This window comes from Vulpes lagopus, chromosome 7, assembly GCF_018345385.1.
Source record: "Vulpes lagopus strain Blue_001 chromosome 7, ASM1834538v1, whole genome shotgun sequence".
Taxonomy (NCBI): Eukaryota; Metazoa; Chordata; class Mammalia; order Carnivora; family Canidae; genus Vulpes; species Vulpes lagopus.
In genome coordinates this window covers 73,603,336-73,675,424 of record NC_054830.1, presented here as the reverse complement: position 1 = coordinate 73,675,424, position 72,089 = coordinate 73,603,336, and the positions used below count along the sequence as shown (strand labels likewise).

The following is a 72,089-nucleotide window of genomic DNA, read 5'->3' as shown; positions in this document are numbered from 1 at the left end:
ATGCTGAAGTAAGAAAGAAGGGTGGCTAATTTTGTGAAAAGTGACATGGAAAAGATTACTGGAAAAGAACAAAGTATGATGAAATATCACATTATTGTGATTTTAATAATTAATGGAACATAGTAGCATCTCAATAAATGTTTAAATTGATGTTGAATGGCTTTTGACATTTGTATTTTTGACTCTAGTTCTGTGTCTGTTACTATTAGTGAGAAGGCAGCGGTTTACTATTACTTGCAAAGTACTTATAAGTTAGTGCACTGCAGTAGGTAACTTATTAAATATCAGTCTACACACTATTTAAAAAGTCCATAAAATGTGGGATGCCTGGGTGGCTTAGTGGTTGAATATCTGCCTTTGGCTCAGGGTGTGATCCCAGGACCCTGGGATCAAGTCTCACACTGGGCTCCCTGCATGGAGCCTGCTTTTCCCTCTGCCTATATATCTGCCTCTCTCTCTGTGTCTCTCATGAATAAATAAATAAATCTTTTAAAAATATACTTATCATACTGCTACTATTATCTTCTTGTCCTTTTCTGCCACTTTTTAAAATTTAAATCTTAGTTTCCCATATAAGTATATGTCTTCTAGTGGGACAGTCATGCTAGAAGCAAAGGACACCTATTATTTTTTCCCAGAGGAATCCTGGAGTAATGAAGAGGGCTGTGGTTAGAAAGAAGGGGAGCATATGAGAGTCCCAAATTCAGAATAAAAGAGAGTACAAGTTCAATGAAATCTCCAGTTTGAAAATCTCCAGTTACCATCTCAAGAAATGATCACCTCTAAACAAACTGCTCTTTTTCTTGTTTCTTATTTCCTTGTAGTGATGATCTAATGAACTACTAAAAACTAACATACAAAGTGAACAACCTGTGTGCTTGTTTTGATGGAACCAAAGAAGGTTGGAAGTTTGCTACTATGCTATAAGCCAAGCTTAAAAGGAAAAGAACCTGATGGCATGAAGTCTGATGGGAAGCAGCCTAAGCTGGCATTATAAAATAAAGATACACGGAGCAACTTTTGTAAGAAAGTGATGTGAACCTGAACAGTAAGTATATAAACCTATAGAATTCCCAATGCACCTATTTTTAAAAGCTAATTTTCAAATTTACCAGAATGTAGTAAAGATAGGTGGCGACCTCTATGGAAGGAATGGCATGTTAATTTAGAGGAGATCTGCAGTTTGATCCAATTCTTTTCCTTCCTTCCAGCTATGTGATTTGGGACAAATCATTTGACGTTTTCTGGTTACAATGGAGTAAATGATTTTCAAGAGCTGTTCCTGCTCTAAAATACTCTTTGATGCTAGGAAATGGATTACTGTAATCCACAGAGACAAAAACAACCAAAATCTCGATTAAGATGCAAACAAGATACAGCATTTAAAGATGCTGGAGTTTCAAAATAATTTCCATCCCTCTGGTAAGGAGACTAATGAGCAGTGAAATGACCAATTGTGAACAACAGATGGAAAACAGGAAAAAAATTCTGAAAAAGTCTATCACCTAAATAATCAGCCCCTGAATAGTTCAGTGATGACTGAATTTCCTTTTCTCATTGCCTAAACATTTAGCAAAACTCGTTGATGTTACTCCTATGACTCTCCTGAGGTCACTTTTATCAAAACAAATGCTCTTCCATAATGGTCCAATTCTAAGCAAGAAAAGAATAACAAAGGAGGCTTTTCCCATTTATTATCCATTGCTGAATTTGCACCCAGCTAGGTTTTTCCATGCCCCTTTCCTTTTGAAAGGCTTCTATGTGATCCATCCACACTATCATAGTACCTCTCTTCTAGAATCTTGCTGCAATGTCCTAACTGTTCACTCTGAGTCCAATCACCTTTGACACTGAACTTTGTAACTATAAAAAAGACCTTTTAAAATGCAAACTTCTTTCTATAATGTCCAGGATCTCTCTATAGAGAAAGCAATGCATTTCCAAATTTGTATTATTGCTTTAGACCTCCATTTAGCGCTTAAATATATTTATTCTCAATTGCACCTTATTTAAAATTCCAATAATAAGGAACTACTCTAGTCTGCTTACATTCAGTTTATTTAAAAAAAACACACGGTTTATTTTATCTTTTAATAGATAATGGAAAAAAACAAAAATAGGGAGGACACTGTGGGAGATACATTGATTTGTTGATTTCATGCTTCCATGTAGCACAATGAATGAAAACAAATCTAAATTTGAATTCCAAATATAGGAATATCTAAATAGATTGCGTTATATAAATCTGTATTTAAGCCTGAAAATATGAAAGCAAAGAAATTGTACACTTACTCTTCACACAATTTCTTAAATTATTTTTAAAGATTTGTTTATTTATTTTAGAGATGGGGGAGGGGCAGAGGGAGAGGAAGAGAGAAACTCAAGCAGCCTCTGCACTGAATGCAGAGCCCAATACAGGGCTCAATTTCACTGTCCTGAGATCACAGTCTGAGCCAAAACCAAGAGTCAGACACTTAGCCAATTGCACCACTCAGGTAACCCCCCTTTTTCTTAATTCTTGAAAAAGTTGACCCATATATGTAAGTAAGAAGAAAGTGAGATGAGGAATATCAGGTCTGATTCCAGTATCCCCAGAACTTAAAATCACATTTGATTTTTCCTGTTACTTGAGCTGAGCTTACATACAAGGCTAGAAGCACTGTTAAACCTTTGAGTTCCAGCAACTTGTTTGTTTACATATAATTTTTCCTCTACTTGGCTGACACTGAATTAAGGGAAAAAATTATATTTTCCTTTCAACTCAGATTACTTCATTCTATTTATTTTATTTTAGTTATAACTTTGAATATCATTATCTTCTCTGAAGTGAGAATATCAATTTATTTCATTTAAAGCTACAGATCTATACTCACAAGATATTACATTTATTCTTTAGTAGAGAGAGAGAGAGCAGTAGGTGTTAATAATAATTAGAGGAAGCTGACTATATTTTAAAGGTCTGAAGTGTCATCAAAATGCCAATAAATGAAAAAAAAAATGCCAATAAATGAAAAAAAAAATGCCAATAAATGTAAATATAACAAGGCAGTATGTAGCAAAATGCAAAAAGAATTTTTTTTTCAATTTTGGCTACTCCATTGCTTGAACTCAGTTGCTTACTTAGCAAACTGTATATATGTATGTTATTGTAATTCCCCAAGTTTATTGTAATTAGACTTAATTGACGGCTAGGCCCGGGTTTTATTGAGTATCATATACCCATTGTACACATCAGTGCCTGACAGGTAACAATTATTCTGTAAATGTTTATGTAATGAATTGTGTATTTGTTTCTAGTGCTTCTATAACAAATTATCACAAACTTCATGGCTTACAATGACAAAAATATATTCTATCCCAATGCTGGCAGCCAGAAGTCTGAAATCAAGATGTCACAGGGTTGGTTCCTTATGGAGGCTCTGAGTGATAACCAGTTCTATGCCTTACACCTGGCTCTATTGGCTTCCTGGCAATTGTTGCCTTTTATTGTAGAAACATCACTCTGGGGGTAAACACTTCATTCCAGTCTCTGCCCCTATCTTCACATCATATGCTCCCCGAATATCACTCTGTATGTCCTGTTTTATCTCCTATAAGGACACTCTCATTGGATTCAGGACCCATTCTAATCCATTATGATCTCATCTTGAGCTTTACATTAATCACATCTGCAAAGACACTAGTTTCATGTAAGATCATATTCTTAGTTTCCGGGTGGGCATGAGTTTTTAAAGACTACCTACTCTTCCATCTACTACAAATTTCACAACTAGTTATCTTGGCTAAGTCATTTCTAACGCATAGGGATTTTTTTTCATGACACTTTTCTGAGAAAGGAGAGTAATTAAAAGTATCAAGATCTGGAAAACTCAAATATATAAGTACACATTACCCTGAATAATAAGGTAACAAAGAACTTTCTGATGCCTCAAACAAAACAATTGCAGAAAGTGTGAAGCATGTCCACTGACATATATTGAGGATATAAAAGGGAACAAGGAATGAGATCTAGTAGTAAGACAATTCTTTAAAGATGTTTGTCTTTTATCTAAAGGATGAAGATGAGGATGATAGTGTTCTAGTAGAAGACTCCCTGGGAAAAAGGAACCCATACATAGATTTCAATCTATTAAATAATAATGATAATATGTTTCAGAGAATATATAATAGATTTCTTTAGAGATTATATATAATAGAGATATTTAAAATTATATATATATATATATATATATATATATATATATATATCACATGTACACATACACAACCTATGAGTTATGTTCCACTGGAGAATCTTGGCTGATACAAATATTGAATGGGAATTAGAAAGAGGCATATAACGTTTTTAGAATTAAGAGATATTTGATGTAAACTTTAAAATAATTTTTGTAGTGAATACTTGGAGATAAAATGCAAATTTCCATTAATACATCCCTATGAAATCTAATGTGTAATCATAAAATAATAATAGAGGTACCTGGGCTCAGTCAGTTAAGCATTTTACTCTTCATTTCAGCTCAGGTCATGATCTCAGGGTCATGAGATCAGTGGCAAGGGGCTCTGCATTTAGTAGGGAGTCTGCTGGAGAATCTCTCTCTCCTTCTTCCTCTGCTCCTCCCTCTACTCATATGTGCTCTCTGTCTCTCACTCTCTCTCAAACAAATAAATAAATCTTTAAGATAATAATAACAAATAACTACTAGGAGCTTTTAGAACATTCTTCTAAGTGTTCCATATGAGTTAAAACATTTAAATCTCATATCAACCCTAAGATGTAGGTACTATTATCACATATTCCTATTTTACAGATGACGAAACTGGAGCAAAACACTTGCAAAACTTACAAAGCCAAGGTATATAATTAGGAAATAACAGAGCCAGGCTCTGAACCCAGACATTCTGGCACCAAGCCCCACATCCTTAAACAATGCTATAGTGCCTCTCAAAAGAAGGGCTGTGCTCAACTGAGAGGAAGTAGGTGGTTGAGAGTCCTCCCTTCCTGATTTATAAGGTTACCACTTTATTTCATAGGTGATAGGTATGTTAGTTAGGGTTCTCTAGAGATATTCAGAAAGAATTTATTACAAGGAATTGTCTCAGGCAATTACAGAAGCTGAGCAGTCTCATGATCTGCTGTCTTTGAGTTGGAGGCCCAGGAAAACCAGTGGTATAGTTGTAGTCCCAACCTAAAGGCAAGGAAACCAGGGAGCTGATGGTGTATGTCCCAGTCTGAGTCTAGAGCCTTGAGAACCAGAAGTGCTAATGTTTGAAGGCAGGAATAGATAGATGTTCCAGTTCAAACAGAGAGAAAATTTGCCTTTCCATTGTCCTTTTGTGCCATTCAGGGCCTTAATGGACTGGATGATGCCCACCACACTGGTGAGGCAATCTTTATTCAGTCTCCAAATTCAAAATATACTAATTTCTTCCAGGAACACCCTAACAGAAACACCCATAAGTAATGTTGTAGCAGCTATGTGGGCATTCCTTAGCCTAGTCAAGTTGACACATAAAATTAACCAGCATAAAAGGGGTCCCATATAACTAGAAAGAGTGAAGAGGTTTTATAAAAGTACTATAGAAAACAGGACCTTTACACATGGTACTGGTGTTAACTGAAATATTAGGAGGAAGGACTTTGAAGGCAAACACTCACAGGAAAAGAGAATTATAAAAAGAATCTGAAGAGGTTGTCACTAACTTAATCTCCTGGAAGGTTATTTTGCCTATAATGACAATTTTTTACAAAAGATTGAACTCTACCAGTTTCAATGTTTTTCTCACACAAGACAGGGGTTTTGAGTACTAAGAAAGCTTTTCAAGAGAAATATCAGAAATTACATAAATGCAATAGTATGATGCAGTGAAGGTGGCTGAAGCACTTTCAAAATTAGCAAAATTTGGTTCTTACTGCAAAGGACTAGATAACTAAAAGATGGTATTGAACATGTGGAAGCTTGTGGGACAATCATCCATCACAATCTCTCATCTAGATTTGTCTTAAGAGAAAATTTCTGGTAGCCATAAAGAAAACTATGAATAGCAGATGCATCAGTATCATCAGTTACATGGCCAACTTTTAATAATTGCTTTCCTAGCGACTCAGGAGAAAGTAGTTACTTGGCATGAATTTGTTGAACACATAAATAAACTGCAAACTGAAACTGAAATTCCAGTGCCTCATGGTAAAGGAAAAATCATACATGCTGAAATCACAGAAAAGCAGTAAATATGGTTGTTATTCCAAGTGTAGTAAAACACAAGAGCCTTATTAGTACACTGTACCAGGTGACCCTGAGGTGAGACCAGATAGCAGTGACAACACCATGCCTGCCCTGTCCTTCAAACTTTATTACCTTAATTTGGGCTTGATGAGGAGGGAAGGCATCTAGAGGGAGATCTTGTTGACATAGAGTCAAGTGGGAGGCAATATTGCTTAGTATTTAGCAGTTCAGAATTTAAAGTTAAATTTGGTGTGATTCCTAGCTCTAACTCTTACTAGAAGGTGACTTAGACAAGCCTCTTCTGTAATGTATGGATGACAATGCCTCTCTCCAGAGGCATTCTACCTAGATTCTATCTACTGAGGATTCTATGGTAGAATATGCTTTGAAGGTATATGGCTCAAAACCCAAGAGCTGTGCATTCTTCTTTCTGCAAAGCTCATAGTTGAAGCTGGGTTTGAACCATTTAAATATTTCATGTTAAAATAAGTTCCAAAGGGCACTGGTGTGAATTGGACATAGTTCAGTTCCTCATTGCTACTCCCTATAAAAAGATGACATCTGTAATATAAAGTGCATGGACATTTTTACTTATATGATTCTTGAAATTGTAATCATCACTGAAGTAAAAGAACTAGAACAGAGAAAAAAGGCCTACCTTTGATATTGTGCACGATGATTTATTTTACATTTTGCAGCACATACTTTTCCATACTTCAGACGGCATCAACATGGGAAGAACTGAGCTTTTTAAAAGGTTATAGCACATGAAAGACAAAAGGAAAGGCCATTTCATCTTGAACAGGAAAAAAAAAAGAAAGAAAGAAAAGAAAAAAGAAAGTAGGAAATATTTGCTTCGAATTCAACAAAGCCTCATGAGGAGAGACCTACCGGCGGACAGATTAAAAAAAAAAAAAAAAAAAAAAAAAAAAGTAGAGTAAAACCTGGTTTTCTCAGAGTTAAAGTTGCACTGAAAACTAACACAAGATTGCTCAGCTAAGAGAGTAAGTGAAACTGAAACTTTATGAAGGATGCACAGGTAAATGGTAGAGCACTTCCAAGACTGCAACACCAGACAGAGCATTTTTCTAATCCAGAGAATATGCACCATGATGAGAAATTGGAGAAATATGAACCAGTAATAAAAGATACTTAGACGAAGATAATTTTTAGTAGGATGGGCTGACTAAAAGGTCCCTGTGACAATGGAGAAATCGAAGAAAATATCAGTGTTCCATGTGCAAGTTAAAATTGGTTGCTAATTCCAAATAGTGAAGGGTAGATTTCATTCACTAGAATAGTTTCTATGGAATTTTGAAAATAGCAGTTGCCTTTAAAATATACAGCAGCTTTAATACTGAGATACAATGTATTGGAGTCACCATAAGTAAGCAGGAGGGATAAATTAAAGTGCTATTGAGATGTATCAAAGATTAAGTTCTCATACATTAGGTCCTGAAAAAAATTCTGACCCTTATCTTAATAAATTAATAAAATGAGATTAAAATCAGAGGAAGTTAATAAATATTATAAACATTGCTTCTGGTAACTATATGCAATGTTCTAAGATGTAATTTTATCTACTATCCTAAATATGTTCTATATGAACATAAGAGCTGCAACATATAAATTTGTGAAAATACGTATGTATAATTGTATCAGGCATAAGGAAAACATTAAATTTCAATATATTGTTTAATAATAATAATAAACAAAGTTATTCACAAGTGGAGAGAGCATGAATTGAGATAAGCAGATACTGTATCGAATGTGTTAAATATCAAATAAAGTAATATATAAAATAAATACATCAGAATAAATATAGTATTTACTGTAGCATTTTCCACCTTTGTTGTGCAAAATATTTAGGAGGTTTCCTTTTTTTTTTTTAAATGGAGGAATGGGTAGTATAATTCAATTACTAAGAAGTAGAAATAAAGAGATAGAAGCCATAGTCCTATTCCCACTTTCTAAAAGGGAAAATTAAGGTGCACCTGGGTGGCTCAGTCAGTTGGGTGTCCAAGTCTTGGTTTTGGCTCGGGCTATGGTTTCAGGGTAGTGAGGTCACACCCCAGGTCAGTTCCATGCTCAGTGCAGAACAGGCTTGAGATTCCCTCTCTCTTCCTTTCCCTTCTGCCCTTCCCATTACTCGCACTCACATGTGCTTGCTCTCTCTCTTCTCAAATACATGGATAAAATCTTAAAATTAAAGGGAAAATGTAAATAAAAAAACTATAATTTAGCATGCAGAAATATGTAGCTCTAGTTTACCGACTCCTCCTGCCCACCTCTCCCCTATCCAAACTCCAGGAATATAAATGCTGTGGTCCTTAACTCATCTACATATATGAAAATTTTTCAAAAAATGTATGCCTAGATGGACACATGGCTGGCTTAGCGGTTGAGTGTCTGCCTTCAGCTCAGGGTGGGATCCTGGAGTCCTAGGATCGAGTCCCACATCAGGCTACCCACAGGGAGCCTGCTTCTCCCTCGACCTATGTCTCTGCCTCTCTCGTGTCTCTCCTGAATACATAAATAAAAATCTTTTAAAAACATTTAGTCTGGAGGGTAAATTGCTACACCAAAGAATTTATGCATCTTTACTTTTACTGAATGTTGCCAAATTCTCATGAAAATATTTTACCAATTTACCTCATATAACATCTTCCTTAATATATATTGGCAAATTATTAAAAGTATTCTTCTCACAGCCTTTCTCAATTGGGGTTTCTTATCTGAATCACAGAACACAGAAAATGAAATGAGTGACAATATTCTCAATTCTCCCAAGGATGGAATATAACTAGTACCATTCTAAATGAACTGGAGAGAAGTTAATTCATTACAAATGTTCAAGGCCTTAAGGGATTATATCTTAACACTCTTCTGAACTCTGATTGAAAAAGTTGTATCATGAGTGGTAAATGATAATATGATAGCCTACTGAAGAACTAATTTGCATTTTGCTCATTAGAAATGCGTTCCACTCCTTCAGTTCCTATATATGCCAAGTCTTCCATTAGGTCTCAACAATACCTATCGTAAGTACCAAATAATACTCCTTTCACTATCAATCCTACTCTACCTTAACCTGTTCTACTTATTTTTTTCATTATACTCCTTCATATAGATTCCTATATATATGTCTATTTCAGATGTATTTCAAAATGCATTTTCCTTAATTCTACTAAATCATTTTTTTTCACATTTCAGTATACCTGAATTAACTGTGCCTCTTAAAATTAACTCATGATATAGAAATTCTATGCTTTCAAAGGATAGATATAACTAAGTAGAGTTATGTCTCACTAATAAGAAAACTGAAGAAATATGGGATGATAAAACACATGGGTACTTATTTTATGTAAAGCAATCATTTCAGTTAATTTAAACAAGTACACTCAAATGGTTGATAATTAATTTAAATAAGTGTATGATTGTTGGCATATATAGACTTTCAATCATCTATCTATAAAGAGATCTGTAGTTTAAAGCAGAAAAAGAGTAAACAGTTCTTGAATCTTGGAATAAACATATCTTTGTAATTCCACTTGCAGACTTTTATATTTAAAGAAATAGACATGATTTTAAGAATTCCTTTATTCCAAAAAAAAAAACATTTAAAAATTAATAAAAATACAGTTTGAGAAATAGTTTCATACTACAGGATAAATGAAGTGTTAATTCCCTTTATAGTTTTGTATTCTTAAAAAACAAGTAGAAAAAAGTCCATATGAGGATAATGGTATAGGGCAGCCATCTACAAGCTGGGACGATAGCTTCCACCACAATTCAAACTTGCTGGTACCTTCAGTATGAACTTCTAGCCTCCGGAACCATGAAAAAAATCAATGTCTCTTGTTTAAACCCTGCTGTCTATGGAATTTTGTTTTGGTAGCTTAAGCAGACCAACATATTTATAGACACTTCAAGTATCTTGGATTAAATCATCTTCATTCCTATTTCCTTTTTCAATCACTGATTTGAAAATAATGGGATGTATACTAATCCTAATTAATAGTAACCTGTAGCGAAATGATCAACATGAGGGGGCACCTGGGTGGTTCAGTCAGTTAAGTACCTGACTCTTGATTTCAGCTTAGGTTCAATCTCAGGGTACTGGGATTGAGAGCCCCGCATTGGACTCCACACTCAGCTGGGAGTCTGCTTGGGATTCTCTCTCCCTCTCCTTCTCCCCTCTCCCTCCCCCTGCTCTCTCTCAAATAAATAAAGAAACCTTAAAAAAAATAAAGATCAACATGAGGATGGCCACTAATAAAAATCATATTATCATTGTTCTGAAAGTTATGTTAAAAACAGTTTAAAAGTCAAGAAAAAGAAATGAAATGTATTCTACAGATGAAGACCAATAATATTTGACATATGATTTTCACTGAAAAAGGGAATTATCTATATAGTAAAACTAATGAAATTGCTTAGTAATGCAATTAGTTAAAAATATATATTGAGAATATTCTTTTCTAAACAAATAATAGAAATGTAAAGGAAAAAAGTTCAGAGATGAACAAGTATTTGTAAATACTTTTTTAAAAAATTAGGAAACCTACAGGACATTTAGGAGGAAACCTCATATTTTTAACAAAGTACCAAAAAAAAAACTTTGAACAAATGGAGAAAGAACAAAAGTTTCCTCTAGTTTTAGTCTTTTTTCCCTTAATTTCTTTTTTTTTTCCCTTAATTTCTTTTTTTTTTCCCTTAATTTCTTTATTTAAATTGTGTGTATGTGTGTGTGCATGTGTAAATAACTCAACTCAAACCCTCCTTAAACTACTAACAGCGGTTTACACTCACTGAAGATATTTTGGGCAATTTAAAAATTGTGTTTTACATTCTTTTCCAAACTTTTAACATTCCAAATGTAGGAATGCTTAAAAGTACAATGTTGACTTAATTCATCACTAATCTGTAAAAGTGTGTAAAACACACAGCTGCTCTGCAAAGTATCAAGCTTGCATTGCATGTTTTCCAATCATTCTGAACAACTTGCTCAAGAAAACATTGCTTTTTCCTGCCTTAAGTATACACCTTCTCAAGGCAAAGAACATATTTTAAAATGATTATGTGTATGGTATACTATACAATATGAGATATACACACACACACACACACAGCTGGTTATAGATTGGTTTAGGTTAACAACTGTCAATTTAATGGATCAATTTTCAGAGAGCCAGTCAAACACATACTTCATTAATTTAGTAGTATCCAGAGACTGAGAAACCAATGTGTTATGTTATTTCCACTCTTTTTTCTCATGCAACTTCTGCCTCACTTTTTGACTCAGCCCACATATTTTTTGAAGATTTTATTTTTTATTTAAGAGAGAGAGACAGCGTGTGTGTGTGTGTGTGTGTGTGTGTGTGTGTGAGAGAGAGAGAGAGAGAGAGAGAGAGAGAGAGAGAGAGAGAGCATGAGCAGGAGGAGGGGCAGAGGGAGAAGCAGACTCACCTCCGAGCAGGAAGCCCGACACATGACTTGATGCCAGGACCCTAGGATCATGACTGAACCGAAGGCAGATGCTTAACCAACTGAGCCACCCAGGCACCCCTCAGCCCTTATATTTTTATGTCAATTCCTGATATAAGTGACTATTTGGCATCTCATAAATTGAAAACACTTTATGAAGTTATAATACTAATATTTTAAAAGGTCATCTTTTAAAAATGCAACTTCATCATTTTCTACAATTGTTGATATTTTTATTCACAGTATATTGAAAAAGATCCTTTGAGATGTAGCAATTTCAATGCCATGAGGGACATATTTTAATAAAACTGAAATGATATAATTGGACACACATTATTAATAAAATGATTCAGTCAAAAAAGTCTAATAGCAATTTGACTTTATTTTTTTATTATTTATTTTTATTTATTTATGATAGTCACAGAGAGAGAGAGAGAGGCAGACACATAGGCAGAGGGAGAAGCAGGCTCCATGCACCGGGAGCCTGATGTGGGATTCGATCCTGGCTCTCCAGGATCGCGCCCTGGGCCAAAGGCAGGCACCAAACCGCTGCGCCACCCAGGGATCCCAATTTGACTTTATTTTAAATTTATATATAATGAGACACCTGGGTGGCTGAATGGTTGAGCATCTGCCTTAGGCTCAGGGTGTGATCCCCGGGTCTGGGACTGGATGGAGTCCCACATTGTGCTCCTTGAATGGAGCCTACTTCTCCCTCTGCCTAGGTCTCTGCCTCTCTCTCTCTCTCTCTCTCTCTCTCTCTCTCTCTTTCTGTGTCTCATGAATACATAAAGAAAATCTTTAAAATAAATAAATTAATAAATATGTAAATAAATAAATTTATATAAGTGAACACCTTACACTGTGAGTCTGGTATTGTCTTTACACAACATATCTCATAATTCTGATACTAGTATAATATTTATGTACTATTTCATATATCATATTGTTCTGAGTAAGGCAATTCCTTTTTGTTTGAATCCTTCTCAGTGATAATACATTTTCTCTCTCTGTCTCTCTTTCTCTCTCTCTCTTTCAATTCCTATATATGTGTATATAAACTATCTCTCATTTACACAAATTTCCTTGAGGTCAAAGATTACTCCATTTTCTAACCCCAGTTCACAGTACCTTGTGCCAAGTTAATATAATGTCATCAGTAAATATCTGTTGAATTCAGCTCTATTCTATTTATTTAGAATTGATGTTGTGCCAAAGGTATTTGGAACTTGAGACTAAGATTAATTCATCATATCTGAAAGGCTGATAAGAGATAAACAGTATAATTTTCTTCTGGCTCAATTCATGCAACTCATATATGAGCCTTAAAAAAGGGAGAGGTACCATTAATAAAAACCATATGAATGCATGATATGAGTTCTTTTGCCATACTCTCTAAATGCAGTTCAACAAAATTAGAATACAGTGGAATTGCAGTGGAATACAGTAGAAAGTGGAATATTCTATTCCACCCTGCCATGACTTTGATAACTTGATATGTAGCTATTCATTAAATGCTATTGAAGGGATAATAAATTAAAAAAGACTGAGAAAGTAAGTTTGCATTACTGAATAACTGGACTTGTATATGGGGAAAGAGAGATGCCACTGTTACATGAAGCATCCTTGGAGGCAAGGCTTATGAGATTAAAAATACATTAGATTTGAAGTGTAGAAATCAGCAAATGTTTGGTTAGTTATTTATCAAAAGGCCAATCTCCATTTTACAATAGTGTATTTCTTATAGTGTACCAATGTAATTGTTTCTTTTGAATCATCAATATTCATTATGGTATATTTTATAGAGATATGCTATACATCTTTAAATCTCCTCCTTTAAAATTTTCATATTTACAATCTACGATTCTCAATAGATTTTATTTTTTTAAGATTTATTTATTTATTCATGAGAGACCGAAAGAGGCAGAGACATAGGTAGAGGGAAGAGCAGGCTCCTCACAGGGAGCCTGATGCGAAACTCGATCCTGGATCCTGGGATCACACCCTGATCTGAAGGCAGATGCTCAACTGCTGAGCCACCCTGGCGTCCCCTTAATAAATTTTATAATCAAAGGGGAGGGCAATATGTATTCCTTTTATTGTGGAAAAACACACAACAAAATTTACCACTTAAACCATTTTTAAATGCACAATACGGTAGTGCTAACTATACACAGATTGTTGTGCAACAGATCTGTAACATTGGTTTTTTTTAAATTTTTATTTATTTATGATAGTCACACAGAGAGAGAGAGAGAGAGAGGCAGAGACACAGGCAGAGGGAGAAGCAGGCTTCATGCACCGGGAGCCCGACGTGGGATTCGATCCCGGGTCTCCAGGATTGCGCCCTGGGCCAAAGGCAGGCGCTAAACCGCTGCGCCACCCAGGGTTCCCCTGTAACATTGTTTTCCATCTCTTGGATATTGTAAATAATATTGCAATGAATATTAGAGAACATATATCCCTTAGAAATAGTGATTTCATTTCCTTCAGTTGCATACCTAGAAGTGGAGTTGCCAGATTATATAGTAATTGTATTATTAATTTTTTAAGGAATTACAGTTTTTCATAAAGGATGCACCATTTTACATTCTCATCAACAGTGAATAAGGGTTCCAATTTCTCAGCATCCTCCCCAACATTTGTTATTTTCTATTTTTTTTTCCACTTTGTTTTGATAGTGACCATCCTAACAGGTGTGAGGAGATATCTCATTGTGGTTTTGATTTATATTTTCCTGATGATTGGTCAAATGGAACATCTTTTCAGATGTTTTTTGGCTATTTGTGTATCTTCGTAAGAAAAATGTCTAGTCAAATCCTGGGGCCACATTTTTTTTTTTTAAGTTAGTCATCTAGTTTTTTTGGTTGCTGTTTTATTGGGTTGTAGGAATTTTCTATATTTTGGATCTCTATCCATTATGTGTGGTTTTCAAATGTCTTCTCCCCTTCCATGGGTTGTATATGTTTTATATTTACTCTACTGATATTTCTTTCCCATGCAGAAGTATTAGTTTTATATAGTCCCATTATTTTTATTTTTGCTTATTTTATTTTTGCTTTTATTTTGTTGCCTATGATTTTGGTATCATATACTCAAGAAATCATTGCTAAATCCAATGTCACGAAACTTTTCCCCTACATTTTATTTTTTGGAGCTTTATACTTTCAGGTCTTATGATTAGGCCTTTAATCCATTTTGAGCTCACTTTTTGTTTGGTATCATTGGTAGTTTTATATTTCTGGCTCTAAATATCACTCTACCATTATAACATGGGATAAAGATCTTTCTTTCCCATGGTAATTCACTGCAACCAGCTTGTGTAACACCAAATATTATTATTCTTACTATGCTAGTTCTATTTGTTTTCCTTTTGATAGATTTGTATTTTCCTTCTTTTTTAAAAAAAAAATAGATCTGCTTCATTCCAAAGCACTGTTAGATTTATCATTATATTTTATTCTTCATCTTTCTATTTAGGATATTGGTAACCAAGGTTCTCAAGAGACACCATTTCCTTGCACACCTAATATTGACTGTTTCAGCCTTTATGTGAGTTCAAAATTTAGATATTTAAGAGTAAACCATGATCTATTGAAAGAGGTTATTTTAAGTTTTATTTTTTTAATCTAAGTAACAGAAACTCCCATCACTTTTTCTTTTTCTTTTTTTTTTTAAGATTTTATTTATTTATTCATGAGAGACACACACAGAGAGAGAGGCAGAGAGAGACACAGGCAGAGGGAAAAGCAGGCTCCATGCAGGGAGCCCAATGTGGGACTTGATCCAAGGACTCTAGAATCATGTCCTGGGCCGAAGGCAGGCACTCAACATCTGAGCCACCCTGGCATCCCTCCCATCACTTTTTCTTAACCATTAGTCATGAAAGTTTTTTTTTTTTCCTTTTGCTTTACAGTCTCAAGAGTACAGATTTTTGCCCCTGCCTTAGGAATGGCTGATAAAGACAGTCTCATCCATTGTGATGTTCTGAAAACATATCTGTTCTCTTCTAAGGACCAAGGTGATCCAATTATTTGTTTACAGTAAATGACTGACATTGAAAATTATAGCTTTTCTTCTTAGGGTAAGTAAATTTTCGACATCCCTCTCTTCTTTCTCACTCCCTCCTTGATAGATACATAGAAAGATTATAACAATGTATGCAAACAAACTCTAAATACATATATACTTATTAAATCATATAAATGCATACTTTCTCAGGACAAGAATTAAGATATTAAAAGAATACCAGGCAGACACTCATGCTTTCCATCCTTCTTTCTTTTGTAACTTATAAGTGATCTCAAGGAAAACTAAATGGCATAGGACTTGTGTACTGTGACTTTCAAAACCATCTCTTTTTGCAGGTAACTTGAGGATTACAGCAAAGATTGCTTCAGGTTTTCTAGCAATTTCTGTTTCATGTCTATGCAGTAATAGGATCTCATCTGTTTTGATGATACTGATTCCATTTAGGACAAATCTAAACTCAGAAATAAATCATTGTTACACAAAGCTAACTTTGGATATATACAGGCTGAAAGAGATCTAATCAACAAATACACTGAACCATGAGAAATTTAAGTCTGACACAAAGCAAACAGAGACGAACATGTTATTGTAGGGCTGAGTCATTATTGAAGTATTAAAGTCTTTTATGAGTATGGTTACCAAGCCACTGAGAAAACGGTTTTCCTATTTCTCAAAAGATGCACACATCCTCAGCCAACAGTTCATCATTCAACAATCGTCCTGGACCATAGTTCATAAACCTAAAATCAAGTCATCAGTACTTTCCCATAACACACCAATGACATTTTCCCTCTTTAAATTTTAGGGAGAAACAAAATATTTCCTAGTTAACTAAGCCCTTTTTGTTATGACGATGGTTTCCTAGTCTTTTCAGGTAAAAAGTCTATATTCTACACTTTACCTCTCAGCATTCTTCTTAAACTCTTGAGAGCCTCATTTTGGTTAGCCAATGACATCCTGTCCTCTAGTGGAAAACACTTGCCTCTGATGAATTCACTTTGTCTAGCTAAATCCAAAGTAAAAAACATTGTCTCTTTTCACCCGATTGCTGGAGCAACTCAGAGAATGAGGTATGTCATGGTAACCTATCAAGACTCATTCTTTGAAAAGGGCCAAATTGTTCTGGTAATTTTGAGGATGACATGGAAGAACTCTGACAAGACCTTTCATTCATTTTGTCACTTTGGCTAATAATATTTGTTGACTATCGATATCTAAATTGTGCCTATCATTGCTCCATCTTCACAAGAGATAATGTTTCCAAAAAATTGTTCTAGATAACTGGAATGCCTGCAATAAAGGGAGAATGACATCCTCTTCTCCAATTGGAAAATTCTAAATTACTGGATGTACTGGCAATATTCTAAAAACTTGAAGCAAGAGATTGAAATAGTTTGTTTGAAGGCAATGATGCATAAAACAAAGACATTTTATCTATTCATATCATTCAATAGACTTTTTACACTAGTATTACAATATATTTTCATTGTCAATTCTTTTATATAACACCCTCAAGACCACTAGAATGTAAGATATGGAGGACAGAGATAATATTTCATCCTCTCTTGAATTTGTAGACATACATATGACACTAATACCTAAACTGTGGTCATTAGATAATAGTGTAATACATCCATATTGGCGTGATAAATATATTTTCCTTTTTTTCCCTCTTTTCATAGCATACTTACAGTTGTGTCAAGCATTCTTCCAGTCATTCTAGGAATGATTCATTCTCTGTTTAAGCCTAAGAAGTTAAAATATAGGTAAGCATTTAGTTATTTTCTCGGGTGGTCTTCTTCAGACAAGCAGGGAAATGATTTTTTTCCTTGTGTTCTTTTGTATATATGTGTGTGTACATTGTTGTTGTTTGTTTGTTGTAAGAATCCTTAACATTGGACCTATCTTTCTAGCATGTTTTATTTATTTTTTAATATTTTATTTATTTATTCATGAGAGACACATAGAGAAGCAGAGACATAGGCAGAGGGAGAAGCAGTCTGTCTGCTGGGAGCCTGATGCACAACTTGATCCCAGAACCCTGGAATCACGCCCTAAGCCAAAGGTAGGTGCTCAACCACTGAGCTACCCAGGCATCCCTCTTAGCATATTTTAAAGTTCACAATAGGGTGCTGTCAACTACAGGCACTGTGCTATACAGCAGATCTCTAGAACTTACTCATTTTGCATAATAGAACCTTTAAAGCCATTGGAAAAAAACAATTCTTAGGAATCATGTCTATTAAAACATATATTATTTAAAAACAGAAAGAGAGAGAGAGAGTACAAGTAGGGAGGAAGGGTAAAGGAAAAAGCAGACTCTCTGCTAGGCAGAGAGCCCCATGCAGGGCTTGATCCCAGGACCCTGGGATCATGACCTGAGCCAAAGGCAAACAGACACTTAACCAACTGACCCACCCAGGTGCTCCATAAGCCAAGTTTAATATTTTACTTCCAAACTGCCCAACAAAATAGTACTTGAACATTTATTATATATCAAGCACTAGCTGGGGACACTCTTTAGATAAAATTGTATTTCATTCCCATAACAACTTAAGCAGTAGTTTTAATTAACAAATATTTAAATTAGAATCACAGGTGTAATAAAGTTTTAAATTCTAGAGCTGTGCAAAAATAACTTACATAGATAAATTTTCAGATATAAAACCAGTTATAAACAGATTTCTGGCTTCATATACTTTCACACATTTGTAGAAAAAATATAGATCTACTGTAAACATCAGCACTTGGGTACATCATAAGTATGAATCTTATTCCCTCAAGAATTAAGGAACACTCAGAATAGCAGCTGTATAAATCTATATCCATATGTACTCTACAAAATCCTGCATTTAATTTAAAAATTTCTCATTTTGTATTGTTGAAGTGCTACAAAAGCACTTCTTTCCATTTTGTAGGCAATTATGTAACAAATTAATGACAGAGGCTTTATGACCAACCTCTTGGAAGATGTGTACAAATAATGCTCACATGTATTTTTGCAAGTTGATCAGCTTATTTCTATCATTCAAAAATCTTGCAAGAAGGTGTGAATCGTGTTTGACATTGTTATGGAATTATTATGGTATAATAATTTTTCATAAAGTCATTACAGAGTAAATCTATATCCAGTACCTATATTATAATAACCGTTCTGTAAAGCTGAGTATCATTTCCCCTACAAAGAAATTTAAAATCAGTTTTAGCTGACTGTGGAGGGGCCTCGGTGTCCATCGAAAGATGAATGGATAAAGAAGATGTGGTTTATGTATACAATGGGATATTACTCAGCCATTAGAAATGACAAATACCCACCATTTGCTTCAACGTGGATGGAACTGGAGGGTATTATGCTGAGTGAAATAAGTCAATCGGAGAAGGACAAACAGTGTATGTTCTCATTCATTTGGGGAATATAAATAATAGTGAAAGGGAATAGAAGGGAAAGGAGAAGAAATGGGTAGGAAATATCAGAAAGGGAGACAGAACATAAAGACTCCTAACTCTGGGAAACGAACTAGGGGTGGTGGAGGGGGAGGAGGGCGGGGGGTGGGGGTGAATGGGTGACGGGCGCTGAGGGGGCACTTGACAGGATGAGCACTGGGTGTGATTCTGTATGTTGGTAAATTGAACACCAATAAAAAATAAATTTATTAAAAAAAAAGAAAAAGAAAAAAAGAAAATAAAAATAAAAACAAGAGGGAAAAATAAAAAAATTTAAAAAAGAATAAAAATAATATAATTTAAATCTTACTTCCTGTCCTATCTAAAGAGTTAACATTTTAATTGCAAATATGCTCTTTGAATAAAGTTTCAATTTATATATTATTTTATATGGCTTTATATAGCAATTTTTAATAAATTATATTAATTTCCACTGAGATTCCCTAGAAACCTAATTATAATGGCTACATGATATTACATTTTTGCATGTATCTTAACTTACCATATAATTTCTCCTTTGTTGTATATTCATTTAGTTCCAGTTTTCCTTGTCATAAATATTACAATTAAAATTTTGCATTTAAAAAAAAGGAATTCGTGAGTCATCATTATTAATTAATCTAATTCAATTGTCTGTCTCTCCTTATTTTTAAGATGAAGATGTAATAATGGATCCGAGTTTTTAAGACTATAATATATAACTTATCTTGATTGCAGATTTTGTTTAATAATCTCTGACCAGTATTTTAAGTGATAAGGTTGAATGTATTGAAATTAGAGTAGAATAGAATAAAAATGAAACTATGGTTCATACATAATAAGGATAACTTTTTTATAATTAACTTTTTTATATTCCTATATATACTGGTCAAGACAAACAAACATATATTGCTGTAGGTCATTATCAAAATTTTCCAAATCACTGGGTTTTGTGAAGAAAGAGATGATTTTGTGAATCAGATGAAATTTATGCATATACATTTCCATACCAATTAATTATGATTTCCAGAGGCCTTCCATGGATTAATCCCTTGTTGAACTGAGAATTTCAGGTCAAGTCACAATAGAGTATATGTGCCCTAATTGCTTTTCTAGCTTTAAATGTTCTAATAATGGTGCTTTTGAAGTTCTTAAATAGCCTAAGTAGGAGACAGGTGTCAGATAAAAACTATTAATTATAATGAAAATAAAGAAGGGAAAAAACCCTGGAATTTCAGGTGAAAAGGGTTTAGGTTGACTTAAGTTGGGAGCTGATGAAAATATAGCTGTGCTGAAGAAATAATATATCTAGGAGATGCGTACTGAGGAGGATTTGGGGCCAATGTAGATCCGTGAGAGAACAGTGACCTTTATTTATTCAATATCTATCTATCAAGCTGCACTGTACACTGATAACATAAGAGCTAGGAACTAGTGATACATCAGTGAAGAAAAGATGTAAAAATTCCCCTTTGTGAGGGGCACCTGGGTGTCTCAGTTGGTTAAGTTCTGACTTCGGTTCAGGCCCTGATCTCAGGATCCTGGGATTAAGCCCCCATCGGGCTCTGAGCTCAGTGGGAAGTCTGCTTGTCCCTCTGCCCTTCCCCCTGCTTGTGCTCTCTCTCTCTCTCTATCTCTCTTTCTTATTCTCTTTAATGTGAATAAATAAAGTCTTTTTTAAAAAGATTCCCCTTTGTGGAGCTTGTGTTCTAGTGGGACCTGCGGAGAAAAGCTGTGTATAAAAGATGATTTTGCAGTTGAGTGCTGACAAGGCAGGCATACAGAGTGTAGTAGGATGAATTTATGGAAACAGTACTATGAACTAGAGAAGTTTTAATTAATTTGGCAACTTTAACAAGAAATATGGGAAAACACAGAGTTCGCTTGCAAACACCTTACACAAAGGTAAGAAAACAATGAGAAAATTATTTTAAAGATTTATTTATTTATTTTAGAGAGAAAGAGAGACAGAGAGTGCTCACTTATGTGAGAGGGACAGGGAGGGAGGGGGCAGAGTGAGAGGGAGATGAACAATCCTCAAGAAGACCCTGAGATCATGACCTGAACCAAAATCAAGAGTTGGGGTGCTCAACTCACTGAGCCACTCAGGTGCTCTGAAAATTTTTGATATAATCAAACTAACATTTTTGTTTTATATATAACATTAATATCTTCCCTCAGGGTTTAACTGCATTTTTATCCTACAACACTTAAAGTTAGGTGAAAAAAAACAGAGACTCCTAGGATAACCTAAATACTGCTTTGGAGAAAAGACAATATTATTAGATATCCATCTGACAGAAAGAAAGACCCATAGCTATATAAAAATCTACATATAAAAATATCTACAAAGAAAATTGGCTAAAATAACAATGAAAAAAATCTTCAAAGCATATGTCTTCAAGATTGTGATGTAAGTATGTATTTTTCAGATAATAAATGCATTTATCAATTATTTCAACCCTCTATAACACTTCTCAAACATTCTGTTAATATTCATATATGCAGACAAGAATACTTCTTAAATTATGACTGTTTAAATTTTTCAATAATACCATAAAAATAGTCTAGTCAGTAGGAAAAAATTTAAAAATTAGTTTTCAACTCCCAGAAAATATTTTCATGCTACATTAATATGTCATGTATATTCTTTTCACATGTTAATATTTTATGTATAGAATGAAAAATCTAGTATTTTAAGCAAAAATGAAATCATTTTACAAATATTAACTAGAAAAAAACACAGCTTTGGAACAATTAGACATCTGTTGTATTGTTTGTTTTCTCATTATATTCCTGTTTAAAAAGTTAACTGTAAAACTTTACATATTTGATAAAACACAATTCATCAGATCTAATTATTTTAGCATTTACTGAATTCCATTAGCTTTATAGTGAAAGGGATTATAAGGGAAAGGAGGGAAAATGAGTGGGAAAGATTAGAGAGGGAGACAAACCATGAGAGACTCCTAACTCTGGGAAACAAACAAAAGGTTGTGGAAGCGGAGGTGAGCAGGGGTGTGGGGTAACTGGGTGATGGACACTGAGGAGGGCACTTGATGAGATGAGCACTGGGTGTTATATGTTGGCAAACCGAACTTCAATAAAAAAAAATCTATTACAGTTTTAGAATACTGGATGCTAATTTTTGCACTTGAGAACAATATAAGTGAATAATTGATATCTTATAAAAATATACAACTATCATTTACCTACATCCAATCAACCTTTCATATCTGAATAAAGATATGCTATTCATATACCTATACCAAAGCTTATATTCATATCAACCCTTCTCTGCTGTGTAATACTAGTTCATACACTTCAAATTAGAAACATATTTATAGTTTTATTTTCATGTATAGACTATCACCTGCTAGAGGTCAAAATATATCTTTTTTTTTATAATTTTTTATTTATTTATGATAGTCACACACAGAGAGAGAGAGGCAGAGACACAGGCAGAGGGAGAAGCAGGCTCCATGCACCGGGAGATTGGGATTCGATCCCGGGTCTCCAGGATCGCGCCCTGGGCCAAAGGCAGGCGCCAAACCGCTGCGCCACCCAGGGATCCCCTATATCTTTTTTTTTGTCAAAATATACCTTAAAATATTTTATTATTTTAACTCTTATTGTTGTTCTTTTAAAATTGCTGTAAATTTGTTGTGGCATCTTTGAAAAATGAGTAACATGTTCGAGAAACCTTAGCTATCCTCCCTTGAATCCTTGGAAATGACTGTTAAAATTTAACTCCTGAAATATATAGTTTTCTTATTTCTACTATTTCATTTTATAAAATGAGCTTGTTTAACTTTTATAAGAACAATATCATTCATTTTTATTGTTTAAACTTTAATGCATTAATTTTAATGTCATATTTTTATGGATAACTTTTTTGAGTACAGGAAAACTCCTATTTAGCATGAATGTTCATTATTTTTTTGACCAGAATTTTATAGCCAGCTTCTTACTTAAGGTTAATTCCCAAGAAGTAGTTCTCAGTGCTTCTTGGATTGATAAAAAAAAATTTAGGAAAATACTCCCATTGTTTGTAAGGTAATTTTATGCTAAAATTTATGCTCAAACTAATCTGCTTCTCTTCTTTTACTTTTGCTCAACACTTACCCTCATGAAACTATTACCCCCCCCCCATTATTGTGTCTTGAGTATTTTGAAGAACATTAGACAAGATAAGGGAAGGGAAACTATCATCCTTATACACTATAACACTGTCCTTTGTAATTTATGTCTTGTCCTACCTAATCTCAATTTAATCCATACCATAACCTTGTGCATCACGTTTCCAAATTATGAAAATATTAACTTTGCAATGCCCCATATTAACTTAAAGAGATCAAATACTGAGCCTAAATACACTCAGATGGATAGAAAGCTTTTAAATGGTCATTTCCTATGTTCTCCTCACAAAACACCCTCAAGGCAGAGTAGTTTTGAAGGACCTACATTGGACTGTAGCTAGAATGATCTTTTATTAGTCAAATGATCATACCTCTGCTTAAAATCTGCCCATACACATACAAATATCTAAGTAGAAAATCACTTCCATTCATGATTTTTTGCCTCAATAAAAATGTTGATTCAGTAGAAGGGGACCTGAAAAGAATATCAAGCTCATTAGTTTTCTTTTTCTTTTAAATTTAAATTAGCTAGCCAACACATGGTACAAACTTAGTTTCAGATGTAGTGTTCAATAATTTGGTGATGGGCATTAAGGAGGGCACATGATGTGATAAGCACTGGTATTATATGCAACTGATAAATCATCAGTTTTCTTTTACACATGGGAACACTGAAACTGAGATAAGAGCCTTGTCTATATGTCGTGCAGGGTGATAGACACTAACTAGGAAGGAACCTATATATAACTCCTAAATCACATCCCAACACACTATTCACACATGGCACTATTTCACCTTGCTATATTTCTAAATTGTCCACTGGCCTCCTTCTTTACCATCACAGCATCTTACCATGCTAAGATTTTCTTTGCATACAGACATTATCTCAAACTTATTCCTATCTAAATCCCAACCTCATCTTCTGACATCTTTCCCTTTCTTTCAGTTGTTTCACATCAAACTACTTTTTTTACTCCTTGATTTTTTATACTTCTATGGCTTTATAAATGTACATATATTTCTTGTCATTTGACAACTAGATTAAATATTAACTCTTTATAAAACATTTCTTTCTGAAATTTCTGAGCAGGTTGGTTCTCTGTGATCATATAATCTCTCATACTTGCTTCTGCAAATAAAAAATTATGATTTATAGGCACAGTGGTTAAAAGTACTGATTCTGGAGCCAAATTACCTATGTACAATTCCTCAAACCACAATTTAATCAAATGCTGCCCTTGGGATCAGGATAATAATAGGGATAACAATGGAAACTATTTCATTAAATGAATTAATAAAAAAGTAAAATAAATCTCTGATGATTTTTACTTTTATCATATTTCCCTTAAATTTGTATGAAATTATTTGCTTCCATGTTTCTCTATATTATTTAATTCAAGGAAACAATTCTCATGTTTGCAAGTCTTAAATCAATTCCTGATGTGCAATAGAAATTTAATAAATACCTGTTGTATGAGTGAATAACTGAGCATTCTGTAATCCTATAACAACTGATCTAGCCCAAGTGGTTTCTCTAGGATCCCATATTCAGAAATGCTATGTTTTGATATTCATAGTACAAAAGATGCTGGGATTTGACAAGATATTTGCATTTGGAGAATAATCTCTAAACAAATAAAGCAGGTATATTTTAAGATCAGAGTTGAACGGAGTAGTTGAAAAAGAAGATTTCACAATCAATAGCTAAAATCAGTTCTTTTCAAGGCAATGTATTTTGTTCTATCACTGTCATTTATATCAGTTTTTTCTATACTTGGCATAGTAGAAAAAAGAAAATTTGCACATACTATATCTTGCATGTTCTAAACATCCCTTTCACTCAGTTTAATTACTGTCACTTAAGTAAGAAAAAAAAGTAAGGGGAGAAAGATATTGAAGCTAATTAAGTTTTCAGCTAAGCACAAAGGAGGGAAAGTAATCTTCAAACTATGCAGTTTAGATAATTGCCCAAGCCAAAAAATGATTCATGGATAAATGTCATTGATGGCAAACTGTTTATCCAATAGCATTTGCATTCTCTTGGTTGTAACAGAAACATAAAATATAGTATAAAATGTATTAAAGATGAACGAAAAATCCTTATCTATAATTTTTATATTTTATATTCCTAGATTACTTCTTATTCCAAATGTAGTGTTCCAAATGATGAATAAATTTTATATGTAGATTTTCATTTAATACAGGGAGAATAAAGAGATATTTTCATTTTTCTACAAAAAAACTACTTATAGATGTTTCCATATGGCAATGGTGACTCATTGTATGCCAATGATCTCCTATAACAAAATTAAATAGTCATTTACAATTGTAACAAGTCATAGCATAAAGTAAGAGTTATCAGCATGGCTCCTTGGCCAGGAAGAAGCGTTATATCCACTGGGAACTTCTTAGATATTCAATTTCACAAGCCTACTAAGAACCATTAAATCAGAAACTCTGGAGGTCGGGCTTAACAATTAGGATTTAACAAGTCCTCCAGGTGATGTTAAAGGAATATTCCCAAAAGATACATTTTGATATTTGCATTAAATGGAGGAGAGTAGATAGATGTGTGCTAATTCTCAAGTTTAATGGAGCACACTAAATCACTGGTTTAGCCATGTAAGATTCTTAGAGATAGTAGTAAATTTGTTGAATTGCTAGGAGTCATGGTGTGTCAACCATACTTCAATTTAAAAAAAAGTTCTTAGAAAAAAAAAAGTTCTTAGAGATAATCAATAGTTATGTATACATTTACAGATAAAATCTTGAGAACAAGAATGGCTAGATCTTTTATATACTGATACAAGTTAATCAACATTTTGGAACTAGCTTTTGCTATGGCAGTATCTTGATTATGTCAAAATTCACAATACCCGAAAACACTCAACCTAACTTTACTATTAAACATCTGTTTTATGAGACTACTTTGACTCTTAACTTTGCAGACATTTGGACAAGGAGGTGAGAAGCCCAAACTAACAGCCTCTTGCAAATTCTATGTTGCATTTCCGGGAAGGCAATGGTGACATCCTTGGCTTATTTATTTGACCTCTTATTAAACAGTTTGTTTGATTTTAAATTATTAATTTATTCAACAAATGTTTATTGAGCATTTATTTTACTCCAGACAGATCTCTCCTGATGTTTCCTAAACAGGTGACATTAGCTTAAAGAAAGGAAATAATTGAGGGCCACAGAGGAGTCACCTGCTAAAAATCTCCTTATTCCCTGTGGATTATTATCAGATAATTTCTAAATGGATATTAGGTATCTTCAGGTTTTATAGAGAGAGCATCAATATATATATATTGATGATTCACAAATATATAAAAAGCTAAAAAGTTTGCTTTTGGCATCAGTCATTATATGAACCAGAATAATACTTAGGTTGCTTCCCTCTGACAATCCTTCCAGTTTTGCATGTTCATATTTGATGTGGAAATTCAGAGGTTACTTCAATAGTTAAAGTTATACCTTCAATTCCACAGACACCTTCTGAAACCCACAAACTATCTGCCACAGGCAGTGAACTGAGCACATGACAAAAATCTCTAATAACTTCTCAACGCACAAAATATTAGACAAATAAATTTAAATGATACAGTTATGCGTAACACCAAAGAAACTTTCTGTGATCCCGAAATAGAGCTCTTATCAAAAGAAAGCTACAAATAGAAATATATAGATTTCCTATAGAAGCCTGGATAGCTATACAGGAAATGATTGGGAATTATGTCCCTAGACAGATGTGCTTCAAGAGTCTGGTAATTCGGGGAAAAAGAAAAAAACTAAATTCAAGGGAAATAAGGAAATATAACAACAAGCATATAGATATATTGAATAAGATATTTTATTTTGTAAAAAATAATTATGCTCTTAGAAAGATCTAATTTTCTATACTCAAAATTAGTTTATAGGTTTTTATCAAATATTTTATTTATTTATTATTTGTGCATGTGAGAAAGCATGACAGGGGGAGGGCCAGAGGGAGAAGGAGAAGTAGAATTCCCACTGAGTAGGGACCCCAACTTATGGTTCATCCCTGGACTCCTGGGATCATGACCTGAGGCAACGGCAGACACGTAACAGACTGAGCCAAGCCAGGTGCCCCAAAAGTTTGGCTTATGTTAAGAGACATCATTAATCAGTAAATATTTCAATCTTACTTAAATCTGTAATACCTCTTCACTTTGCTTTTCAGGAGAATGACTTTATCCCTAGCTAAGTCATGCATTTCTTTTCAAGTATTCTCATTACGTTTGTCTTTTGCAGTTTTTAAAAAAGTTTTTTTTAAGATTTTATTTATTTATTCATGAGAGACACAGAGACACAGGCAGAGGGAGAAGCAAGCTCCATGCAGGGAGTCCAATGTGGGACTCCATCCCGGGACTCCAGGATCACGCCCTGGGCCAAAGGCAGGCGCTAAACTGCTGAGCCACCTGGGCTGCCCTTTAAAAAAGTTTTTATTCAAACTCTAGTTAGTTTACAAACAGCATTTAGTTTCCGGTGTACACTATAGTGATTCAACACCTCCATACACCACCTGGTGGTATCACAAGGGCACTCCTTAATCCTTATTACTTATTTCACCCATTCTCCCACGCACTTCCCTTCTGGTATCCATCAGTTTGTTCTCTATGGTTAAGAGTCTATTTCTTGGTTTGCCTTCTCTTCTCTCTCTCTTGTCTCTCTCTCTCTCTCTCTCTCTCTCTCTCTTACCTTTTGCTTATTTGTTTTGTTTCTTAATTTCCACATTCAAGTGAAATTATATGGTATCTTTCTCTAACTGGCATATTTTACTTAGCATAATACTGTCTATCTCCATCCATGTTGTTGGAAATGGAAATATTTCATTCTTTTCATGGTTGAGTAATATTACATTGTGTATGTATACCATTTCTTCTTCTTTATTCGTCACTTGATGGACACTTGGGATGTTTCCATAATTGGCTATTGTAAATAATGCTACTATAAACATTAGGGTGCATGTATCCCTTCGAATTAGTATTTCTGCATTCTTTGTATAAATACCTAGTAGTGTAACTGCTGGATCATGGGGTGGTTTTATTTTTAACTTTTTGAGAAACTCTGTACTGTTTTCCAGAGTGGCTGCACTGGTTTGCATTCCCATCAACAGGGCAAGAAGGTTCCCTTTTCTCCACATCCTCTGCAACATCTGTTGTTTCTAGTGTTGATTTTAGCCATTCAGGTAGGTGTGAGATGATGTCTCATTGTAGTTTTGAATTGCTATTTCCCTGATGATGACTGATTCTGAACATCTTTTCATGTGTCTGTAGGCCATCTGTATGTCTTCTTTGGAATAATGTCTAATGTCTTCTTCCCATTTTTAATTGGATTATTCATATTTTGGGTGTTGAGTTTTATAAGCTCTTTATGTATTTTTGATACTAACCCTTTAGCAGATATGTCATTTGCAAATATCTTCTCCTATCCTATAGGTTGCCTTTTATATATTTTGCAGTTTTAAATTCACCTTTATCAGATATATTTATGTATATATTGCTAGAATCTACAATGAATATTTGAGTTTATCTACAGGAATTTGATGTTTAAGAAGAAAATTGGGATCCTAGGCATTATTTCTGGTATCAAGAGCCCATTATATCTTAAGAAGCTTTCTAATGTTGATTGGTTGATATATATTAAAGCACCATGAGATCACAACATATGACACTGGTGAACATACTTCTGAAAAAGTGGGTTTAGACAACATTTGCAAAATCATCTCTTTTACCTTTATTTATAATGCTTTCTCCATAAATTGTAGAATGTGGGTTGTTATAAATTTATAGAGCATCATTAATAAGAGAAATTGTTTACCTTATTTGTCTACATTGGGTAGGAGAAAAGTAATTGCAAATGTCTGATGACTAAAGAGATATGAATAGTTGCTAATGAATTACACATGGGAATACATGATGGATATTTTCTGATAACATCTTTGCACAATCGTATCAATACATAGAGTTGTTTATGCCTAATACTTCCATATTAAATGTTAAAATCCATTACATATCTGTATAATGCAAACATAATTTTCAATGTCTTTCTAGGTGTTCTCTATTTTCTTAGTTCATTAACTTTTTAACTCTCTTCTGTGAACTTTGGTGATTTATGCCAACATGGTACCTTTGTCTATAATGATAAAAACTGTTGGACATTGTTATTCTCTCACTCTGCTACTACACATAGTTTATTAGGTTCATAAATCAAGGCAAGATATAACATGATAGACAGAAAAGAAGACTACATAATAGAATAAATTAGTGTGAAAAAGGATCTGACAAAAATTACAAAAATTGTGATTTAGATTATACTCTAATATCTGCAGGGGTTGGGGCAAGAATAGAGATGTAAGCCCAAATGGTATATGACTAAGTCTATGATTTATAAGTCAAGTTAAGACCATGGCTCACCCAGTATTCCTGCCCAGGGCCAAGTTGCTCTACACTTTTTCTAATCCACGAGCTGACTCTGATTTTTTTCATTCCCACCCTTCTCATCCTATTCATGCAAGCTCTTTGGAGAACTATGTATGCACACACACACACACACACACAGACATACACACACACACACACACACATACATACTAGAGCTCACTCAGCCCTGATCCTCTGATCTGAGGGCAAGGTTGATTTAAGATCTCTTTCCCATGAGTTTTGTTTGATCAAACTGTCACAACACTCTTACAAGATCAAACTGAAAAAATACATACATAAAAGGTTTTGTATTTCTGTTTGTGATCCAGAGAGTCCTCTAAATTCAGTGATTTCTTTTGAAAAGCAAAAACAAACATATGACCAGTTTTGTAACCATAAATATGAAATATACATATACAGTATTTAAAATGTTGCCACAAATATAGATAAGAATATAGAAGTATAAAATATTTTATAAGCAGAGAAATTATTAAAGCATCACACTTGAAGAGTTGTATCAAGTGGTTTAAATATTTGTCATTTTAATTTGCAATGTGATTGAGTTACTTTTTTATGCAATATGGCTACTTTTCCATAGTTGTGATTGATCTATTCAGGGGTTTAAATTACGACTTAATTATTCATGGCATATTCTAATAACATTTTCTAGATCTCTCAATGTTTTTGCATTTATTACTTGGAGATCTTCTCTAAGGAAGAGCTGTCTCTTCTCTCTCCCTTTATTTATCCTACTATTTATGAACTTGAACTCATGGATACTTATATTATTTCATGGATTATAATCCAATGCACATGTTATTTTGTTGTTCAAATTGTTCTAGATTTTGCTGTTGAAAGCTCTTTCAGCTTAGCTCTTATGTGCTTTCAACCTACCCCCATCCTTTTTATTGAACAATTCAGTTCTCATTTTATTTGAAACATGCAGGGGTTTTAAGATGATCAGTCTAGTAAATATCTAAAACTGTATTTATAATATCTCAGTTTAATAAGTATTTGTGTGGAATAAATTATATTCCGTGATTTAAAAATCTATTGATTATAATTTTACATGTATTTTTGTGATTTAAACTATTTATTGTGATCTCAAAACTGTTGTCTCTGTGAAGTGGGAAAAAAGAACACATTCTAATGTATATGTTTGTATTTTTAAGTTGCTTTCTAAGGAGTAAGTTTTAATTTGATACAGAGAAAGAATATTTTAAATTGAAAAGAAGTAATACATTCGGAATAAGGGGCAGATTTTTTCTTCTGTTTAACTTCTTGAATTTGACCTATCTATGGAGTATTTTAAAAAATAAATAAATAGATATGTAAAACCAACAGCTGACCGTGAGTTGTTGTTAATATCTTGGTTTCTAATACAAGGAACCAGGGCTCCTTGGAGAAGTGTTTGATTTCATAGCCATAGAAAGAAAAAATATTGATCCTAGAACAACCTGTGGTAGCAAAAAAATAAGGACATACTTAAGCAAAAGCATGGGGCATATTGAAAGTGCACACTCTGGAGAATTTTACAAAACAATAGAGCAGCATGCTTCAGAAGTGTCAAAGCATGAAAGTCAAGAAATGGTAGAGGAACTCCACAAATTTGGAGAAGGTGCCATGACAACTAAATGCAATGTGAGATCCTGGGCTGTCCTTGAACAGAAAAACATTTGTGAAAAGAGCGGTAAATCTTTAAAAAAAGATATTAATTTAATAGTATTGCACCAATATTAGTTTTAGTTTTTCAGGTTCTGCATGATGTCAACATAAGTTTTGGTCATGATGTATGGTGTTAACATCAGGGGAATTTGGATGAATGTGACAGGAGAACCTGTATCATTTTACAATTTATTGGCAATTCCAATATTAGTTAACATAAGAAGTTACACAAACTATAAATTCACATGTAACTTCCTCTTGATCCCTGCACTATTAGAAGAATTTTATTTAATCTGGTGACTTTCCAGATATCTTATTATTAATTTCTACTTTAATTCCATTATGGTCCATGAACATACTTTGCAAGGTTTCTTTTTATGGTTGATAATATGCTCTATATTGGAGAAAGTCATATATATTTACCTAAAAACTTGAAATGAATAAATACTCTCCTCTTGTTGGACTGTTTTAAATGTAAATGAGAACATGTTGGTTGATAGTTCGTTGGGTCTTTTACATTTCTTGGTGTTTTCTGTCTATTTTTTATATGATTATTAAAAGGAATAAAGTGTGATAGTAGAAGAAGATAGCAGAGTAGGAGGATGTTTGGTTCAACTTATCCCATGGATACACTTAGATAACACCTGCATCAGTCTAAATAACCCAGAAAATGACCTGAAGATTGACAGACTATCCACACCTAAATGTAGAGAAAAGTCCACATCAAAGAGGGTAGAAAGGGCAGAGACCCAGGAAGGAGTGAACTGACTCAGGATTATCTGAAAGAGAGAAAATGATACCAAAGGCCATGATAGGAGGGAGGATCACACCTCAACACAAAGTACACAAAATACAGAGGACTCATACTAGAAAGATAAATTCTCATAATATTTGGCTTTGAAAACCAGAGGGGCTTAACTTCTTGAGTTCTTATAATCACTGGGGCTTACCATGAGGAATTTAAAAAATCAGGGGGCTCAATTTTGGAAGAGTCTAGGGGCAATGGGAAACTGAGACAGCACAATAAATAGCCCTACTGAGATACAGCACAGGAGCAGCAGTTTGAAAAATGCCTGGGGTATACAAGAAGGAGATTTATATACTAATCTTAGAGCATGTGCTGAAGGGATGAGGATCTTTAGGAAGACTTCTTAAAAAAAAAAAAAAAAAAAGGACCTGGCAGGCATCATTTCCTTCCCCTGCCTCTAGCCTAAATACATGGGTACCAACAGGGACCTGAGCACCATGAACACTCTCTGTCTAGCTTGCTAACAGCACACCCTGCCCCACATGCTTCTGTGGATCTGCTCACTCCAACCAGACTTCCTCAATTCAGGAAGGTGAAAACCTTGGTAATACCAAATGTCCCACCCCTGTACTCTTCTGCAGACCAAGTCCCTCAAACACACCTTCAGTAAAAGTTTATCCAAAGTGGCACCACAAGTGTGGCAGTGTTCACGAAGCACAGATTGAGGTCAGCACCACCTCAAATTGACTCTTGTCCCAAGGAGAGCAGAAGATAACCATATATTGCAGCCCAGAAGTGGTCTGGTCTGACTGCAGGATTTCTCCACCAAAGGTTCTCAGGGGATAATACAGGGAGAGTACCCTGAAGTTTAGTGCTACTGCAGCTCTGGCAGTTGCCTGGTCTGATTCAACTGAAGCCCAAGGCATCCCCAGACTCACCTAGTAATAACACAGGGCCTGAACATTGTCCACAACAGGCAAAGAGAGCCATTGCAGACAATTGGTCTGAAGAGAGAGGCAGCTCAACCAAAACAGTAGGGTTCATGCAACACACATAGGGGACACCCCTGAAGCACCAAGTTCTGATAAACAGGGGGCATTTCATTGTAAAGCACTACAGATCTCTTCTTCGTGATGCTACTGCTTTTACCAGCAGGTGATGTGGGTGACATTCCTAACACATAGAAAAAGACAGAAGGTTAGACAACATGAGGAGACAGAGGTATATGTCCCAAGAAAAGACCCATGTCCCATGAAAGACCAGGACAAAATCACAGCAAAAAAAAAAAAAAAAAGTAAAACAAAATAAATATAAGTAACATGTCTGATAAATAATTTAAAATAATGGTCATTGGGATCCCTGGGTGGCGCAGCGGTTTGGCGCCTGCCTTTGGCCCGGGGCGCGATCCTGGAGACCCGGGATCGAATCCCACATCGGGCTCCCGGTGCATGGAGCCTGCTTCTCCCTCCGCCTGTGTCTCTGCCTCTCTCTCTCTCTCTCTGTGACTATCATAAATAAATAAAAAATTAAAAATAAAATAAAATAAAATAAAATAAAATAATGGTCATAAAGATACTCACCGGGCTTGAGAAAAGGACCTCAGTGAGACCCTCAACATAGAGATAGAAAACAAAAAAGAACCAATCAGAGATGAAGAACTCAATAACAAATTAAAAATACACTAGAGGGAATAAATAATAAACTAGAGGAATTAGATGAACAGATCAGAGAATAGAGTGGAAAGCAATCAAGCTGAATAGGAGAGAGGAAAAAAAGAACAACAAAAAAAGAAAATAGATCAAGGAAACTCAGAAACACCATCAAGCACAATAACTTTCACATTATGGGGATCCAAGAAGGAAAAAAGAAAAGAAGGTAGAAAATTTACTTGAAGAAATAATAGCTGAAAACTTCCTGAATCTGAGAAGGAACCAAAAATGCAGGAGGCAGAGAGAGACCTAAAGAAAAATCAACCCAAGGAAATTCTACACCAAAATACCTGCCAATTAAAATGGCAAAAAGTAGTGAGAAAGACAGAATTTTTAAAGCAGCAAGAGAAAAGAAAATTGTTATATATAAGGGAAACCCCATAAGGTTATCAGAGGATTTTTCAGCAGAAATTTTGAGGCCAGAAGAAAGTGGCATGATACATTCAAGTGCTGAAAAAAAAATAGCTACAACTGAGAACAGTCTATCCAGCAAGGCTATGATTGAGAATAGAAGGAGAGATGAAAAGTTTCATGGACAAAAGTGAAAGGAATTTATCACCACTGAACAAGATTTACAATAAATGTCAAAGGGGACTCTTTGAATAAAAAGAAAAATTATAAATAGGAATAAGAAAAGTAGGAAGCATAAAAGCAGTACAATTAAATATATCTATACAAATAAATTAAGGAATTCACAAAATTAAAGGTTATAAAGTATAACATCATATACCTAAAACATGGGAAGGAGAGGAGGAAAAATTTAGTACTTTTAGAACAGGTTCAAAGTTAAGCAGCCATCAACTTAAAATACACTGCTAAATGCAAAAGATATCCATATCCTATATCATCTATATCTATATCTATATCTATATCTATATCTATCTATATATATAACACCACAAATCAAAAACAAGTGAGGCGTATGCAAGCAAAAAAAAAAAAAAAAAAAGAGAGAGAGAGAGAGAAAGAAATCCAAGTAGATCACAAAGGAAGCCAGTAACTGTGAGAGAAAAGAGCCAGAAAAGAAAGGAATACAGAAGAACTACAAAAACGATCATAAAACAAGTAACAAAATAATAATAATGACATACCGAGCAGTACTCACTTTGAATGTAAATGGACTAAACCTTCAATCAAAAGACAAAGGGTAAGAGAATAGATAAACAAAACAAAACCCATCCATACACTGCCTACAAGAGACTCATTTTAGACCTAAAGGTATGTGCAGATTGAAAGTGAAGGGATGAAAGGGCATTTGACATGCAAATACAGGTGAAAAGAAAGCCAGTGTAGTAATATTTATATCAGACCAATAACATTTTAAAACAAAGACTGCAATGAGAGACAAAGAAGAACACTGCATAATCATAATAGGAACAATCCAATGAAACATAACAATTGTAAATATTTATGGACCCAACATGCAGCATCCAAATACATAAAGTAGCTGTTACAAACATAAATGAACTAACTGATAGTAGTACAATAATAGTAGGGGACTTTCACATTCCACTTACATCAATAGATAGATCATCCAAACAGAAAATCAACAAGGAAACAATGGCTTTAAATGACACATTAGACTAGATATATCTAAAAGATATATTCAGAACATTCCACCCTAAAACAGCAGAATACACATTCCTTTCAAGTATGTATAGAACGTTCTCCAGAATAGATCATATATTAGGCCACAAAACAGGTCTCAACAAATTAAAAAAGATTGATGTACCATGTACCTTTCTGACCACAAGACTAAGAAACTAAAAATCAACCACAAGAAACATCTGGAAAGAACACAAATACATTGAGATTAAGTAGCATGCTACTAAACCAAGTAAGGTTCCTTCTCAGGTTCAACCAAGTACTAAACCAAAATAGGCCAACCAAGAAATCAAAGGAGAAATAAAAAATTATATATATATATATATATATGAAGAGAAATGAAAACAAACACACAATGATCCAATATTTTAGGAAGCAGCAAAAGCTGACAAGCCTACCTCAAGAAGCAAGAAAAATCTCAAATAAATAACTGAACCTTACACCTGGAGGAACTTGGGGGCAACAGCAGTAGAAAAAAGGAAATAAGGATTAGAGCAGAGGGATGCCTGTGTGGCTGTGTTTCACGTCTGCCTCTGGCTCAGGTCATGATCCCAGGGTCCTGGGATCAAGTGTAACTTCAGGTTCCCTGGAGGCTCTGAGCCTGCTTCTCCCTCTGTCTATGTCTCTGCCTCTGTCTGTGTGTCTCTTATGAATCAGTAAATAAAATTAAAATAAAAAAGATTAGAGCAGAAATAAATAATAGAAACTTAAAAAAATAGAACAGATCAACAAAACCAGAAGCTATTTCTTTGAAAAGATCAACAAAATTGATAAACTTTTAGCCACTCATCCAAAGAGATGGGGAGGACTCAAGTAAACAAAATAAGAAATAAGAGAAGTAACAACCAACACTACAGTGATACAAAAGATTATAAGAGAATATTGTGGAAGAATTATATGTCGACAAATTGGACAATCTAGAAGAAATGGATAAATTCTTAGAAGCACATAATCTTCCAAAACTGAATCAAGCAGAAATTGAGAATTTGAATAGACTGATTACTAGCAATGAAATTGAATCAGTAACCTAAAAACTCCCAATAAATAAAACTCCAGGATCAGATGGCTTCACAGATAAGTTCTACCAAACATTTAAAGAGTTAATTTTTATTCCCCTTAAACTATTCCAAAAAAAAAAAAAATAGAAGAGGAAGGAAAGCTTCCAGATTCATTTTATGAGGCCAGCATTACTCTAATTTGATTTCAAAACCAGATAAAGACACCATAAAAAAGGAGAACTACAGTCAAATATCTCTGGTGAACATATATGTAAAAATCTTCACCAAAATATTGGCAAACCAAATCCAACAACATATTCATAAAGATCATTCACAATGAAGTGGCATTTATTCCTGGGATACAAAGCTGGTCCCATATTTGCAAATCAATGTGATACCTCACATCAATAAGAGACAAGATAAAAACTATAGAATCATTTTAATAGATGCAGAAAAAATCATTTGACAAAGTATAACATCCATTCATGGTAAGAAGCCTCAGCAAATCAGACTTACTAGGAATGTACATCCACATAGGCCATGTGTAAAAAATTCACAACTAGCATCATACTTATCATACTCAATTTCTTCTTGGGTCAGGAACAAGAAAAGTATGTCCACTCTCACCACGTTTATTCAATATGGTACTGGAAGTCCTAGCCATGGCAATCAGATAACAAAAAGAAATGAATGGCACCCAAATAGGTGAGGAAAAATTAAAATTTTCATTATTTGCAGATGACATAACATTATATATAAAAAACCCTCAAAGACTCCACCAAAAATTATCAGAAATTGTCAATAAGTAATTGGTATTACTGGTATTATTGGTATTCATCAGTATGGTTGTGGAATACAAAATCAATATGCAGAAATCTGTTGCATTTCTGTACACTAATAAGGAAGTAACAGAAACAGAATTTAAGAAAACAATCCCATTTACAAATTCACCAAAGTAATAACATATCTAGGAATAAAATTGATGAGGAGCTGAAAGGAACACTCTCTGAAAACTACAAAACACTGATGAAAGAAACTGAAGGTGATACAGACAAATGGGATGATATTCCTCGCTCATAGATTGGGAGAACAAATATTTTAAATGTCCATACTACCGAAGCAATCTACAGATATAATGCAATCCCTATCAAAATACCAACAGCATTTTTCACATAACTAGAACAAATAATCTTAAAATTTGTATGAAACTACAAAAGACCCCAAATAATCAATCTTGAAAAAGAAGTACAAAGATTGAGGTTTCACAATCCCAGATCTCAAGATAGCCTACAAAGCTGTAGTAATCAAAACAGTAGGATAACTGGCACTCTGAAAGACACATAAATCAATAGAACAGAATAGAGTCCAGAAATATATCCACAATTATATGGTCAATTAATTTCAACAACGCATGGAAGAACATCCAATGGGAAAATGACACTCTTTAATAAATGATGTTGGGATCCCTGGGTGGCGCAGCGGTTTAGCGCCTGCATTTGGCCCAGGGAGCGATCCTGGACACCCGGGATCGAATCCCACGTCGGGCTCCCGGTGCATGGAGCCTGCTTCTCCTTCTGCCTGTGTCTCTGCCCCATTCTCTCTCTCTCTGTGACTATCATTAATAAATAAAAATTAAAAAAAATAAATGATGTTGAGAAAACTGGACAGCTACATTCAAATGAATGAAACTGGACTACTTTCTTACACTATACACAAAAATAAACTCAAAACGGATAATATTTTTTAAAGATTTTATTTATTTATTCATGAGAGACACACACACACAGAGAGAGAGAGAGGCAGAGACACAGGCAGAGGGAGAAGCAGGCTCCATGCAGGGAGTCCGACGTGGGACTCGATCCCAGGACTCCAGGATCACGCCCTGGGCCAAAGGCACGTGCTAAACTGCTGAGCCACCCGGGCTGCCCTCAAAATGGATAAAAGGCCTAAATTTGAGACTTGAAATCATAAAAAATCCTAGAAGAGAGCACAGGCAGTAATTTTTATAACATTGACAACCTTTTTTTTTTTTTTTTTTTTTTTTTTTAGATCATGTCTCCTGAGGCAAGGTATACAAATGCAATTATAAACTAATGGGACTGGGGATCCCTGGGTGGCGCAGCGGTTTGGCGCCTGCCTTTGGCCCAGGGCGCGATCCTGGAGACCCGGGATCGAGTCCCACATCGGGCTCCCGGTGCATGGAGCCTGCTTCTCCTTCTGCCTGTGTCTCTGCCTCTCTATCTCTCTCTGTGTGACTATCATAAATAAATTAAAAAAAAAAATAAACTCTAAACTAATGGGACTACATCAAAAGAAAAAGTTTCTACGTGGCAAAATAAACAATAAAAAAAAAACTATTGAATATTGAGAAAATATTTGTGACATATCTGACAAAGGGTTAGTATACAAAACACATGGAAAACTTTTACAACTCAATACCAAAAACAAATAATCCAATTTAAAAAAACTGGCAGAAGACACGAGCAAACATTTCTCCAGAAAAGACATACAGGTGGCCATCAAACACATGAAAACATGCTCAACATCACTCACCATCAGAGAAATGAAAATCAGAACCTCAGTGAGTGATACATCACTTCACGCTAGTAAGAATGGCTAAAATCAAAAACAGAAGAAATAAGTGTTGACAAGGATGTTGTGAAAAAGGAGCCCTCATGCACTGTTAGTAATAATGCAAATTGGTGTAGCCACTGTGGAAAACAGTATTAAAAATGGAATCACCAACTGTCTGGTAATTCCACTAGACACTTGGTAATTTTAACCATTTTCATTAGAAATTCCAATTGTGGAATTACCCAATGAAAATGAAAAACACTACTTCCAAAAGATATATGCATCCATATGTTTATTACACAATTATTCACAATAGTCAAAGTATGAAAACGACCTAAGTGTTCACTAGTAGATAAATGGATTAATAAGATTTGGTGTTAATATATATATTTGATATACACACACAATGGAATATTAGTCATAAAAAGAATGAAATCTTGCCATTTGCAACAACATGGATGGATCTACAGGGTATAATGCAAGTGACATATGTCAGAGAAAGAGAAATATCATATAATTGCACTCATATATGGAATTTAAGAAACAAAATAAAGAAAAAACAGACAACCCCAGAAAACAGACTCTTAGTGTAGAGAATGCACTGGTGGTTACCTGAGAGGAGTAGTGTAGGGCAATGTGTTAAATAGATGAAGGGGATTAAGAGTATACCTATCAGGGGCACCTGGGGGGGCCCAGTCAGTTACGTGTCTGACTTCAGCTCAGGTCATGATCTCCCTGGGATCAAGTCTCACATTGAGGGTCCTGGGATCAAGTCTCACATTGAGGTCTGTACTCAATGGGGAATCTGCTTGTTCTTCTGCCCCTACCCCACCCCTTCATGCTCTCTCTCTCTGATAAATAAATAAATAAATAAATAAATAAATAAATAAATAAATAAAATATTTAAAAAATGCATACCAAGGATGCCAGTGGTTAAGTGTCTGCCTTTGGCTCAGAGTGTGATCCCGGGGTTCTGGGATCAAGTTCCATATCAGGCTCCCTATTGGAGCCTGCTTCTCCCTCTGCTAATGTCTCTGCTTTCTCTCTGTGCCTTTCATGAATAAATAAATAAATAAAATCTTTAAGAAAAAAACATACCTATTGTGATGAGCACTAGGTACTGTATAGAATTGTTGAATCACCATATTATACACTTGAAACTGTATTACTCTATGTTATTTATACTGGATATTTTTTATTTTATTTTTATTTTTTTTATTTTTTATTTATTTATTTATTTTTTTAATTAATTTTTATTGGTGTTCAATTTACCAACATACAGAAAAACACCCAGTGCTCATCCCGTCAAGTGTCCACCTCAGTGCCCGTCACCCATTCCCCTCCAACACCCGCCCTCCTCCCCTTCCACCACCCCTAGTTCGTTTCCCTGAGTTAGGATATTTTTTAAAAGAAAAATAGTGTCCAACTATAATTCTAGATCTGTTTCTCCTTTCAGTTCCTTTGCTTTGTGTACTGTAAATTCTGGTTTTAGGTTAAAAAAATATTTAAGAATACTATATCTTCTTGATGAATTGAGTCTTTTATCTTTATGTAATGTTCTTCTTAATCCTTGGTTATATTTCTTAGTTTGATGCTTTGTAGAATGTTAATATAGTTATTCCACCTTCTAAGTATTATTATTACCATACGTTATATAAGTTTTCTACTTTTACTTTTAATACATCTATGTCTTATGTAGTTTTTTAGTAAAAATTTTGTTACAATTCTAATTTTTCTTCTTTGGTATGTTATGTGTTTGTTATATGTTGTTCTAGTTGTTTTCCCTAGACCTGCCATTTCACAAGTGTTCCTAATTATTATTAGGAAAATAATATTAATCAGGAAAATGCAATTTAAAGCAGCAGGGATATACCATCACATACCTTCAAACTAACTAAAATTAAAATAAATCATAAAAGCCACTGTTGTGAGGATGTGGATGAAAAGGAGCTCTCCTATACTCCTAGTAATATAGGCACTTTGGAAAATCGTTTGGCATTGTGTAATGTTGACTATCACTATACCCTATCACTAAATACTTTCATAAATGTTATATACAAACATAAATGTATGATCATATCTGCCAAAATACATGTGAAACAATTTTCATGACAAAATAATTAAAAACAGTTTAAAAATTAGAGGTAAAATAAATGTTCATCAATTTTGGTATGTATAACTAATATTACATACATATGTTATAATTATATATACAGAGAAATTATGAACAAATTGCAAATACATGCAGCTATGTAGATCAATATAAAAGTATAAGTTATATTGAAAGAAGCCATATATGAAAATACATATTATATCCTAATATGGGTTTCAAAAATAGACAAAATTAATAGTATAATAGTTCTAACAGCTTTAATAATAGTGATCACCTTTGGGGTGGGTATAAAGGTAAACAAATTGAATAGATCATAGGTCACTAGTTCAAACAGATTGTAACAGATAATTCTTAAAAAGTTTGTTCATTTTATATTTATTATGCTTATCACTTAAGATTTGTTACATTTAAAAGTAATAAAAGCTCAAAACTTTAGATTTTTATACAATTTCATGATTAATTTTTACAATAATGATGCAAACTACTAAAGTATACAAAATTGTTTAGATTATATTTAATACATTTATTTTTATACTTATATATTCTTGTTAGGTGTCAAATATTTTAAACAACAGAAATAAATAATTTGATGATACATGTATAGATACATAAATAGCTTAATATTATACAAATCTTATATTTATATATGCACATAAATATGTGAATCTTTGAAACAATCACATGCTTGAAAATCTATTTTAGTTATATAAATACATTGATTTTATGGGAAAAATTAAATACCATACATTTAAATTGGTAATAGATTATAAAATCTTAGGAAATAACTGAAAATCAAGGACCAACTGTTCCTATTTTGTGCTGTGTTATTTTAAGAAATAAATGAGTTGGGATCCCTGGGTGGCGCAGCGGTTTGGCGCCTGCCTTTGGCCCAGGGCGCGATCTTGGAGACCCGGGATCGAATCCCACGTCAGGCTCCTGGTGCATGGAGCCTGCTTCTCCCTCTGCCTGTATCTCTGCCTCTCTCTCTCTCTCTGTGACTATCATAAATAAATAAAAATTAAAAAAAAAAAAGAAATAAATGAGTTAATATACACAAATTATTTCATGACCTGTGAAATACTTAAAATATATTCTATACATTTTACTTTTATCTTTTCATTTCACAAATATATAGTTCCTAATTATAATATTTGAAGACATGCTTTTTAAAAGGAATGGTCTTTAAAAAACAACAACAACAAAATGCTTGTATGTATTAGTGCTGCTGAATAGACATTGTCACAATCTTAGGACATAAAAAATACATATGAAGTTGATATATTTCTCATAAGCCTCAAAGTAAGGTTTTAGTCTAATTTTGGCTTTATGGTAGGCAAGAACTGAAGAATGACCCCCAACAACCTTCCCTTTTGAGAATAGATGGGTTGTGAATATGAGTATAACCATATTGTATTATGGTTACAATATATCCATAATATATATATATATATATATATATATATATATATATATATATAATCATTCCCATGGTTATGCTATTTTATGAGGTACAGGTGGCCTTAAAATGGAGAATATCTACATGGGCCTAATCTATCCAGCTGAGTTTTTTTGGAAGACAAAATTTTCTGTATCTGGTGACAGGGGAGGAAGGCAGAAAAAGAACACAGATGTGAACTATGAGAAGGACTTGAAACATTCCTGGATTGACGATGGAAGGTGTCATGTAAGAAGGAATGTCAGCAGCTTCTAGGAGCCACAAGGAACTGAGTTCTGCCAACCAGAATGTCGCTTGGAAATAGATTATTTCTCAGGGCCTACAGGTGAGAGAATAGTCAACAAATTGACTTCAGCCTATGAGACACTGAGCAGAGGAATCAATTGAAATTGCCTGGGATTTCTGAACTGCAGAATTATGAGATTATAAATGTGTTTTGTTTTATAACTCCAAGTTTGTGGTAATTTGTTATATAGCAATAGAAAACTAACACAAGCTTATTATAAAAAGATCATTAGCTCTCTGAGATCCTAATAGATCACACACATTTAGTTAAGAATGACAATGAGAGATTAATGCAAGAAATCATGGTGCAGAAGGCAAGCATTGCTGGGTGTCTAGTCATGATTTGGATCTTACTACATACTGATAAAGGAAATGCATTGGGTACATATATTTTTATAAACGAGGTACATATAAAATCTTAAACAAAATATTGTGGATTTAGAAATCATACATTGTTTGCTAAGTCATCACTTGGCAGGAAAACATCAGCATTAATAGTGTTATGTTAGTGGATAATGAAGCAAATCAGAGAAACCCGAATTACTAAATTACCTTAAGGAAACCTCCTACCCAACCACTCTAGAACTTACCATGGTCTGAGACATGAGATAGAAATTTTCACTGTTTAAATGGGAAGGAACAATAAACTTTCACTGAGTTAAAACCACTGAGATTTTAGTAGTTGATCTCCTGCAGTAGCTGAAATTTAATGAAACAATTCCTTAAGAGAAAAAAAATCAGCTGAAATTCCCTAAAAGGAGCTAGATAATGGCAATGTGTTCAAATATTACTCTATATAGTTATTTTCATTCATCCGTTAGTGGTTTGGAGTGCTGGGTGTAGTAAAACTTATCCAACTCCGATCTATCAGTAAGTTGACAATTTTAATAAGCATCTAGCCTTCTGTAAAATTTGGTATCTTATGAGAAACACATGTGCTTAAAATAGGAAAAGGTAAAGGCACAAAATTAAGCAAAGGATTTAACAAAAGACACATGACTATCATAGGTGCTTAGATTTATCCTTGTCTTATATCAGTCAATAAATTATAAGTACATGAAAAACTCAGACAAGATTTTTATTAAGATGAAAAACCAACTGATTATTTTTAAGCCACCTGTTTTATTTTGTCAGGAATAATGAACGAAAGAAAACACAAATCTTAGACTGAATATTAGAGAATGTGACATACAAGTAAAATTGATTCCTCTTGTTTTCCCCTTTAACGGCCAGTGTGCATGACCTCTTTATGATGTCATCTCTCAACATCACTAATTTGAACTTACAGTGCTTGAGTCCTGGCAAATCAGAGGTGGGGGAAATGTCTGTACCACGATTGTAAGTCCTCTGGTCAAATTGTATGTTTTAAAATAGCTGAAATGTTACAGTTAGCTCTCTATTCAACCTCTTTAGTGTAAAGAGATGTTTGTTATATTAGTATTTGTTATAAGCAAGAGAGTGTGTGTTTAGCAGACACATACATTCTCCAACATCATAGATTGTTTTGATCTAAGACTTAACTAGTTCATTCACTTCAGTAAAATAAATACTTAGCTTTGGATACATCTTTATCAATGTGATTCTTACTTCATTTATCTTTATCATACTGTATTTTCTAATACACAGAATAAAATAATTCATGGTTCTCATTCAGAGAAATACCACCTCCTTAGAGGCCATCTGGAAATTGATGGGAATTTTTTTTTTTTTTTTTTTTTGGTAAATGTCACAGTGACTGAGGAGTCTACTGACCTTGAGAGGGTGTGGGTCAAGGGCACTAAACCTCTGGCAATAATTTCCTCTTGAGAAATACTGAGCATGCAAAAGTACTTTGCAATGTAAAGCAGATTATCCAGACAAAGGAAGTTGGATGATAGTGGTTTCCTTATGCTTAATTCATGCCATGTTAAAATGAGGTAGAGAAAGAAGATCTTCAATTACATAAGCCTTTTTACCATGTAGGTTTAGAACGAAGATGAAGGCACAGAACTGTGAAATACAAAGGAAAGTGTAACTGGATTTTCTTGGCAGTACTTTTAAAGGAAAGATAAAACACAAATCTCAAAAATAAACAAAATGGGCTTTAATTGGCACTGGTGCCTACTTCATTAAAATGCAATCAGTACTTTAAGGGACAATCATCAGTAAAAGGATTCAATGTATTTGTAATGATTAAAGGCTGAGAGACTTCCTGATGATTACAAAACAATCTGTACTCTGGCACATAGCAGGACAGAATTACACTATATGCTAATTACTTTAAAATGTTTAAGCACAATAAAATATTGATGGCATTACTATTATCATGAGCATTGCACGGCTTTCAGAGAACTTCACTAAAAACTTATTTTTGGTTTTATGACTATTACTTTACATTGTTTTCTGGTAAAATCCTAAAACTCTCATGTTATCATAGAAAGAAACTGTTTAAATTCATATCAAATGGCCTCAAGGATACACAGAAATTTAATGAATATTCTCATAGTTATTTAGATTCAAGTGGCAACTTCCAGGTCACTTAATAGAGAAGTTGAGATGCAAAAAATAATTTCCAACTTTGTTTTCCCTCTGAATTCTATGACAGGACCTTAATTTTAGACTTAAGTTTCTGTGTCATGGCTATCAACTTCTACTTGATAAATTTTCCTCTTTGAGTTCAGTTTTCCACCTCCCCACTTACTCTTCTTTAAAACCCTTTTCACCTAAATCTCAAAAACTCCATTTAAGTGTTTCACTTTAAGAGGTGAAATACTTCTTGCCTTTTCCTCCAACACAGGTTGTCAATCAACTTAATCCTTCCATTTCTAATAGTGAATGGGTAGATCTAAGGTCTCTAAAGGAAGTGGGAGAGTTATTTACAAACATAGGGCTATCTAAAAATCTGAACTATTGAAACTTCCTGTGTTAGCCTCTGGATCTTATATCCATTGTACATTTTTATTTTGGGGGGCCCCTGAGTAGCATTAACAAGGTCCTCTCTTACTACCTTGCCTAGGAAAACTTGATATAGAATAAAGTTTCTGAACCTTAACACTATTGACCTTTTAAGGAAGAATAACTCCTTACTGGAGTTGAGGACCGGGAGGGGAGGGCCTCTGCTTTGTTAGTTGTCAGCAGAATCTCTGGTCTCTACCCACTAGATGCCACTGTCAGCATGTGCATGTGTGTACACCATCACCACCACCCTCAGACACACACACACAATTGTGATAAAAGTATCTTAGATAATGCAAATGTCTACAGGGGGAAGGAATTCTTAATAAACCCAGGATGAGAAACACTGCTCTAGAATATGTTAGAAAAAGACAGCAAATCTCACCATTCTACACATAGAGCCATCACCAAGACAATGACCATGTGGCAGTTGACCTTTGCCTTAAAAGGAGAGACCTCTATAGCAAGTACAGGAGTGACTCAGGGCCCCATTCAGCCCCTGGAAAATTTTCTGCCACGTGCTTTGTGACCTTATTTGCCATTTATCTGATGCAGAATCCAAAAAGCCAAAACCACCTGACAGGATATCGTGTGGCACTGACATATATGACTGCAGCCATTTTACCATTAAAATCAAACTTCACTGTGGAATGTTGACTATCTTTCCTCTATAAGCCAGAAACAAGGCAAAGATGCTCATTATTTCTATTCAATCTTGTAATCCAGACCCTATTTTGTTCCATAAGGCAATAAAACATTAAGATGGAACAGGAAGAAGTAAAATTATCTTTATCCACAGAGGACATGATTGAGTGGACTGTCCAGTAACACCTACAAAAAGAATTTTTTAGAGCTATTAAAGGAATGTAATAAGAATATATGATACGGGTTCTAATTATATAAATTATATTTCTATAACTGGAAAAATTAGAAAATATAAATTTAAGAAAACAATACAATTTGCAATAACATAAAAAAACTGTTTAAATATAAGTTGATTGAAATATACACAGGACATATATAAGAAAACTAAAAACTTTCCTCAGGGAATTTTTTTTTAATTTTTTTTCCTCAGGGAATTTTTTGAGAAGGTTTTATATATATGTTATATATAAAATATATTATATATAAATATATTATATATTATAAATATATTGTATTATATTATAAATAATATGAATAATATATGAATAATATATAAATATTTATTTATATATAATATATGTTATATAATACATATATAAATATATATAAAAACATACATACACATAAACTGTTATTTTTACTATATATAGTCAATATATATCCTCTGATTCAAAGATATCCTTTATACCCTTTTTACCTACTAGAACAGCTAAAATTAACGATTAATGACACCAACAGTCAGCAACACTGTAGGGCATCTGACATGTTCAGCACCGGTAGTGGGTGTAAAATGGTACAACCACTTTGGAATGCCACTTGATGTTTTAAAAATAAAGTTAAACACACCCATATTATATGTATGATTTAGTTTTTCCACCATAGCTTACCCAAGTTCGCAAAAAGACTTGAACAAAATGTGTATAGCAGCTGTATTCACAATAAGCCAAACTAAAATAACTCAAATGTTCATACACAAGAGGATGGAAAAACTCAGTGTATTGTATTGCTGTAATGGAATACTGCTCTGCAACCTAAAGGAATGGACTATTCATATACTCAACATGGGTGAATTAAAAAATTATACTGAAAAGACCCAGAAACACAAAAGCATTTACTGTATGATGTAATTTCTATGAATTTCAAACATAGGCAAGGCTGTCCATGGTATTTTAACAGGCTTTGTAGGGAAGGGCCAGAGTGGATTGACTGGAAACTGGTACAATGTAACTTAATGGTGTGGTAAAAATTCCTGTGTTTCTCAAGGTTGGTTAGGTCAGGATTAGTGACAAATAAATTTAGTTCTCTTTCATTTTCACTGGGAAAAGTTTATAGGACCCCAAAATAGCCATGATCTGAATACTCTAGTTCTCACTCCCTATGTAAATTTGCATGTCATAAGCAATTCAATACATTTCACTTTTTGGGAATAGATGGCATTTTCCACTCTTTCACCTAAATCTGTTTCTGCTGGTGATAGCACCTCTCCTTTTACCTTTCCCAAACAGTCAAGAAATTTTCTAGACCAGGATACATTTAGACTCAATTTTCGAAGTTTCTTATTAATGACAACAGCAAACATGTCAGCATGTTTTATTATTTTCTATTTTGAAAATATGGTCTAATTTAATTATATAAAAAGAAAAAAACTGCAACAAGTCAAAAAGGTTGTTCATTCTTAATATAACTAGTTTTTTAATTAAGGCCTCTGGATATTGATAGATGCAAATATAGATATAGATATAGATATATAGATATAGATAGATGTAAACATAATAACTAATACTTCATCTCAACCAAGGTGAAATGGAAAACATGCCACAGAATCTGCCTTCACTGCAGGTGCGGTGCCAAATATCCAGTCATTTCAAAATCAATTTTAATATCTCTGAGCATTTTTTTCTTTGATCTCAGGATTCCTTTTTATTCTTTAATTTTTTTTTATTTGAGTATAGTTGGCAACCAATGTTACACTAGTTTCAGGTGTACAACATAATGATTGAACAAGTTTATACATTATGCTTTGCCCCCAATAAGTGTAGCTGCCACCCGCCACAATACAATGGTATAACAGTATCACTGACTATATTTCCTATGCTGTGCCTTTCATTCTGTGATTTATTTATTCCATAACTGGAAATCTGTGTGTCCAATTTCCCTTCTCCCACTTAGTTCGTCCTGGCAATCCTCCTCCCCTCTGACAGCATCAGTTTGTTCTCTGTATTTATAGGTCTGATTCTGCATTTTGTTTTAGATTCCATATTGTGTGAGCTTTAAGAAGGTGCACATTGTTAGCACGTGGAATGTCATGAATTCATGACGAAGAAAGGGAGACAGGTTTATGTTTTCCTAAATAAAAAGTTGAGATCCTAATGTAGGAGGTATGGAGACTTTATTTTTTCGGACAAAAATTTATTTTTATATTACCTCTGGAAAAGGTTTTTTCTTTTAAAGGAGTAAACATTTAACTGCATTTGTGGATTTTTTTTTTCCTTCTTAGTCTGAAAAATTTAAAACTTAGTACAAAATACACCTGCCCTTAACTATAACAGAATACTTAACAGAATACTCTTGCCCTTAACTATATCTCTGGTACATTTTAAAATGTATAATAAATTCAAAGGATAAGGACTCTCAGTAATGTGGGATCTCCTTCAGTTTCATTTGAAATGGAGTAAGTATTGTCTGGAGACATTTTATCCATTTGAGGAAGATGCCTTCTGTTCCTAGTTTTCTGAGAGTTTTGAATTATGAATCAATGTTACTTTTTCAAAAGTTCTTCTGCATATCTTGACATGATTAGATGAATTTTGTTATTTTAAGTGATTACATAGATTGATTGACATATGTTAAACTAATCTTACACTCTAGGAAGTAAATCTCAATGACCATGATGTCTCTGCCATTCTATATATTGTTCAGTAAGATTAGTTAGCAAGTTGTTAAGGAATTTTTGTGTCTGTGTTAATGCAAAGTATTGGTCTATAATACTCATTTCTGGTATTGTCTTTAAGAAGTTTTGGTGTCAGGGTTATTTATATTGGTCTCAAATATGAGTTGAAACATCTTTCCTCTTTCTCTTCTTTCTGAAAAATCTGTGTAGTTAGTATTTTTCCTATTTTTCAGTAAAACACTCCGAGTCTGCACTCTTTTTTATGAGAAGGTTTTTGATAATGGATTCACTTTATTTAATTACTATGAGACTAATCACATATTTATTAATCATGTGTCTGTTTTGCTAAATTAGTTTAACAAGGAGCTCACCTGTTTCACTTAAGTTGCTGAATTTATTGCCATAAAATTCTTATTAATATTCCCCATTATCCTTTAAAATCTATGTAATTGTAACATTTGCATCAACCCTAATATTGGTAATCTGTATTTTCTTTTATCAGTCTTTCTAGGAGTTAATCAATTTTAATAATCTTTTCAAAAAACAAAATTTTGGATCTTTTTGCCCTAATTTTGTTTTTGCTTTGATTCCTTCTTAAAGCTTTATTAATGATTCTAACTTTGAGTTTACTTTGATATTTCCCTAATTTTATAGGAGAGATTTAAAACGCTGTTTTAAACTTTTTTTCTAATATAAAACATTAAAGCTTAAATTCTCCTCTATGACCTCTCCCCAGTATTCTATAATTTGTGATACTTTGTTATTGTTTATTTGCTTATTTTTTATAAGTGTGAATTGTAATTTCTGTTTGACCATTGGTTATTTAGTAAGAACTATTAAAAAATACTTGTGTATTTTCTATATAATTTTGTTTTTGGTTTCTAATTCAGTTGCTTGGTGATTAAATAATATGCCCTAGAGATTATACCAGGAAGTAATGGATCATGTCTATGTGTAATTTTTTTAAATCTCAAATTTAATAATATTGTTTCATGAACCTGAAATAGTTCCTCTTTCAGAATATTTAAAACAGAGATGTTCATAACCAGGGTAGAACATCGAAATTTCTTCAGGGGTGTATAAACGTACATTAGCTAGATGCAAACCTAGAGATTCAGATATGGTGGGGCAGGTAATTTTAATGCAAGTCCTCAGTTAAAAACAGCAACAACAATAACAATAACAACGTTATGTGGATGGAGCTAGAGAGTAATATGTGAAGTGAAATGAGTCAGTCAGGAAAAGACAAATACCTTATGATTTCCCTCATATGTGGAATTTAAGAACCAAAACAAACAATCGAAGGTAAAAGAGAGAGAGCGAGAGAGAAAGAGAGGCAAACCAAGCTACAGATTCTTTTTTTTTTTTTTTTTTTTAAGCTACAGATTCTTAACTACAGAGAACAAACTGATGGTTACCAGAAGAGAGGTGGGTGGAGGGATAGGTTAAACAGGTGATGGGGATTAAGGAGGGCACTTGTGATGATCACCACATAGGGAAGTGTAGAATCACTATATTCTACATATGAAACTAACAATATATTGCATGTTCACTAACTGGCATTTAGATAAAAAAAAAAATAAAAAACCACTACCAGACACCTTTTTGATCAATATATCCTAAATTTTATTCAATTAAAATCATTTAATTTTTAAAAGAGATTTATTTATTTATTTGAGAGAAAGAGCACACCAGCAGGGGAAGGGGCAAAGGGAGAGGGAGACAGACAGACTCCCTGGCTCAATGCCAGGACCCCAACATCATGACCCCAACTGAAATCAAAAGCCAGATGCTCAACCAATTGAGGCACCCAGGCACCCCAATTTAATTTTTTTAAAATTTATTTGAGGGGAGGGCAGGCCAGAGGGAGAAAAAGAGAGTCCTAAGCAGATTCTCCACGAGTGTGGAGCCCAACGTGGAACTTGATCCCATGGTGCTGAGATCATGACTTCAGCTGAAACCAAGAGTAGAGGCCTAACCAACTGTGCCTCCCAGTCCACCAAAATCATTAAAATTTTTATAGTTACAGAAATGTGCTAAGGTTTGTGCTTGGAAATAGAACCTAAATAAAGATATCAAGATTTTTAGTTTAATGTACTTTATTCCTCATTTTTTTTCATTGAGTATAGCTGACATATAATGTTACACTAATTCCAAGTGTACAACATAGGGGTTAGACTTCTCTAAATATTATGCTATGCTGATCAGAAGTGTAGCTACCATTTGTCATCATACAACACTATTACAGTATACAGTATCATTGCCTATATTACCCGTGCTGTGCCTTTTATTCTCATACCTTAGTCATTCTATAAGTGGAAGCCTGTATCTTCCACTTCCTTTCACCCAATTTGCACCTCCTCCCAAGCAATCATCAGTTTTATTTATGGATCTACTTCTGCTTTTTGTTTGTTTATTCACTTGGGGTTTTTTGTTTGTTTTAGATTCTACAATGTAACTTTTTTTCTTAATATTTATGTAATGACAAAATAAGTAAAATACTATATGAGCATGTGTGTGTAAGCCCAAACTCATACGTGACAATGACTTTATTTCTGTAATGTAATAGGATGTTGTAAAATAAGATTTCTCTATAAGACCTTAATATATGCCTCCATTACAAATAAATAAAACGGTATTATAAAATTCCTCGTTGTGGGAATAAACATGTTCACATAGCACTAAAGCAAATGGAAACTTTCAAATGAAAAATATCTGGGGGACCTGGGGAACTCAGTTAGTTAAGCAATTGCCTTTGGCTCAGGTCATGATCCCAGAGTCCTAGGATCCAGCCCCACATCAGGATCTCTGCTCAGCGGGGAGCTTACTTCTCCTTTTCCCTCTGCCTGCCGCTCTGCCTACTTGTGCTCTCTCTCTCTGTCAAATAAATAAAATCTTTTAAAAAAAATGAAAAATGCTTTACAACAACGTAGTTTTATTTCTCAGGTGTTCCTAAAGAACATATATTTTTTAAAAATTAAAATCCATATCAATGCTTATGGTACACACTGACACATTCACAGACATACAAGTATGCCACTAAAAGATTTGGATTTGCTTAAGTTTAAGAATATTTTGTGGCTCTGATTTTGCTTAAGCAGTGTTTTTAAGGTGATGTCTTTGCTAAAATTCCATTGCAAGAGAATTTGGAATATGAGATAGAGAAAAATAATTCACCCATGAATTCACAATTTTTTAAAAGGTATACACTTCAGAAATGGCAATTTGGTAATTTTTTAAATGTTTTTATCTACTTTGTTTTAGTTATATTGAAGTTTGTGCAAAAAACACACATTTACTCATCTATTTTTTTTTTTAGGATGATGTAATCTTATATAATAGTAGCGATCTGAGAATACAAAATATTTCTGTAGTTGGTAATGGCAAATGCTTACACATAACAATAATCATTAAATACAGTGAATTTATGTAAATTAATTAAAACTTTTCCTTCTTATTTTAATAGCCAAAAAATAAACTTTGGAACATATGATAATTACATTCCAGGTAAGAAAGTATTAATATTTATTTCTCAAACATGATTGATTTTAGGATTATAATTACTTTAAGGATAACTGATTATTATCCTCTATTCAAAGTGATAAAGCAGTAGATCTTATGGAATATTATTAAAAATCAGCTTTCTCATGGACCTTTAGGAAGCACTTTCTTTTTTTTTTTTTTTTTTTTATTATTATTTATTTATGATAGTCACAGAGAGAGAGAGAGAGAGAGGCAGAGACACAGGCAGAGGGAGAAGCAGGCTCCATGCACCGGGAGCCCGATGTGGGATTTGATCCCGGGTCTCCAGGATCGCGCCCTGGGCCAAAGGCAGGCGCCAAACCGCTGCGCCACCCAGGGATCCCTAGGAAGCACTTTCTAAAGATATTTTGTTTTTAAATCCAACAAAGTTTAAGCAAATATGTTCAGCAACATAAAGGTGTTGTCATGTTAGAAATCAAACAATCAGATAATCTTACACTTGAAAAGTAGTGTAGAAACTGGATGAAAAATTCATTCATGTCTGCAATGACTTCTAGTATATTCATGATAAACTATAGTCCTCTTATAGTTGGCCAAATATTCACCAGTCTGATGTTGAAGGAACTCACGTATTGGACAATTTACTTCATATATTGAGCTTAAATATGCGTTTAATTCTGTATATTTTCTCATTGTTCCTGTTTTCAGGAGACTCACAGGAAAGTATATTTTTTCTTACAAGAAGTAATACTTCAATACTGCACATATTTAAAGGAAGTGAAATCTCTTTCTCATTGGTATCATTTGTATGCTAAATATCTTTAAACATTTCTCTTATAGTTTCCAGGTAACTTGTCCCTCACGGTCACAATTCTTATTTGCAGTTTTCTTCATTAATATGTCACTTACTATAACAATGCAGTTCTTATGTCTATAACATTGACTCTTATAGCTTGGAAAATGATTACTAACCAAAGGAATCTTATTCATTAGCATTTAGATTCAATCATATATTTACTGACTATTTTATAACAGATACTGTCTATACTAATACTAAGTACTTTAGAGGCTACAGAATTAGCTATCATATTTTCTCATCTCAAAAGAATTGTATTCTAACCAAAGGAATCTAAAGCAAAAATATAGACTAGAAGAGAAAGATTAAAAGAAAGCAGTAAAGATATTTCTTTGCATTTATATTACAGACTATATTAGTTTCACAATGACTATGTAGTTTTCTATAAAACTGATCAAATAGAAAAAAAACAATTTTTATTTCATATGTTGATAGCAGAGAATTTAAAACCTAACTAAATAAATGAAGCCATAATTTGTATCATTTGTTCATTCATGAAATCTATTATCATACTGCCATTTTAGAGCTGATGAAATACTATTTACTCTAAAACATTTAATGTTTTCTGATTTTAGTCAGTGAATTAAGCAAAAAATCATGGAATCAGCAACACTTTGCCCTGAGATTTCCCAAACCACCACGGCCAGGAAAAAAAAGGAGATCAAAACCATCCCAACTACGAGACAATACAGTTTTCGTGAGTATTGAAAAGATCATATCATTTTACTAGTGCTTAAGCTTGTGAAATCATGTATAGTTATATGTGTTACAGATCAGCGCTGACCAATGGGATTTCTGTGATGATGGAAATATTTTATGTCTTTCCATTCCAATGTGTTCTATTGAACACTTAATATGAGGCTAGTGCAACTGAAGAATTGACTTTTACATCTCAATTCAATTTAATTCAGTTCACTTGTGGCTTTTAAATACCATATTGGACAGCACAGTTAAAGGTAATTCAAATTCTACACTTGAAGAAAGTAGATATATTTTATTTGCATTTCACTGTATAAACACTGCCCCTTATTTCATATTAACTATTTATTTAGTAGCCCCACGTTATAGAAAATATGTGTTCAAGAAGCACAAAAATCTGGAGATCCTAATACTACAATTAGTATTAACATTCAGAAAATGTTCCCCAGCTGGAAAAAAAAATCACTCATTATAATCATGGGGTTATATTATACCTTGATGAAGTTTTAATTCTTTCTCATTTTCTGTAGTATAGCATTCAGGATTCTGAATATTAGAAGATAAGTATTTCTCAATGTTTCCTAGAGTCATCAAGGGATATGAAATGTTTAAAAAAAGTTTCACAAGATAAATTTATCATCAACTCTTATTTATTTTAGGGAGCGTTTCCATTCAGTAGTGGTCCTAGCTTATTCTGTTATCTCACACTCTTTGCTTTTCCCTTCTTTATTCAATTTATTTTCTCCATTATTTCTTAACATTATTTCCTAAGTTTGCTGCTTCTGCAATTAAGATTTTTGTAAATACTTGGTTAGGAGTGGAAAACAAAATGTACCATTCTGCAAAATTTTATGTGCATTGAATGTTACAGCTTTATTATCGTAGTTTTCTATCTGATGATACTCAATTTATATCTTGCTAAGCAGGAGTTTCATGTTTTTACTTTTAACTATGCATAGTATTCCAAATTCCAGAGACCCTGAATCTGATAACAGAGACCAGGATATGCCTAAACATAAAACTATTACATATTAGAGAATGATTATTTTCTGATTTAGCCTAGGAATAAAAAGTGGGCAAGATATTCTAATACTACTTGAGAACACTGAGCGGGGGCGGAGGGGGGAAGACCTCTCTTGATTGTGAAGAGAGATTCTGATGTCATTAGTCAGTGGAGGTCTCTACCCATTTTTTTTTCTCTACCCATTTTAACATAATATCTTGAGGGAATTTTGAAAATCCTCTAAATTAAAATAAGGCCCACAATGAGACATGACTATCCATCAGTCCAAAAAAGAATGAAATTGGAAAAGCAGAATACACTATGACATCTACACTTTATCCACTATTTATCAAAATCTAAAATCTTTTAATGGTCGAAGTTAAAATGTATTTGGTATGTGGTAATAAGAGCTGTGTAATTCACATACAGGTTGTTAATGATTATTATTCTAACCAATATTCTAGGTATATGATGCAGATAAATTAAAAGAAGCTTCTAAACGACCATTATGGATGCATAGTTCTTTAATGAGAATTTCTGAGAGGCCATCTGATTATTTAGCTGCCAGGAGTCAGCCTCCATATAAATCATATAAATGGAAGGGAGATGCTAAAGTAGCAGATGTAGAAAAACCTACATCTCCAGTAGCAGGTAAGAAAGACAAAGACAAGCAAGCACACAAGGACAAACTAGAATCAGAAACAGAATCCACAGTTTTAAAGGAGCCAAAAATTACTAAGAGAGAGCCAATGAAAGATAGGGATATAGAAAGAGGAACTAAAGGTGAAAAGGATGTTGCAAAAACAGATGCCAAAAAAGAAAAAAAAGATTCAAAGAAGGGCAAGGAATCAGGTACAGAATCTGAAGATGACAAGAAAGGTCCCAAGAAAGAGAGGAAAGCTTCAAAGAAGGGCAAGGAATCAGGTACAGAATCTGAAGATGACAAGAAAGGTCCCAAGAAAGAGAGGAAAGCTTCAAAGAAGGGCAAGGAATCAGGTACAGAATCTGAAGATGACAAGAAAGGTCCCAAGAAAGAGAGGAAAGCTTCAAAGAAGGGCAAGGAGTCTGCTACAGAATCTGAAGATGACAAGAAAGGTCCCAAGAAAGAGAGGAAAGCTTCAAAGAAGGGCAAGGAGTCTGCTACAGAATCTGAAGATGACAAGAAAGGTCCCAAGAAAGAGAGGAAAGCTTCAAAGAAGGGCAAGGAGTCTGCTACAGAATCTGAAGATGACAAGAAAGGTCCCAAGAAAGAGAAGAAACCTTCAAAGAAGGGCAAGGAGTCTGCTACAGAATCTGAAGATGAAAAGAAAGATACGAAGAAAGATGCCAAGAAAGAGAAGAAAGGTTTAAAGAAGAGCAAGGAGTCCGCTACAGAATCTGAGGATGAAAAGAAAGATGCCAAAAAAGAGAAGAAAGGTTCAAAGAAGAGCAAAGGGTCAACTATAGAATCTGAAGATGAAAAGAAAGATACAAAGATGGATAAGGATGGGAAAAAAGATTCAAAGAAACTAGGAGAGAAAGATGATCAGTCAAAAGACAAGAAGGGTCCCAAGAAAGATATAAAGAAAAAGGGGAGTAAAAAAGATAAGAAAGATGAAAAGAAGGCCAGTGGGACAGATATTGAAACAAAGGATGATGCCAAGAAGGGGGCCAAGAAGGGGTCTAAGAAGGATGGCAAGAAGGATGGCAAGAAAGATACTGACACAGAATCTGCTGATGCAAAGAAAGATGCAAAGAAGAAGGATGCAAAGAAGAAGTAAGCCCTGGATAATAATTCGAAAGCATTTGATAAACAATTTTAGTAGTCTGAAACTGAATATGAGTGACAGGGGGATTCAAAGAATTAATCAAATGATTTTTAAAATGAAGCAAAGAAGAATACACAGAAAGACTCAGACAAGTATAAAAATGTAAGAAATATGAAAAATTAAGCAATGGTTTATTTAAGGACTTGGAGGATACTTATGCTAAGTTTGGAGATATGAAAGATTCAATGAAAGGTCCCTAGAAAGGTTCAAAGAATAATATTCAAATCAGGATGTAGGAGTTAATGACACAATCTGTGGAAACAAAAAAAAAAATCAATCAAGACTTCAACAAAATTCAAGAAGGCAGATGTTCCATCTATGGAATCAAACAGTCTCAAGCTGCATCCACAAATTTAAATAAAGAATCACAGGAGTAATGAGAGGAAGTCAGGAAAATTTAAGGAACTCTACTTTAAAATAAATACAAATACAAATTAAATGTAACATTCTTCAAAAAAGAAAGAAAGAAAGAAAACCTATTATTTCCTTATGAACCCATACCACCATGTCTGAAGTATAAATAACCACAACCAGGTCGATGGATGTTAAATGTTCCATTTTCAAGCCAAAATAAACATACTTGGTAAGTTAGTTTTGTTTTATTTTAAGCCAAATAGGATTAAACAATGCTTGAGTCAATTTAAAGTTTGAATTGAAATCTACCATTCTTAGAAAAATCTGTGTAATCTGCTGACTACATTTTTACTGGGATTTGGTAGAATGAAGTAGCATTTACTTTGTGCTTTCTCATTCACAATACCTGGGAAATATATTGAGAATACTACAAGAATGAAGATGTTAAAAGTATTAATGAAAAAGTAGATTTGTCATGAGAGATGAGACTGGCTTATGATACATGATAACTCTAACACTTACCAAGAATTTTTTTTTTTCTTCAGGCAAGAAATAGTAGCCCACTTCTCTCCATTTAAGACAGGTGTATATTTAAATAATACATATTAAGGAGATGCCTGATAAATTGCTAATACATATGCAAAATCAAATTAGCCAGAATTCAACAGAGCCTAACAGAGTGAAAGCATCTACATATTATTTAGATGTGAAAACAATTAACTTTGTATCTTTATAACTATATTAAACTCTTTTGTGATCCATAAGTCCTATTAATGTGAAGAAAAATAAAAAGCAACTTAAAGCAAAATGCAAAATTCTTCAAATATCCAATTAGTAGCAATTAGATCTTTTAATATCTTTTTCAGATAAACATTGTTGCAGAATTTGCTAAATGATTTTCTCTCCCTTTATCCCTCCCAACATAAATTCTGGATGCAAAATAAAGCTTTTCCTTGATACTTCTAATTCCACATGCCTTCAAGAACTAGCTTTCTATGAATAATGAGATATAATTGTGTGACCTTCTCTTTAAACATTGGCCCCTGTTTCTCTACACCAACTACTGAACGATTCATGGCCATTTGTAATTTACGTAACCTTGTGGCTCTACCTTGCAGATCTAAATCAGCTGTAATGACAGTCAAATCCTGTCTCACTGTTTTCTCCTTCTTCCAGGAAACTCATTCTTCCTCTTCCTCTGCTTATAGTAAAATTCTATATTCAGATTTTTAAAAATTGTCTGGAAATGTTAGCATCTCTCTAAGGATTTAGGGAATCATTTAACATTTTTTATTCCTCTAAAAAAAAGCCCTTAGATTATTTTCTAACATGGTATTCAAAAGTCAAGTTTTAGATTAAAATTCAATGTATCGTGTAAGAATAATTGAGCTCCTACCTTTACCGTTCTACTGAAATGCATGATGGTTCCCCCAACCCCTTGGAGTTCCAATCCTAGTCCCTCTTTTCTGTCTATATATTACTCTAAAATTATTCCATTCCATTTCCATGGCTTTATACATCATTATTCTTCTGTTGAATCTTACATTTAAAATCTAGGACTGAATTTTCCACTTAGTTCCAAAATCATGTGTCCAAATATTAAGTTAAAGCATCTGCTTGACTGTCTTCCAGACATCTCAAAATCAATATGTCCCAAAAAGAACTCAATACCTCTCCACCCAAACCTGTCTTCCCTAGGTTTTCACCAAATCAGTAAATGATACTAGCATCTAACTTGTGACTCAATAAAAAAATCCATGGGTCTTTCATAATTCTTTGTGTTTTTTTCCCCCCACCATGTTTATCTATTATTAAGTCCTGCCTGGCTACCACTAAAATATTTGAATTGGTCTACTTCATTCCATTTCTATCTACACTAGAAGTCCAATCAGCCATTATATTACACTTAGAAATCTCAAAGCCTCCTAAATGCAGGTAAAGCCACCTACATCATCTCTCACCACCACCCAACATCCCATTCTCAACACAGAAATCGTCAAGTTTTTCCATTACTCTAAATCTTCTAGTGTACTGATGTCATATGCAGCACAAGCTTTTCTTTTGCACTAGCTTATAAAGCCTTTAATGATCTGGTTTCTGACTACTTACCTGCCTTCATGTGGTAGCAAAATTATTTACCATGCTCTTGTGACACTGGATTTCTTTCTATATTTAACTATACAAACCATTACAGCTTCAAAGCTTTACACTTGTTTCCTCTGCTTATAACACAATCTTAGAACTTTGTATTTCTGACTCCAAAGTATTTACTCTCAGCTTAAATTTTACCTTTCCTGACGTTCAAAACATACTTTATTTTAGAGCATTTTTCAGTTCACAAAAAAAACTGTTGAGAAGGTGCAAAGATTTCCCACTTATCCCCTATAACCAAAAACGCATAGCTTCCTCCCATTTATCAATATCTGTCACCATAGTAGTATATTTTGTTATAATTGATAAGCTTATGTTGACATATCATCATCACCCAAAAGACATAATTCATATTAGTGTTCACTCCTGGTGGTATTCATTCTGTGGGTTCTTTTAAATGTATAATGATGTATATCAACCATTATAGTATCATACAGAGTAATTTCATTGCCCTAAAAATCCTCTGTGCTTTACTGTTTCATCCTATCCTTCCCTTTTATGTCTGGCGACCACTCTCCAGAGTCATACAGCTGAAATACAGCTTTTTAAGGCTGGATTCTTTCATTTAGTTATATGCATTTAATCCTTACATGGCTTAATAGCTCATTTCTCTTTAGCGCTGAATATTACATTGTCTAGATGTACCACAAATTATTTATCTATTCACCTACCAAAAGACATCTTAGTTGATTCTAAATTTTCACAAGTGTGAATAAAGATGCTATAAACATTCATGTGCAGGTTTTTGCAAGGACATATGTTTTTGACTTATTTGAGAAAATACCATTGAGTGAAATTGCTGGCTTGTATGATAACAATGTTTAGTTTTCTGACAATACAAGTATTTTATGCTTAAAAATTGATGAAAAGGGATCTTATATTAAGTTTTCTTATCATACGAATGATGATAATATATAAAAAGAGTGGAAGGAAACTTTTGGAGGATATGGATATATTTTTATGGTATAGATTATGGTGATAGTTTCATAGATGTATATGTGTATACCTATCTCCAAACCATCAAGTCATCAAATTGCATACATTAAATTTGCACAGCTTTTTGAGTGTCATATAGATATAGATAGCATGCACATACAAAAGAAACCTCTAAACTGTCTTCTATAATGGCTGCACCATTCTGTATTCCCACTAGCAATAAATGAGAGTTCCTATAGCTCCATACCCTCCCAAGCATCTTGTGTTATCATTGTCTTAGATTTTGGTCATTCTAAATCTTTTGTTATCATTGTCTTAGATTTTGGTCGTTCTGATAGGTATGTAATGGTATCTCACTGTTGTTTTGATTTGCATTTCCCTGATGTCATATAATGTAGAACATTTTTCATTTGCTTATTTGCCAGCTGACTATCTTCTTTGGTGATGTATCTGTTAAGGTACTTGGCTTATATTTTAATCAGGTGGCTTGTTTACCTGATTATTGAGTTTTACAAGTTCTTCATATGTTTTATATAATGATCCTTGGGGGCATCTGGGTGGCTCAGTGGTTGAGCATCTGTCTTTGGCTCATGTCATGATCCCAGGGTCCTGGGATCAAGTGCTGCATCAGGCTCCCTGCAGGGAGCCTGCTTCTTCCTCTGCTTGTGTCTCTGCCTCTCTCTCAGTCTCTTACGAATAAGTAAATACAATCCTACCCCAAAATAATCTTTTATCAGGTATGTATTTTCTAAATATTTTCTCTTTTGTTCTCTAAACAGTGTCTTTCACAGAGCAGATTTTTTTTTATTATAATGAAGTTTAGCTAATCAGTTTTTTCTTTCATGGATTGTGCCTTTGGTGTTGTATCTAAAAAAGCCATCACAAACTGACAGTCAGATTTTCTCCTATATTGCCTTCTAGGAATTTTATAGTTTAGCATTTTACATTAAGTCTGCAGTCCTTTTGATATAGACATATTTCACTGTCCACTCTCATTACTCTCTTCCCTATTACATACCTACTTCTATCCTTTAACATGCTTTATTCTTTTATGTAACACACACAACCACGTGCCTGTGTGTCTCTATCTATCTATCTATCTATCTATCTATCTATCTATCTATCATCTATCCATCTATCACCATTGCCATCATCATCTAAATCATTTACTGCACATTGCCTATGTCTCCTACAAGAATTAAAAACTCCACTAGGAAAGGAAAATCATGTGACTTATTTATTGCTATACCTTCAGTATACAGAACTATCTCAAGTAGGTAGGATATACTCATTAACTATAGGTTAGGTAAATGAACACTTACAATTTGGAGTATCTAGAGAAAAGAATGATGTACTTGGGGTGAGCCTTTCCAAAATCCCAAACTGAAACATACCAGTCTCAGTAAAGTCAAACTAAAGTAATTATAAGTATCCTTTCAAAAAAGGGAAAGTCCCAAAGAGGGTAATTTTGATGGTTAGTGGCAATTTGGACAGCAGACAGTGTTCTTTATTTTAGTGTGATGATATATGGGAAATTTTATGAACTATGTAGTGATTTTATAAACTATGTGTGCTGGGTAGCAGAACTTTTTGGCTTTATTCATTTTAATCCTTGATCAATCACGCTTGCTTGTTTGTTTTTGCAGTGTGACAACTGAACATTGCAACATTTCTAATCATGGAATGAGGATTTATTTATGATCTTTATTAAGGTGAGAACATGGGCTTCTACATTGTTTTATTTTTTAAACATGGGCTTCTACATTGTTTTATTTTCTTTAGAAAACTTATTGTGGATTTTTCTAATTTTTCTAATTTATAAGGAGCACTTTTGGAAGAGGGAATGAGAGATGACAAAACTGTCCATTGATCATAAAGTATTTTTTTTTCTCTAAGATGAAATCTCTTCATCTCTAAAATACACTATTGAAGTAGATGATGTAAATTGAAGCTAGTGGTCCTAAAGAATAGAAAGAGTGACAAATATAAAAATGGATATTTCCTGCACTTTACTACGTTAAAATACTCTCAAGTTGTTTTGTTTCTGCCAAGAAACAAGAATTAATCTTTTTCGCATTTGATGAACATACAGCTCACAGAATACTACTCATGGATTCTAATTCTGCAATTGCTATTTGGCTCAAAGGGATATGGACATGGCTCAATCTCATTTAACAAGGTTCTTCTCAATGAAACATCACTCCACTTCAAATGGTCAGCTCAACTTGGAAGTTAGTTACCTAGATTCATGCCCTCCTTCATATTTATAGACTGAGATAAGTAGTTTTTTTTTAATTTCCTACAACATGAGACCAATTAAGATTTTGTACCCTCTAAAATCCAAAGGGAAAGTACAGGTGGAGTTTTTTGAGTCTTTATATATCTGAGTTCTGACCTAAATTACTCAATTCTTCCATAAAGACTACTAATGACTCTCCATCAGGTTAGATCCTGACCTATGCAGAGGATACTGACTATCTTCCAAAGCTATATTCTATGACCCAGTTGTGGGTTCTTTTTTTTTTTTTTTTTTTTTTAATTTTATTTATTTATGATAGTCATACAGAGAGAAAGAGAGAGAGGCAGAGACACAGGCAGAGGGAGAAGCAGGCTCCATGCGCCGGGAGCCTGATGTGGGATTCGATCCCGGGTCTCCAGGATCGCGCCCTGGGCCAAAGGCAGGCGCCAAACCGCTGCGCCACCCAGGGATCCCAGTTGTGGGTTCTGAATTCTGTTAGAAATATATGGAAGTGAGTAAAGAAAAAAAAGTTATTTTTCAATACAACGTTTTGGTCATTAAGATAAAAATATAATAAGGCAATATTAATTATGCACATTTCTAAAAAGTATCTAGTTTTCTTTTAGTTATTTACTAATTTTTCCTCATACAAAACAATAAGCAGCAGAGATGATTCGCTGTCTAACTACAGGTCATTTCTCCAACCTTCATTTACCTGGTCTCCTTAGTACCAAAGCCAAAAGTGCAGAAGAAACAAGATAGGAGATTAATGCAAAAGCAAAGATCCATGTACAGAACAACTTCCTACTTCAATAATCTTGCCATATGTTTCAGTTCTCAATTTAGACTTTTAATCACACAGTTTGTATATAGAAGGTATTTTTTCCTCTTTTACTAATTAAATTTCCCTTGAGTAAAACTCACAGCCATAAAAGTGAAATACAGATGTTAAAGAATTGCTAGTTTTGTTGGCTTGTTGATTAGTGAATATATGATTAAGTCTCAGCAAAGGCTTGGAGTGATGGTTAAAGACTCTCAGATGTGGCTAAAATCACAGAAGAAATATCAGTAAAAAAGAAATGTCATAAAACAAAAACAAAACTTTCTTTAGAAAAGTATGTAACCTCTAATTGTAAAAAAAAAAAATCTATAAATATTCCACAATATAACTCATCAACTGCAATAGTTTGGTAATTTGCAAGGTTCTTTTGGTTTGAATTTTTTTCTCCTCTGTATATGTGCATATATATGTGTGTGTCTGTGTTTTTGTGGTATTATCAACATCACAGAGCAAGTAAGAAAAAATGTTGAAAGTGTCATCAAAGTTGAAATGACTGACAAATTTGAATACTTTTTAAGAAGTATCTTTTAGGTAGGGGGAACAAACATTACAGGACACCCAACATAAAATAGACACTAATTTTCCAAAATTGTAAGAACCTTTATTTTTTAAAGATTTTAATTATTTATTCATGAGACACACACAGAAAGAGGCAGAGACATAGGCAGAGGGACATAGGCAGAGGCTCCTCTGTGGGGAGCCTGATGTGGGACTCAATCCTAGGACCCTGGGATCTTGACCTGAGCCAAAGGCAGATGCTCAACCATTGAGCCACTCAGGTGCCTCTTGTAAGAAACTTTAGATATCAGTTATATTTAATTCTAATAAGGCCACCATCAGCAATAGTTTTAACATATAAATAAATAAACACTAATGTTAGTAACAATCTGTTGTGCACCCATAACAGTATTTTCCACTTGTGTTTCACAGAGCCTTGTCCTAAACTTTTACCATGCTACTCCAATTGAAAAAAATCAGTGATGGCCTAGATGGGTAACAGGTATTAAGGACGGCACTTTTTGTGATTAGTACTGGGTGTTGTATGTAAGTGATGACTTACTGAATACTATTCCTAAAACCAATATTACACAATCTGTTGACTAACTAGAATTTAAATAAAAATCTGAAGAAGAAAAGAAAAAAGAAAAAAAAATCTACTCATACCTGTATTATAATCCACACTACAGCATTAAGTAGACATTTGGAGATTAACCTGACCTCTATCATTTATGATCTCCTTGCAATTGCTGGTATTCATGGGATCTTTTAAAAAGTCACACTTTATCCTTCCACATCCTCAGTGATATCCACATTGCAGTATACATATTAGCTCCTTAAGAAATGTTGCTTTTTAATTGGATTATAAACATTTTCTCCTACTCCATAAATTGCCTCTCATTCTGTTGATAGTTTCCTTTGTTGTGAAGACATCTTTTGAAATAGTACCAGTGGCCTATTTTTGCTCTTATTGCTTTGGTTGTAAGACTCAAGAAAAGCATTATATACACCAAAGTCATAAAGATTTTCCTCTAAATTTTCTTCTAGGTTTACAATTTTAGGTCTTGCAATTTAGACTTTAATCCATATTAAATTGATTTTTGTGTACAGAGTAAGATAACATAATTAATTGCCCATTTTCAATCTTTTCCATGTGAATATTGTTTGTCTAACACCATTTTTTGAAGAGACCATCTTTTCCTCATTACATACTCTTGAAACCCTTGTCAAAACTCAGTTGACTCTATATGTGTGGATTTGTTTCTGGGCTCTCTATTCTGTTCAATTTGTCTATATGTCTGTTTTTATGCAAGCACTGTGCTGTTTTACATACAGTAGCTTTGAAATATATTTTTAAATCAGAATGTTGATTTCTTCAGCTTTGTTCTTTATTAAATTGTTTTTGGCTTTCTGGGGTCTTTTATGTATTTACATATAAATATTAGAATGGTTTTCTCTTTAAAAAAAAGATTTTATTTATTTATTCACAAGAGACACACACATAGAGAGAGAGAGAGGCAGAGACACAGGCAGAGGGAGAAGCAGGCTCCATGCAGGGAGCCTGACATAGGACTCCATCCTAGGACTCCAGCAACACGCCCTGGGCCGAAGGTGGCACTAAACCACTGAGCCACCCAGGCTGTCCTGTTTTCTTCTATTTTAGTAAACAATGTCATTGAAATGTCATTGAAATTTTGATAGGGGTTGCACTGAACCTGGAGATTGAACTGGGTAGTATAGACGTTTTAATAATATTAAGTCTTCCAATCCATGAACACAGTATGATTTCCATTTGTTTCTGTTCTTTCATCAGTGTTTCACAATTTTTAGTATATATAATCTTTCACTTCCTTGGTTATGTTTATTTTTAAGTATTTATTTGTTTGATGCTATTGTAAATTGGATCTTTCTTTACTTTCTTCTTTAGATAGCTTATTATTACAAACAACTTTTTTTAAATTAAAGTATAATTGACATACAATGTTATACTAGTTTCAGGCGTACAATATATTGATTCAACAATTCTCTATATTACTCAGTGCTCACCATGATAAATGTAGTTACTATCTGTCACCAAACATTATTATAATATTATTGACCAAATTTCCTATGCTGTATTTCTCATCTCCATGACTATTTTATAACTGCAAGTTAGATCCCTTAATCCTCTTTTATATTTTACCCATCCTCCTGTCCACTTCCCCTTGGGCAAATATCATTTTGTTATCTGTATTTAAGAATCTGTGTGATATAAGTATTTCTAAATATTTCATATAAATTTCACTTATATGTGGAATTAAAAAAAATGAACTAAGAAGAAGCAAAGTAACACAGCTGATTTTTGAATGCTGATCTTATATCTCATGAATTTACTGTATTTGTTCATCAGTTCTTTTTTTCTGAGTTTACAATAAGGGTGTAGTGTATTATTATACATAAATTGTGTGGTACACATCCTATATATAAAATTTATAATAACCTATGTATAGAATATACACTTTTTTTCCAGAGAGATATTAAGCATTTATCAGCAAACTACTGCCTGTGTTTCACTCATGTAGGGAAAGTGGGGGATTGATCCATTTTTCTTTGTTAGTTTTGTTTTTACTCTTAGCACAGGAATCTCTTTTTATTGAAAAATATCTAATTTCAGATCCCTGCCTATTGGCCTTTTGTTGTTTTTTACAGTGTCAAGGAGCTTGGGTTAAGGGCTACCACAAAGAAGAGAAGGCAGTGATTACCTATTTTCTTTACAATTCAAAGTGGCCTTTAAAGATGACAGTTGACCCTTGAACAACACAGGTTTGAACTGTGTGGTCCACTTATATGCAGATTTACAGCACAGTTCTGTAAATATATTTTTGCTTCCTCGTGTTTTCCCTAATGACATTTTTTCTCTAGCTTACTTTATTGTAAGAATATAATATGTAACACAGATAACATATTAAAATATGTTATAATTGATTGTGTTACTGGTAATGTTTCCAATCAACGGTAGGCTACAACAGTTAAGTTTTGGGGGAGTTAAAAGTTATATGCAGATTTTCAACTGTGCAGGGTGGGTTGGCACCCCTAACCTTGGGTCAACTAGATGTACACTCTGCATTATCTGGGCTAATAGTCAAGCTGACTCAAAACATATTAGCTGTCCACTTAAAATTATTTTTATGAGTTTAAAAAAAGATTTATGCTTGTGATGTTTAAAAGAAAATGACAACTTAATTTTTTTTTTTCACTTTTTAAGAAACCAGTCGGTACTCTGAGAACAAGAGTACCTACATTTTAAAACCCAGGTGTGCAACCTATCAACTCTGTTATCTGCTTAGATAAGCTCCCTGTACTTCAACTTCCCCATCTGTTAAATGAACATAATAGAATCTACTGCATATAGTTGTGATAATTAGATTAGTCAATGTGTATAAAGTATTTAAAACTGTGGCTGGCGCACAATAGAAGGCTTGCCACTATCATTTCCATGCTTTCACTACTATAGTTGCTGTTGCTGCACAAGGAGTCAACTCACTGACATCTCTTTTGGGTTCTAATACTACAAGGTGTGTGATCTTTGGTAAGTCACTTTTTTCTGCACAAGCATGAATCTAAGGTTAGGTTTACATTTAATATCGATAAGTCAGTGAGTTGACTATTAATTTTTTTTGGTTTGCTACTTACAAGTTCATGCCATCTACAAAGAAAGATAATTTTGTTTCTTTCTAATTTAAATGCCTTTTATTTTCCTTGCCTAATTTCTCTAAGACTTTTAGTACAATGTTGAATAGGAATTGCTAGAGTGGCATCCTTGCCTTGTTATAGATCTTAGAGGAAAAGCTTTAGGTTTTCAAGGTTGAATATGATGTCTGTCGGCTGTGGGCTTTTCATATACAGCTTTTCTTATGTTTAGGTAAATCCCTTCTATATCTAGTTTGTTAAGAGTTTTTACCATGAAAACACCTTTAATGTTGTCAGATGATTTTTCTGCAGCTACAAACTTGATCATGTGATTTTTTTTGCCATTCATTCTGTTATTGTTGTGTATCACATTATTTGTATTTGTTGAAATGTCATTGTGTTTCCAGAGATAAACCCACTTAATCATGGTGTATGACCCATTTAATGTGTTGTTGAATTCATCTTTATAGCATCTTACTGAGAAATTTTTCATCAATATTCATCAGGGATATTAGCCTGTAATTTTCTTTTCTTATAGTCTTTTTACTTGGTTTGGTATTAGAGTAATGCTGGCTTATAAAACGAGTTTGCAAGTGTTCACTTCTTTTCTGTTTTTTGGAAGAGTTTTGGAAGAATTGGTATTGATTCTTATTTAAATGTTTGTTATAATTCACCAGCCAAGTCATCTGGTCCTGGTCTTTTCATTACTGGGAGTTTTTTGATTACTGATTCAATCTCTCTCTCTCTTTCTAAAGATTTTATTTATTTATCCATGAGAAACACAGAGAGAGAGAGGCAGAGACATAGACAGAGGGAGAAGCAGGCTCCATGCAGGGAGCCTGATGTGGGACTAGATCCCGGGTCTCCAGGATCAGGCCCTGGGCCGAAGGTGGCACTAAACTGCTGAGCCACCTGGGCTGCTCTCAATCTCTTAACTCATTATTAATCAATTCAGATTTATTTTCTATTTATTCATAATTCAGTCTTAGTAGACTGTATGTTTCTAGGAATTTGTCCATTCTTTGGGGTTATCAAATATGTTGGTGTATAATTTTTCATAGTAGTTCCTTATGATCCTTTTTTTCTCCTTAAGCATCCCTTGTAAATGTCTCTTCTTCCATTTCTTATTTTGTTTGTGTTTTACCTTGTTTTCTTAGTCTGATAAAAGGTTTTCCAAGTTTGTTTATCTTTTCAAAAAGCAAGTCAGTTTTGATATTTTTCTACCATACCTTTTGTTCTTTATTTCATTCATTTCTGCTCTAATCTTTATTATTTCTTCCTTCTGCTACCTTTGGGCTTGGATTGTTTTTTTTATAGTTCATTGAGTTGTAAAGTTATGTTGTTTATTTAAGATCTTTCTTCTTTTTTAATGTATGTGCTTATGCTACAAGCCTTCCTCTTAGTACAACTTTTGCTCCATCCCATATGTTTTGGTATTTTGTATTTTTATTTATCTTGAAATATTTTCTAATTTCCCTATTGATTTTTTCTTCAACCCACTGGTTATTCAAGAGTGTGTTGTTAAATTTCGATACATTTGTGAATAATATATGTATATAGTCAGTTGATCTTTGACAAAGTTACCAAGAATATACACGAGGAAATGATAGATTCTACAATAAATTGTTTTAAAAAACTGGACATGAAATTAGACCCTTATCTTATACCATATATAAAAAAAAATGAGCTCAAAATGGATTAAAGACCTAAATATAAGACCTGAAATTGTGATACTCCTAAAAGAAAACATAAGAGAAAACATTATGACATTGGTCTTGACCACAGTTTCTGAGATTTATCATCAAAACCAGTCAACATAAGCAAAAAAATAAACTACCTCAAAAACTCCTACAACTCAGCAACAATGTGGTCCCAGGACCTGAAGAGGCATTTCTCCAAAGTAAACATACATTGGCCAACAGACATGAAAATGTGCTTGACATCATCCCTAATCATCCCTAATCTCTTCACATTTGTTATCGGAAAAACAAAAGATAACAAGTGTGGGTGAGAATGTGGGGAAATTGGAACCTGTGTACATTGCTAATTTGAATGGGTATATATCCAAAAGAATTGTTAACAGGATCTCAAAGAGATACCTGCACTCTCACATTTACTCTAGAATTAATCAAATAACCAAAATATGAAAATAACCTAAATTTCCATCAACAAGTGAATGGGTGAAGAAAATGTGATGCATGCATACCATGGAACACTATTTGACCTTAAAAAATAAGTAAATCCTGTTATATACATCCTGTTAAGTGAAATAAATATGTCATGAGACAAATACAACATGATTCTACCTATATCAAACATCTAAAATAGTCAAGCTCGTAGAAATAGAGATCAGAATAGTGGTTTCCAGGGGATGAAGGGAGGAAGATATGCAGTTGCTCTCCAACAGGTACTAAGTTTCAGTTATACAAGATGGATAAGTTATAGATGAGCACATCATGTAGTAGTTAACAATACTGTACTGTGCAGTACAGTATCTAAAGTCTTTAAGACCATAGATCTCATGTTAAGTGTTCTTACCATAATGGGAAAAAAAATGAGTATCTTAGATGGCTGACCTTGGAAGTGCTACTTACTCTACTAAAGAATCTCTTATTTGTACTTTTTTCTTGGGAAAAGTACTTTTCTTGGCTTTTCAATCTTACAATACCACTTTTAGATATATCAAATTTTCTAAACTTTCTAAAATTTGGATTTCCTAAACTATGTAGATATTTTAATAGGTGAAAACTGAGAGATTATCTCCAATACCCCTTAATGAGGAGACTGAGGACACATGAAATTGAGTAATATTTCAAGTTTTTATAATATCTCAGTGACAGAATTTGGATGAGAATACTGGTCTTTCTTCAAATTCCCATTCCACTGTTTCTGCTTATGCCTACTAAGCAAAATTTTGATTACTAAATTTATGTCACTCTTCACCCTTCTCACAAAGTCATTTCTAATCTAAATTTTCTTTGATAGCTGTATATAAAAGGAGAAATGGAATCAGTATTTTTAAGCTTTATTGGAGACAGAAAATAAATTAATGCTCTAATCAAGACAATAGAAACACACATATTTTAAATCTCAGGAAAAATATATTTGACATGTAAATGTAGCCTTTCCTGGTATCAATGAATATTTTTTAATTTCATCATTAATATGAGTTAAATGTCCAAGAAAACTGATCTTGTTATTTTTTTGCTTCACATAGAGCTCACTTTTAGTCCTGAACACATAAATTCTTATAAATACACTTAAATATAGGGTCAGTATATTTTCAAGTAGAACCTATACAACATGTGTAAATATAAATGAAGATTAAAACAATTTTAATTATAATAAATTGATCTCTAAATTTCAAGAGAAATAAGATTTTCTTGCAACAAATCTGGATGAATTATACAGTCTTTATTTCTTGCAATAAAATTTTCTAATTTAAAGATAATATATTTTAGTTTATTAGTTTGATAGGAGTTATTTACTACCAAAGAAATAAAAAAAATCAAGTCTATTACTGTAACATTTCTGAAGACTGAAATTATGACAAAATAAAAAGTTTAAAATAAGCTACTGATAACTAAAATGTTCTGACTCAGGCATCATCACTCTTCAAATGTTACATTCTTTGTATTTGAGAAAAAATATCTTGACAAAATTAAGCACTGTCTCATATATATTATTTCAGACATATTATTATGTGCTAATGTATCTGTACGAACAAATTAATTCTTTCTTCAACATTTTTGTGAATTTTTGCAGCTATCTATAAAATATTCACGATGCATGGATATCCTATGACAAGGCTCTAAATTAAAAAAAAATAAAAAGTATGGTTATTGGTCCATATTGATCCTGTAACTCTTATTGCATATGCAATCTCTATATATTAAATCATCATATAGAATAATTATTGGAATAAAATTGGCTTTGAATTCCTAAGTTCTAGAGAAAATAATTTATTTTCTTTTCACTAAATTGAAACGATTTTTTGTATTGCATAGACACTACTATGAAGGAAAACATTTGCAGTAGAGACATTGTTTAGGAAGAGTGAAGTAATAATACCCAAGGTATATCAAATTCTAAATTTAGTAATATAGGTGTAGTTTTGGTGGTGTAAATTTTTATTCCATTAACACTGGCTACAAACTCATCCCCAGATGCAATCATTAA

General features: G+C 33.6%; 1 protein-coding gene across 1 annotated transcript; it reads left to right on the top strand.

Moving 5' to 3' along the window:
* Positions 1–31,248: 31,248 nt before the first annotated feature.
* CYLC2 (cylicin 2) lies at positions 31,249–57,174 on the top strand. Its single transcript, XM_041762451.1, has 7 exons — positions 31,249–31,441; positions 47,633–47,699; positions 52,840–52,880; positions 54,288–54,409; positions 55,879–56,313; positions 56,662–56,942; positions 56,997–57,174. The coding sequence occupies exons 1-7, from the start codon at positions 31,249–31,251 to the stop codon at positions 57,172–57,174; spliced, it is 1,317 nt and encodes a 438-aa protein (XP_041618385.1).
* The last annotated feature ends 14,915 nt before the right edge of the window (positions 57,175–72,089 follow it).

What these genes read in the sequence shown, in the direction of transcription:
- CYLC2 (XM_041762451.1), top strand. Translation starts at nt 31,249, where the DNA reads ATGGGGCATATTGAAAGTGCACACTCTGGAGAATTTTACAAAACAATA. An exon ending in AAACATTTGTGAAAAGAGCG is followed by an intron (nt 31,442 to 47,632) that starts GTAAATCTTTAA and finishes TTTCAAACATAG; the next exon opens with GCAAGGCTGTCCATGGTATT. An exon ending in TACGAGACAATACAGTTTTC is followed by an intron (nt 54,410 to 55,878) that starts GTGAGTATTGAA and finishes CCAATATTCTAG; the next exon opens with GTATATGATGCAGATAAATT.